This window comes from Oncorhynchus mykiss, chromosome 20 (assembly GCF_013265735.2).
Source record: "Oncorhynchus mykiss isolate Arlee chromosome 20, USDA_OmykA_1.1, whole genome shotgun sequence".
NCBI lineage: Eukaryota > Metazoa > Chordata > Actinopteri > Salmoniformes > Salmonidae > Oncorhynchus > Oncorhynchus mykiss.
The window spans coordinates 14,337,803-14,409,891 of record NC_048584.1 but is presented as its reverse complement, the minus strand read 5'-3'; the positions used below and the strand labels follow the sequence as shown (position 1 = coordinate 14,409,891).

The window sequence follows — 72,089 nt, the reverse complement described above, 5'->3', positions numbered from 1 at the left end:
CCACATTTAGAGACATTTTGTTTGAGAGTGCACAAACTAGGTTAACTAACTTGCCTGATAGTGAGCGGACCCCGATGACACAACAGAGGAGTAAGAAGGTAACCCTCGATGGGACAGTCTGTCAGATCCAAGCTTCTTACGGTCCACACTGTCAGTAGTGAAGCTAAACTACTGATCACTCTACACTGCACCCGTTTTGTTGGATTTGGCCTAGATAAGACCAGGGTCAGCTCCTTAACGATCATTGGCCTTTTGCACAAAAGTGACATCCTAGCTAGCTTCACTGTTGCCATTTCATTCATTCTGAAAGAAGAACCAAAAATGATGTTATAACATTCAAGAATAGGTGTGGGGTGGGGGTTACAAGCTGACATATGGAATTGTTTTAAGACAGTCATACAATGGATCATTTAGCTGTTTGATTTTGAATTTCAGGACCCCTTTAGGGATATATAAAAATTATATATACAAACATTATTTGTTAAAATATAGAATTTGGCCTTTAGTAGCAAATCCCATACAAACACATTGAATTCATAAATGGCAACAGCAAAAAAATCAGAAGGAATAGGATTTTGAAGTGTCTGTCCTATATCTAGGAGATATAAGAAAGCTCAGTATATATTTTTTACAAATATTTAACCCCTTTTTTGGGGGTAGGCACAAAACGACTGTACCTCCATACTTCCATTCATTTTTTACAAACCGGTACCAGTTAACTTCAGATCATAGAATGGTCATAATAGTTTGTAGGCCAAACCATTCAGTATGATTTTTCGGGATGTTTCATGGTTTGACAAACACCGCTGTAGCTCGGCCACCTTCCACCGCAGATGTGGAAAAGCACTACAGGCGGACGCGGTGGATTGAGACACAGCCCAGATATTTCTAGTTTAAACTGAAGGATTTTGATGGGGATTTTTTTTAAATTATGTTTCTTCGATTGACGCACCACCGGTGCATCAATAGACTCTAAGGGTGTTAGCAAATATAGAATTACCTAAGCTTGTGAAGCTCTTTCACTTGTTTGAAGAGAAGTTTAGCTCCTTGGAGAGAGATACTCTGTGGGGTGAGAGTGACGTCCAGTTCCTCGTCAGCAGTAGACTGGCCTAGGACTGCTCCTACTGCCTCGCAGCGTACACTGGGCAACCACCCGGACAATGTGAGAGTGTAGTGTAGGGCCTGGAGGAGAGAGTGGGATAGCAGTGCATCTCCCTCCGAACCCACAGAGAGTGCATCACACATAGACAGGAAGAACTGGCAGTCACAACTGGGGGTGAAAAATCAAAAGGAGTCAAAGACACATGAAAGCATTGTAATGTATGCAAATATATCAAATTGTAAATAAATGATTGGTCAATATATCTCAAAACAATTCATGTTCCATGATATAGATAACTGCTAATTCAATAGAGAAAAACACAAGCCAGGTTGGTAACAAACCCACATGAGGTGTGAAATGTAGGGTAGACACGGAAGGAAACTCCTCACGTCACTCTTGTCATCTGAACAACCCCTCAACTCTACCGGTCTCATCCCTGGTTGGAGTTTCAGCACTTCTAGGAGGAGGGAGGCCTTTCTCTCCGAGAGGTCTATTGACCAGACTGCAGGAGTTGACCAGTAAACTGGCTGTAACCCTGGAAGGACACTTCTGCCTGTATGAATCTCATAGTCCTTCGCATGTGAGTACAGATCTAACAGAAGCATACACTTCTCTGTAGAGTCATATGAATGAGCTAACCCCAGAGCAGACAGGAGTGCCTCGACAGACCTCTGTCCACTCAGTATGTCATTAACAGCTCCTTGAAGAAACACTTTCAAAAGGAAACGACAAGACCATGGAAAGAATGTGATCCTCCACTCTTCAGGCAGCTCCCCCTCATCCTGTCTGGAGAGAAACCTGTCAGTAGAAAAACATTATTAGCCTGACGTAAAAGGAACACACAGACACAAGACCGAGCTCTCAAAAGCATGTTGAGGCTAAGTTTATCCTTAGAACCTTAGCCTTAAGATGCTTCAAGTTCATAATTCCACGTGGCACCTAAGTTACTCTCCGTCAGCGATATGATTATAACAGAACTTTTTAAGCAAACCAACCTGAGGTGTGATATGTAGGGTAGACACTGAAGGAAACTCCTCACGTCACTCTCGTCACCTGACCAGTCCCTCAGTTCCACCGGTCTCTTCTCTGGTTGGAGTTTCAGCACTTCTAGGAGGAGGGAGGCCTTTCTCTCAGAGAGGTCTACGGACCAGACTGCAGGAGCTGTCCGGTAAAGTGGCAGTAACGCTGGAAGGACACTTCTGCCTGTCTGAGTCTCGTAGTCGCTCACATGCGAGTACAGATCTAACAGAAAATCACACTGTCCAGCGTTGTCCTGATCAGCAAAGGGGAAAGCTGAGTATCCACATACTGATGAAAGCATGTTTAGCGTCTCTCCTTGCAACGTTGCTGCACAGATGAAGAGATCCACAAGCACCTTGATAGCATCATTGGTGTTCGGAATGCAGTCGTTGAATCTAGATAGTTTAGAATGAAAATAAATTATTTAAAAAATCTAATGACAAAATGTACCCCAACACTCAGAGTACAACCTCTCGGAACCCTCTCTTCGTGTTTAATAGAATATCATTAGATTATAGACTGTTAGGATCTCTGATGGGAAACGCTACTGTCTTACACCAGATAACATTTTGCACTGAGATAGTAAGCAACTTTTCCCTTCAATCTATGCCAACGGGTTAAAGAGACAATGATAGATACAAAAGCAAGTCTCCTGTAGCATACTTTTTTTGGGGGTCTATTCTCAAAGAACATTCAGATCCAGGGATAACATATTCAAGATATTTACACCACCATAGACTCACCTCAGCTCTGAAATGTAGGGTAGACACTGAAGGAAAATGGTCAATTCCCTCTCGCTCTCTTCATCCGACCACCACAGCTCAACTGGTTTCTTCACATTCAGAAATTTCAGCACTTCAAGGATACCAGAGGTTCCTTTCTCAGAGAGGTCTATGTACCATACTGCAGGAGTTGTCTGGAAAACAGGCTGCAACACCGGTAGAAGTCCTTCCTGCGTGTCATGGGCCTTTGAGTACAGACTAACCACAAATTTGCTCTGTTCCTCTATAGAGTCAGAGTGAATCAAATGAGCGAGCACAGGGCGCAAACCCTCAACGCATTTCTGTCCTGTCGTCACCTCATAGAGAGCTCCTTGTATGTAAAGATCCATCTGCAATGACTTCACTTCCTCATTCCATGAATGCGTTTTTTGATCATTGAGTGAAATGAACCTAAAAGAATGTTAAGATGAGACACTTCTTGTATCATCAACGTAGGCCTAACATTAGAGCTAACATTTGTCATCATTGGAAATACTGATAGCAGCAGTGGCATTAAGTCCTTCAAATTATTTAGAGGAATCTTAACCATATTCAGAATATGCTATTTGGACTTAATAAAAATCCAGCTATGTAGGCTATACATTAATTTACCTGATATCTGCAATGTTTGACAAACGGTCAAAGATGATTTTCATTGATGATGTGGTAATATGTTGGGTGCCTTGACCAACATGTAGACAGAGATGAATATGTTCTGGTCTCTTCTGCTTCAGGACCTCTTCTGCTGGCTTCCACATCTCTTGCTCTTGGACTGACAGGTGAATTTCAGATTCACACAGTCTCAGCAAATTGTCACAGTCTCTCTGTAGGCCAGAGCGAAGTGCAACTTTCCACATCTGCAGTTGTGTAATGGAATCCAGTCTAACAGAATAAAGATTAAAGACAAAAATATATATTGCATGGTTAAAAACAAAAATATATATTGCATGGTTAAAAACAAAAATATATATTGCATGGTTAAAAATAAAAATATATATTGCATGGTTAAAAATAAAAATATATATTGTACTTCTATGTAATACTGCATATTAATTATATAACTGCATATTAATGATCTAACTGAACATTGTTATTATATAGTAAGGTACATAATCATTGGCACCCTTGATAAAGAGCAGAAAATACTGTAGAAATAAATAATACAAATACTGAGCTTTATTGTATACAATTTTTTTGGGGGAAATTATATTATTTAAAAGAAATATGTTTTCAGTACTCCAACACCCTATGATTGCGAGGATAACGACACTGCACCTTTTTCTGACATGTTTTATGATATTGGAGAACACATTGAAAGGGTTCTTAAACCATTCCTCCATACAGAATCTTTCCAGATCCTTGATGTCCTTGGTCTGTGCTTATGGACTACCCTCTTCAATTCAAACCACAGGGTTTCAATGGGGTTCAAGTTCGAAGACTGAGATGACCATTACAAAATGTTGATGTTGTGGTCTATTAACCATTTCTTTGTGGATTTTGATGTGTGCTTGGGGTTATTGTCTTGATGGAAGATTCATCCTCCTGGCAGAGGCAACCAGGTTTTGGCTAAAATGTCCTGGTACAGGGTTCATGATGCCATTGACCTTAACAAGGACCCCAGGACCAGTGGAGCAAAATATCTGCATAACATCAAATATCCACCTCCGTATTTTACAGTAGGGATTCATGTCTTTTCTGCATATGAATTGTTCTTTCGAAGGCCACATCCACTGCTGGTGTGCGTGGCCAAAAATACCTATATTGTGCCAATGCCATTTATTAAACTCCAGGCAGTGCTATGGTCAGATAACATGAAAATAGAGCTCTTTGGCCACGCACACCAGTGGTGGGTTTGGCGTTGAAAAACGGAAGCATATGCAGAAAAGTACCTCATACCCAGTGGTGACCCATCATTCAGGGCAGGTGGGGTTTTGAGCCCTACATTTTTGGGACATAAACATTACACAACAAGTTGGAAATCGCAATTCAACAATTAGTTGTTTGGAAGGAATCAGTGACAGTGGCTAACTGCAAGCATTGCAACTGGGAAGTCAGACTGGGAAGATACGTTTTGAACATTCAAATCGGAATTGTAGATCTTTCTCTTTCTTTGATGACAACATTTGCCAACTAAGGACCGCCGTGCACAACAACTCTTAAATGTGCCTGGCTTTATAAATCATCCATATATACCTACAGAAATAAGACATATCCTGCTTCCAGCCTGTTTGAGCGTTTGCTTAATAGCCTGCTGATTCGATGAGCACTGAGCCTCACCTAACAATTTCATAAATTCTGCTGTTTTTAATATTTACTATGCTGTAATAAAGGCTTTGCCCTTTTTTCGTTAGACCAGGCCTCGGTGGTATAATTCATCATTTATTTTGTGTTGTTTACACTGTTCCAAATTGTCCGGAAAATGATGTTTATAACTATAATAACCCTCCTTTTTCCTTGATCTCCTTCTTATTGTTATTATTATTATGACCATCATTATAACAATAAGTAATGTCATTATCATTAGCATAGCAGCTTTGAAAAACCACCATCGAGCTGTACTGTAGGCCTAAGAGCGCATCCTGTTTAGTCTAAATAGCGTAACTTACTTAGGCCTACATTTCAATATTTACATAGGCTACTGTATAAATCAATAATTCATTAATTCATGTCATCACACAGCATATGAGTCATTCATGATGTGAAATGCAATCAAGCATTTTAGTTTTAAAATATAATAACAAAGCGACCATTGAATAATTAGCATAAACAATAAATAGGGCTAAACTGTTCCATTGCGGAAATTGCATTCGCGAATGAATGCGACTGTTGCACGCAGCACTTGCTCCATACCTTCCTTTTCTTGATCTCCAGTATTTTCCACAACTAATCACATTTATTCCACACATCTGACTTGCCATTTACCTCCTGTGCAACCAGTAAACATTCCCCCGTTTCGAGTTTATTTGTCACGTCCTTCTGCATCTATTTGGCTGTCACGTGTGTTACGGTGTTCAGAGTTTGTTACAACCAATTTATTGACGTGATTATGATACGCTATGGGTCAGGCCTCAATGGTCACTTGCATGCGAAGCATACATGTGTCACGTAAAGAGAGCAAGGGTTGAGGTAATGTTTTTTTCTAAACAAATGAGGGATTTCGGTAACTTTTCAGTCAGAAATGATTGTAATTATGTTGCAGCTTCAGCAACACGGACAGCGCTAAAGATGTGTGGCGGTCGCTGCAGCAGGGAGGAGAGAAAGACAACGGGTGCTAGTCACACAGTCACTTAACACAGCACAGCAAGTCTCAGCCAGGCGGCACAATCAAATCAATTGCGGTCGGCCAATATTACTTTTAGTCGGGGACAGCCCTAATGTGAACATTTGCATTACTATCTAATTATGCTTTCCCCAACCCACAGCCCCAACCTTAATCACTCGACCTAAACTTAACCGTTTGAGTTGTTTCTGTTTAAAACCTATAACCACGCGAAATGAACCCTGTAACTACGTTCATTAAATTCCAGCAAATCCAGTTGGGTAAAATACGGTGGTGCATCTTTGATGTTATGGAGCTATTTTACTTCTATTGGTCTTGTGGCCCTTGTTATGGTCAAGGGCATCATGAACATTACCAAATACCAGGACATTTTTGCCAAAAACCTGGTTGCCTCTGTAAGGAGGCTGACACTTGGCCTCAAGTGTCAATATCAAGTGTCAATATCCCACCCAGCAAGACAATAACCCCAGGCACTAATCAAAATACACAAAGAAATTGTTAATTGACCACAAAATCAACATTTTGTAATGGACATCTCAGTCTCTGGACTTGAATACCATTGAAAACCTCCCACTGGGCACACACTTGTTGAATCAATGTTGTTTCCACGTCATTTCAACATGGAATAGACGTTGAATTAACATCTGTGCCCAGTGGAAATTGAAGCTGAAATTTAAGAGTATAGATTAAGCATATTGAGGAACTGGAAAGATTCTCTATGGAGGAATGGGCTATGATCCCTCTATTGTGTTCTCCAAACTCATAAAACATTTTAGAAAAAGGCTCAGTGACATTATCCTCTCAAGGGAGGGTGCAATACACTACATGACCCAAAATATGTGGACACCTGCTCGTCAAACATCTCATTCCAAAAACAATGGGCATTGATATGGAGTTGGTCCCCCTTTGCTGCTATAACAGCCTCCACCATTCTGGGAAGGCTTTCCACTAAATGTTGGAACATTGCTGCGGGGGACTTGCTTCCATTCATAGTGAGGTTGGGCACTGATGTTGGGTGAACTCAGCGTTCCAATTCATCCCAAAGGTGTTTGATGGAGTTGAGGTCACCGATCTCGACAAGCCTTTTCTGTATGGCCCTCTCTTTATGCACGGGGCATTGTCAAGCTGAAACAGGAAAGGGCCTTCCCCAAACTGTTGCCACAAAGTTGGAAGCACAGAATCATCAAGAATGTCATTGTATGCTGTAGAGTTTAGATTTCCCTTCACTGGAATTAAGGGGCCTAAGCGGAACCATGAAAAACAGCCCCAGATCATAATTCCTCCTCCACCAAACTTAAAGTTGGCACTATGCATTGGGGCAGGTAGAATTATCCTGGCATCCACCAAACCCAAATTCGCCCGTCGGACTGCCAGATGGTGAAGCGTAATTCATCACTCCAGAGAACGCATTTCTACTGCTCCAGAGTTCAATGGCGGGGAGCTTTACACCTTTCCAGTAGCGATGCTTGGCATTGTGCATGGTGATTTTAGGTTTGTGTGCGGCTGCTCGGCCATGAAAACCCATTTCACGAAGCTCCCGACGAACGGTTATTATGCTGACGTTGCTTCCAGAGGCAGTTTGGAACTTGGTAGTGAGTGTTGCAACCGAGGACAGACGATTTCAACGCATTACGGGCTTCAGCACTTGGCGGTCCCGTTCTGTGAGCTTGTGTGGCCTAACCCTTTGCGGCTGAGCCATTGTTGCTCCTAAATGTTTCCACTTCACAATAAGGCTCTGTCGTAACCGGCCGCGACCGGGAGGTCCGTGGGGCGACGCTCAATTGGCCTAGCGTCGTCCGGGTTAGGGAGGGCTTGGTCGGTAGGGATGTCCTTGTCTCATCACGCACCAGCGACTCCTGTGGCGGGCCGGGCGCAGTGCGCGCTAACCAAGGTTGCCAGGTGCACGGTGTACCCTCCGACACATTGGTGCGGCTGGTTTCCGGGTTGGATGCGCGCTGTGTTAAGAAGCAGTACGGCTGGTTGGGTTGTGTATCGGAGGACGCATGACTTTCAACCTTCGTCTCTCCCGAGCCCGTACGGGAGTTGTAGCAATGAGACAAGATAGTAGCTACTACAACAATTGGATACCACGAAATTGGGGAGAAAAAGGGGTAAAATTCTAAAAAAATATATAATAATAATAATAATACAATATCCAAATTTTTTTAAGCATACAATACAGCTCACAGTGCTTTACCAAGGGCACCAATAATGATGGACCTGACTGTATATTTACGGGATGTCATTGTGATGCATGGATGAAGTCATAGAAATAAGGCTACTATCAAGCTCTGTAATAGTAAGAAGAGTAATACCTAAGCATTGTGAGATTTTCCAAAGCCCTGAGAATCAGCCTTAGTCCTGGATCTGACAAAGAGCAGTCTTCCAGGTCCAGTTGAACATTCCTGTCTTTGGATTGGCTGATCACATATGACACTGCACAGCACTGTTGAGGATCAAGCTGTTCTCCACTGAGATTAAACTCGTAGCCCACTTTTTCTAGGAGGAGTAAGCAGGCCTCAGGTGACTGGTGCTCATACAAGCATTGACAAATGAAGAGGAGATTTTCCATATCAACATCTGAATTGGATTCATCAGGGTCCGGCTGTGTCTCACAGTAGATGAATGAGTCTATGATCTTTTCAATGTACTTGTCAGATAGTTCTCTCACCTCTTCCTCAGAAATCAAGAATTTAATTGATTCAACCATGTTATTGGACTGACTAGAAAGTCCACACAAGAATGAGAAAATGTGCTTCAAGTACTTTCCTTCTTCGGTCTGGCACTGCTGAAGGACTTGGGTGATTTTGTCTGGTGTCATCAACAGAAAAACAGAGGCCCAAAACTCCTGCATTGTGTTGTGGAGAAAAGCCCAAGATGATGTTGATGTGTCCTTGGCAGCAGATGACGTCAGAAAAGCATCTACCACACTGTGGTCTTCGCCATCCAATCTTGTCACGTTGACTGTTTTGCCCAGCATTGCTTGGTAAGCGCTTTCAGCAAGAGACCTGAGGGCCTCCTTTTGGCGATGCATGTATTCACCCAGGTGTTCTGTAGTTTGGTCATTGAGTATTTTCAAGATATCTCGCAAGATCTGTACATACATTTCTGTTACAGTGCAAGGATGATCTTTAGAAACACTCAAACAGATGCAGGCAGTCACTATGAAGGCGTACATTGGGACATGACAAAGACTAAAGAGTTCAGGGTTATTCAAAATTCTGCAAATGGCATCCTCATCTGTATCAAACATCCACCTAAAGAAAGATCTGATTGACGCGTCATTGAATCCGTGTACTTCCACTCGATAAGATGGCCAGTCAGACAGAAACCCACAGTCTTCTGCCTCTGGTCTGCATGTGGTCACAATCTTAGCATCACACAGAAGGTCTTTCTCTAAAATGCGCTTCACTACAGAATTGCTGATTGTGTCCATGATTCCATCAAACACAATTATGACATTTTCAGAATTCTGTTCAATATCTTGCAAAATCTCCTCAATCCCTTCCTCTGGTTTGACGTATTTGCCAAACAAAAGTGACTTCAGAGTCGTGGGGTCATCAGAGTGGGACATAGACCTCATCAAGGATTCATTGAAGTAAAACATGTAGCTCACCGCATTGTCCTCTTTCTGTGCCCAAAGATTCAAAATCTCCTGGGCAACTGTAGTCTTACCTATCCCAGGTTTTCCAACCAGCAGAATTTTTTTCTCATTTCCTGTCAGTAAATTATCAGGGGATAATTTTCTCTTGAATGCTGGAATGTAAGTTTGAAGTTTTTTTGAGCGAGATTTTTTGTAGGCCTTGTTTTTGGAGATCTTGCTTTTTTGAAACACACTTCCGTCGGGGTCCAAAACAAGAGGTATGTATGTGAATGGTTTTAATGTAGAACTGTTTTTTAGCCAATACATGCGCTTTTTTTGTCTTGCCTCATAAATCCGAATCGCTTTCAATTTCAACTGCCTCATGTACTTGAAGCAAAGTTTGGAATCTAGAAAAAAAAGATGACGCAATAAGGAAACAAGGACAATTGCATGATTTGAGCATTAAATAAAATGTCTGGCAGATAACTGAACCACTCAAGTGTCAAATAGGGTTTTATTATAAAATGACTTGCTATCCATTGATTCTAAGAGATTTGGGTAATAATTTGCATGTACTGTATATTGTAAAGCATCTATAAGTACATAATACACATTGCATTATAGCTACATATGGTATCGTTAAAGCTTGACGATCTGATTCACATTGATACTGGGAATGTTTTGTTTGAAGACGAAGCAGCGTGGAGGAGTGAGTTGGCCTTGATGAGGTGTCATAATGTCAATCAAGATGTGTCATATCACAGAGACCACACCCTCGTGGTGGGCGGAGAGAAAATGTTTTTGTTTTTAATGTTAAATTCCTGCGATTCTAAACCATTTTCCACAGGGCTATTTAGCCGTTTTAGAGGTCATTTCCTGCAATTATTAGACACATTTTTGCTATGGCTTTATGACGTTTTATATCTAAATGACTAAAGCTCTAACAAAATCAGTGGCTGAGGAAGTCTGGTGGCAAGGCAGAGTTAGCAGAGTCAGGCACTCACTTGCTCTAGCTAAAGGGTAGAGGAGTGGGTCCTGACCCACTGTCTATAACTGAGCCATGGAGTTCTAGTAAAAATAATAAATGAATGGTTTTGGATGTTGCTCCCCTTTAAGCTGTAATAATGCTCTATGTAGCTATGATGTGATGTTTATGCTTTGCATAGTGCGTATAGATGTGTAATGTACGCTCTATAACAATTTTACAGTTGGTGTTACGTTACCGCAAATCAGATTTAATTGCCAATATCACATACCAGTAGGAGTGAAGTCAATCTGTAGTTTTGGGTCATCTCTGAAAGAAAAGCAGCTGATCCAATAATGCATATCTTGTTTGAGTGAAACTGTCCTGGTGGTGTACAATATCTTCAAAAGCTCATAGCAGGTAGCCTCCCCTTTGCAAACAGTCATGTCCAGCATTTTTCTGGATCTTTCAGACTTCTCATACATGGAGGACAGATAAGAGACCTCCTCATGATGGAGCACGTTGTGATAATGCAAGTGGTCAATAACCAGGGAGTGGTTCTCAAGGCTATCCACAAGAAGTATTCTGCTATTTTGGATATAGTCAACAGCAGACTGTTCAGTGCTTGCCATGGCATCTGTGCACCACTAGCCGACTACTAAAATTATTTAAATACCTTTATCCCACTTTCATTTAGGCCTAGGATATTTCTGCCTTCTGACTTCGAACCCAAATCTACCGAATGTAATTTTTTCTTGCTGTTCATTTGAATGACTGATCCTTGAATAGTATCATTTATACAAGCCTTGAGGTTAGTACAACTGCAAACGATCCTTTCATAACCCAAGATATTACTGTATTGAGATGTCGTGTGTGACTAACACTTTTTAGTTATGGTGTGTGACCACAGATTATCCATTATGTTGAAGTTCAAATGAATGAGACGTACCTTCCTCGACGCATTGATACAGACTATTTGTAAATAGCCTACCTTTCTTTGTAAATGGTTCTATATTGCTCACAACTAACTGAAACATTGTAGGCTATTTAAAAAGCGGTCTACAATTCATTAGCATTATATAAATATATAGACTAAACTGTGAATTTGATTGCGAATTTCATAACGAAAATGAAACTAACTTCGAGTGACAAGTGTACAGAGTACAACATATTTAGAATGAATCTAAACTCTAAAAGTCCACAAAACGCCAAAAGTCCACAAAACCGACATAAATTGACTTCCTCGTGGTGGTGGTCTGAGCGCTGTCCACGTTCAATGTCCTGTCCTGATCAGATTTGAGGTTGGTAAAAGAAAAGAAAAACGATGCCACCCACAACTTTCTGGAGAAGGGTGTGCAGCAGGTTTGCCAGGTCTAGCTACAATGTCTAACCCAATGACTATTCAAAACCCGCACACAAGATTTTTAAAACTAGGCATTTTTTTAAACAGCCAGAGGAGAGTTGCCACGTTTAGCCAATAAACCTATTTTTCCATAACGTTATCAAGCGAATAAAGAAGGAATATCGACGTAACTTGTAACAACATCAGAAGCTAAATTCGCCTTTCCATCAAAATAATTACTATTGTGAGCTAACGTGACTAATAAAGGAATTTGAATATGTCTCACGAATTGTTTTGTTGTTGCCTTTATTAAACTCTGCAGGTCATTTTCCATCAATGGATGTTAACTCGTTTGACTGCTATGTTGTGTGCATGTACTGACATGTATGTGTAACTGATAGATGCACACACACACACACTACATGTTACTGTTTTTAAATGTATGTAAATTGTAAAGTATTTAGTCTGTAATATATTTTTTCATTATGTGTCGTCCCCCAGTAAGACTAGCTGTCGCCATTGGCGTCGGCTAATGGGGATCCTAATAAATCAAAAAATCTTAATTGTCAATAAATCCCTTATGGATGGGCATGTGCATAACTATAGATAAATCCAACAGTAGAGTTTGAGGGATGAAAGTTCGATAGAGGATCTTGAAATCTCTGTGCAAGAAACACTTGGATGAACTTCAAAAAACGAAAGTTGGGCTATTTTATGGCTATTGTGCCTTCTTGTGTGCCAGATGGTAAGACTACAAACCGATATAAATGGCCTATTTGTGAGATTGACTTCTAATTTCAATAGGCATAGGCTAGGCCTACTAACTAAAATCTGGATTTAGGATTTAATTTAATTTTTTGGTTAGCTAGATGAGGGTATTCTATAGCCCCTGATATCCCACAGTAGCCCGGTCAATATGTAAAATGAACAATATAGCAGCTTGCTTAGTTCAAATTGACAATTTATGTAATTTATGTAACATGAATCGTGAGGCTATTTCGAGGTAAGAAGTGCTTCTGTTTGCCCAAATAGCCTGCTGGAATAGGATCCTGAGGATGAGGTCCTAATATCAATCTCTGAATCATATGTTAATAAGAAGGAAATTAACTGAATAGGCCTAAACTTGTCAACAACAGCCAGTGTTTATTTTAATACAAATGTTTTACCTGTAGACTAATCTGACTGTTACCTTCAATCTAACAACAGCTGATCGGCAATTGCGATAGATCACAATTGATCACTTCCAATTTCATTAACTATACATGGCCATTAATAATTGCATAATAACACAAGGCTACAACAACAATAAATCGAAGTTATTGGTTATTTATTAAATTCATTTGCCAGCTTCAGGTAGGCTACACAAGTGGCACAAATAGATTAGCAATGACTCCGGTGATATCGTTATCGTCAACATATTTGTTGTATCAACTGGTAGGCTACGGTAGCCGACATAGGGATATACATTAATAGGCTAATTAATCGCCAACAGATGTATCATTCTCCACATTTAACGTCAGTTTCATTGGAGACTTTTCATCATAATAGAAGCATGCGAGTGAGTTCCATAACTTCAGGAGGTTCCATAACTTCCATTAAAAAATGCCCACTAGCACAGCACACTAGACCCAAGAACTGTGCATAGTAAAACCTTCCACTTGATATAATTTTCCATAAGCAATGTCGACATTAGAACAGTGGCGACCCGTCATTCAGGGCAGGTGGGGCTGTTTTAAGCCCCACCTGTTCAGCTAAAAACAATCGATATAAAGTACCAGTCAAAAGTTTGGACACACATACTCATTCGATGATTTTTCTTTATTTTATAATAGTGAATATATCAAAACTAGGAAATAAAACAGATGGAATCATATAGTAACCAAAAAAGTGTTAAACAAATCAAAATATATTTTATATTTGAGATTCTTCAAACCTTTTGCCTTGATGACAGCTTTGCATACTCTTGGCATTCTCTCAAGCAGTTTCATGAGGTAGTACCCTGGAATGCATTTCAGTTAACAGGTGTGCCTTGTCAAACGTTAAATAGTGGAATGTCTTTCCTTCTTAATGAGTTTGAGCCAGTCAGTTGTGTTGTGACAAGGTAGGGGTGGTATACAGAAGATAGCCCTATTTAGTCAAATTATTATTATGACAAGCTCAAATAAGCAAAGAGAAACCACAGTCCATCACTACTTCAAGACATGAAGGTCTGTCAATCTGGAAAATTTTAAGGACTTCATGAGGAAAGGAAGACCCAGAGTTGCAGAGGATAAGTTCCTCAGAGTTACCAGCCTCAGAAATTGCAGCCCAAATAACTGCTTCACACAGAGTTCAAGTAACAGACACATCTCAACATCAACTGTTCAGAGGAGACTGTGTGAATCAGGCCTTCATGTTCAAATTGCTGCAAAGACACCACTTCTAAAGGACACCAATAAGAAGAAGAGGCTTGCTTGGGCCAAGAAACACAAGAATTTGACAGGGTAGTCTAGTGGTTAGTGCTTTGGACTACTAACCAGAAGGTTGCAAGTTCAAACCCCTGAGCTGACAAGGTACAAATCTGTTTTTCTGCCCCTGAACAGGCAGTTAACCCACTCTTCCTAGGTCATCATTGAAAATAAGAATTTGTTCTTAACTGACTTGCCTAGTTAAATAAAATAAAATTAGACCGGTGGAAATCTGTCCTTTGGTCTGATGAGTCCAAATTTGAGATTTTTGCTTCCAACCACCGTGTCTTTGTGAGACGGATGATCTCCGCATGTGTGGATCCCACCGTGAAGCATGGAAGAGGATGTGTGATGGCTTGGGTGTGCTTTGCTGCGGACACTGTCTGTGATTTATTTAGAATTCAGGGCACATTTAACCAGCATGGCTACTACAGCATTCTGCAGTGATACGCCATCCCATCTGGTTTGCGCTTAGTGGCACTATCATTTGTTTTTCAACAGGACAATGACTCAACACACCTCCAGGCTGTGTAAGGGCTATTTGACCAGGAAGGAGATTGATGGAGTGTCGCATCAGATGACCTGGCCTCCACAATCACCCAAACTCAACCCAATTGAGACGGTTTGGGATGAGTTGGACCGCAGAGTGAAGGAAAAGCAGCCAACAAGTGTTCAGCATATGTGGGAACTCCTTCAAGACTGTTGGAAAAGCAGGTGTGGCCCAACTTGTGACTGCTACTGTATATATTATTTTTGTTTCCTGTTTTGCATGTTATTTGGCATTAATATGTGTCACTTATCAGGTTGCAAACAACATAGTAAAGCCGCAAACATGCTCTCTTTTTTGCTTTCTTGAGTAAGGCAGCTACAAAATGCAGGTGTTTCAGCCTAGCTCACTGCTTTCTGTGGTGGTGGGGCAGCCAGGGGAAAACTCAGAGTGAAAGGGTTGGAAAAGTTCTCTAGTTGGGTCGGGTATTGGCTCAGTGCTCTGTCACTCATGGGGACACTACGTCACCGCAAAATCTAGAGCAAATAAATTCAAGCCGCCTGGGTGCTGCCATAGATTTACATTAGAAGTGCCCATCCAAGAAAGTTCAAGGTCATTGGCCACAGATACAATTAAGTCAAATCACCTTGTATCGACCGTAGTTTTGATTGGACTGATCATGTCAACATCATACTTTCAAAATCTTAGCTAGCAAGCTAGACAAGCAGTCATCACCATGAATCAAGTCGACAATCTACTGGCAAATGCTTTCCAATCCTTGTCATATAAAGATAAATTATAGATAAAATGTATCGGTGGTCATCGGCCATTTTTTCCCCCCAGAGTTCCCAGTTGTTGTCAAAGAAGAAATCTAGATCTAGAGAATGCCAGTCTTTGATGACAAAGTTTTATGACAAAATTTGCCCACAAGAAGGACCGCTGAACCGCCTTCCTGTTCAAGTGAGCACAGCATAACAAGGTGAGTCCAAAAATGTATTGTTGCTACTGCATAAATTAAGTACAATGCCATGGAGATATGTATACTGTAGCTAAGAAAGTAATACTAAGTGTATGTTGTGTTGTAAACTGTTAGTAGCCCATGTGCCTCACCCTAGAAATGTGGTACCTTTCCCCATCATAACTTATTCTACTGTTCTGACTTGGTGCTGCACATGTAGCCTGTTTTAGAGAAATGTAATCATCTAATATTATACGAGCTTTCATTGTCTGCTTATATGCCCCCTTTAATTATACTACGTTCTGACATGGTGTACAGGGAGAATACCGTAAAAATTGCCCATATTTTGAATTCTATTGCTGTACATTTTAAAAGTGCTGAACAAATAGTTATTTTGACTACGTCAGTCCTAGCTCGCTCATTAATGTCTTAATCCAAATTACAGATTGCCTCTTATCACCTCGTCATTCCCTTAGGCCATAGTTTGTACATCTCAATTATCAGTAAAACACAATTGTTTAAGCAAGTCAGCCATATCCGCTATGTTTTTCTAAAAGTCAGTAAATGAGGCTGAATGAACTGTTTCGCTGCCAGACAAGGCTCCGCTGATAGCCAGGTGTAGCAGTGGTGCTGAAAAGAAAGCTCTGCTGTTGGAACAGTTTTATGTAGGCCCAAACAGTTTGTGGGCACCGTTTGTCACCATTACAGTGCAATTAATGTATTGTTTAGTGTTGTGTAGTGGCTTTGCTGGCATGCATCTACAATTTTTTTTGTAGAGTTTTCCCAACCAAGACTTACATGCTAAAATCGCCACTGCATTATAGAATGCAGTTTAAACCACCTTCGAGCAAATGTATCCAATGGGCTCTAGAGCGCCTATAGTCGTTTTCTTGTGCTTTGCCTTATTTCTTGATGTGCATCAGTTTTAGCGTGTAATATGTTTTATGGAAAAAGTGTTGGAAATAGGTGTCTCCATGATGACAATCTAAATAGCTGTCACAATCTTCAAAATGAGCGGACCAAGGCTCACAACCAAGGTGTGTTGAGTTCCACATATTTTTAATACAAAGTGAAACTAAAAAATAAAACAACAAAACGTCAAAGAACGTGACGTCGTAGTGCCTAAACACATTAACACAAACGATATCTCACAAATGGAGGTGGGGAAAAAGCCTGCCTAAATATGATCCCCAATCAGAGGCAACGATAAACAGCTGCCTCTAATTGGGAACCATATTAGCACCAACATAGAAATATATATATTAATCACGCCCTGACCTACTACACCATAGAGAACTAAGGGCTCTCTATAGTCAGGGCTTGATAGTGAAAATATTCGGGTTTCTGTGGCCGCGGTTCCCGGCGTCGTCGCTGTCCTTCCACCTTCCTTGGTGTCTCCTTCCAATGAAGGGTCTCACATCCTCCCATGATTTTCTCCCATGTCCAAAACTCCTTTACCTCATATTCACGCTGCTTGGTCCTGCGTGAATGGGATATTCTGTCACGATCTTCAAAATGAGTGGACCAGGGCTTGTAAGTAAACATTTCACTGTAAAGTCTACTGCTTACTTACAAGCCCGTAACCAACCATACTGTTTCATTTTTTTAACCAAAAAGAAATAAAAGTAACAAATAATTAAAGAACAGCAGTAAAATAACAATAGCGAGGGCTATAAACAGGGGATACCGGTGGAGTCAATGCGCGGGGGCACGGGTTAGTCGAGGTAATTGAGGTAATATGTACATGTAGGTAGAGTTCTTAAAGTGACTATGCATAGATAATAAACAGAGAGTAGCAGCAGCGTAAAAGAGGGGGGGAAATGCAAATAGTCTGGGTAGCCATTTGATCAGATGTTCAGGAGTCTTATGGCTTGGGGGAAGAAGCTGTTTAGAAGCCTCTTGGACCTAGACTTGGCGCTCCGGTACCGCTTCCCATGCGGTAGCAGAGAGAACAGTCTATTACGAGGGTGGCGAGGGCCTTTCACAGTTTTTAGGGCCTTCCTCTGACACCGCCTGTTATAGAGGTCCTGGATGGCAGGAAGCTTGGCCTCAGTGATGTACTGGGCCATACGCACTACCCTCTGTAGTGCCTTGCGATCGGAGGCTGCACGCAGTGATGCAACCAGTCAGGATGCTCTCGATGGTACAGCTGTAGAATCTTTTGAGGATCTGAGGGCCCATGACAAATCGTGCCTTCTTCACGACTGTCTTGGTGTGCTTGGACCATGTTAGTTTGTTGGTGATGTTGGCACCTAGGAACTTTAAACTCTCAAACTGTTCTGCTATAACCCCGTCGATGAGAATGGGGGCATGCATTTGTCCTCCTTTTCCTGTAGTCCACAATCATCTCCAGTGTTCTTGGCACAGGGACTATGGTGGTCTGCTTGAAACATGTTGGTATTACAGACTCAGACAGGGAGGTTGAACATGTCAGTGAAGACACTTACCAGTTGGTCAGCGCATGCTCGGAGTACACGTCCAGGTAATCCGTCTGGCCCTGGGGCCTTGTGAATGTTGACCTGTTTAAAGGTCTTACTCACATCGGCTACAGAGAGCGTGATCACACAGTCGTCCGGAACAGCTGAAGCGCTCATTCATGTTTCAGTGTTACTTGCCTCGAAGCGAGCATAGAAGTAATTTAGCTTGTCAGGTAGGCTCGTGTCACTGGGCAGCTCGCGGCTGTGCTTCCCTTTGTAGTCTGTAATAGTTTGCAAGCCCTGCCACATCCGATGAGCATCGGATCCGATCTTAGTCCTGTATTGACGCTTTGCCTGGCTTATCGGAGGGCATAACGGGATTTCTTATAAGCTTCCGGGTTAGAGTCTCGCTCCTTGAAATCGGCAGCTCTACCCTTTAGCTCAGTGAGGATGTTGCCTGTAATCCATTGCTTCTGGTTTGGGTATGTACGTACAGTCACTGTGGGGACGACGTAATTGATGCACTTATTGATGAAGCGAGTGACTGATGTGGTGTACTCCTCAATGCCATCGGAAGAATCATATTCCAGTCTGTGCTAGCAAAACAGTCCTGTAGCTTAGCATCTGCTTCATCTGACCACTTTTTTATTGACTGAGTCACTGGTGCTTCCTGCTTTAGGTTTTGCTTGCAGTCATCTTTGCAGGACGGCCACTCTTAGGGAGGGTAGCAACAGTGCTGAACTTTCTCCATTTATATACAATTTGTCTTACCGTGGACTGATGAACATCAAGGCTTTTAGAGATACTTTTGTCACCCTTTCCAGCTTCATGCAAGTCAACAATTCTTCATCTTAGATCTTCTGAGATCTCTTTTGTTCAAGGCATGGTTCACATCAAGCAATGCTTCTTGTGAATAGCAAACCCAAATTTTGTGAGTTTTTTTTTTATAGGGCAGAGCAGCTCTAACCAACATCTTCCATTTCGTCTCATTGATTGGACTCCAAGTTAGCTGACTCCTGACTCCAATTAGCTTTTGGATAAGTCATTAGCCTAGGGGTTCACATACTTGTTACAACCTGCACTGTGAATGATTAAATGATGTAGTAAATATAGACAAGAAAAATTCAATATTTTGTTTAAGCAGACTGTGTTTGTCTATTGTTGTGATTAAATGAAGATCAGATCAAATGTTATGACCAATTTATGCAGAAATCCAAGTAATTTCAAAGGGTTCACATGCTTTTTCTTGCCACTGTACGTCAACCACAGCTTTCATATCAACAGCAGTCTCTCTACCTACTTCAGTCCCATTCCTGTTGCCGTAGAAAATACTTGCGGTGTCTAGCATTTCCTGTCTATTCCCTACTAGGACATAGCCGTTTCTCTGTGAAGTTTTGACGTATTCTCTTTACCTGCCTAGTTATGATAGTGTGGGTAGAGGGTATGGGTGTGCCCTTTCTTCCTCTAACCTCTTGTTTTTTTCTCAGCTGCTGTCTCTTGGTTGGGTGACGCAGCGTGGCTGTGGCTCAGGTCGTGATGGGCCTGCAGACACTGACACCTGCAGACTGCTCTCCAAGCCTGGGGCCCAGCATCAATATGCTCCGTGTGCAGTGCATGATGGAGGTGATGGGGAGGAGATGGACACCACCCTCTCACCGGGGGCCCAGAGCCTCATGGACCTGGTGCAGTTTCAGCAGAAGGTGGGTCCATCTCTTGTCAAATCAGCAGTCACCAATACCAGCCAATAGAAGCCTCAGTGGAAAATTACACAGGCCGGAATTACACAGTAGACAGTGGCTTTATTGTATTGTTCAGTCTTCTAACCACTAATATAGCCCTCGGATAGCGAGAAGCTCTAACTAGTGAACACAAAAGACAGTCAATGTATTGCATGTTAATTATTTTTCCGGAACAAAGCATGACGCATTAAGATGGTTTCTGTCCCTCCTCTGTGGGGCTCTCTCTGCTCTGGCTAGAGGAACTAACTCTCTGCAGCTACAGCTGACATCCAACCTCAGCCTTCAGTCAACACCAGCCTCCAGTCAGACGAGATGTCTGGCTCTGTTTCAACAGATCCATGTCCCCAGTCTCGGGTAGCCTCCAATAACCACACCGGCTTGGCAGACATGATGTCACCCTTCTTTACTGGTCAGCCAGGAGGACGGAGGCCCAGACATGCTCCCTATGCTGCAGAGTGTGTGTGGGTAGGTGACGCAGCTCCGCATCGAGGATTCAGCAAAAACATCCAACGGCCCACAATGAGTAGGCTGGTAGTGGCTTTATGGTGAGGTTAACTACAACGTAGAGCTCCCTCTAAAGGTTTACATGGTAGTGTGTATGGTGGGAGTAGAATGCAGTCAAGTCGATGGAGGAGGTCGAGGGCCATGCGTCCTCCAAAACACGACCCTGCCAAGCCACACTGCTTCTTGTCACACTGCTCGCTTATCCCGCAATCCAGCTGCACCAATTGTGTCGGCGGAAACACTGTTCAACTGGCGACCGAAGTCAGCTTGCAGGCACCCGAAGTCAGCTTGCAGGCACCCGAAGTCAGCTTGCAGGCGCCCGGACGGCCACATGGAGTCACTAGAGCGCAATGGGACAAGAACATCCCTGCCGGCCGAACCCTCCCCTAACCCGAAGGACGCCGGGCCAATTGTGCGCCGCCTCATGGGTCTCCCAGTCACGGCCGGCTGTGACAGAGACTGGGATCAAACCTGGGTCTGTATTGACACCTCAAGCACTGCGATGCCGTGCCGTAAACCGCTACCCCTCTCGGGAGGCCCCTGTCAGTGGGTTTTGTAGTGTTTCTGGTTGCATTGTGGTGTGTCTGTGTTAATATTAGAGTAAATGTATTTGTTAGGGTTTGTGGCCCTATGACAGTAATGGCTGTCCAACCTGTAAGCATAGGAGAGGATATTTTGAAGTGCAATGTAAGCGGGTTAACATGGGAGGGCAACAGATCCAAAGAGCTACTGTAATTCCTATGAAAACCTATTCTGTGATGGATTGTCTCTGTCTTGCAGGCAGTAGCATGCATGCTGCTGAGAGCTGGAGCAGGTTATGGAGTTGCGTCTGGAGTAGATGGAGACTGATGGAACAGCAGCTGGATGCCCTGCAGCAGAGCCTGAAGAAGGCCTTACTACAGGCCCTGCCCCTGGCCCTTCCCCTCAAAGATTAAGACCACAGCACCCACACCTGACCAGAACCACACCGCTTAGCCCCAGGCCATGCACTGACTTCAAAACTGATTCCTACACTGACTCCAGCCCCTTGCACTGACTCCAGCCCCTTGCACTGACTCCAGCCCCTTGCACTGACTCCAGCCCCTTGCACTGACTCCAGCCCCTTGCACTGACTCCAGCCCCTTGCACTGACTCCAGCCCCTTGCACTGACTCCAGCCCCTTGCACTGACTCCAGCCCCTTGCACTGACTCCAGCCCCTTGCACTGACTCCAGCCCCTTGCACTGACTCCAGCCCCTTGCACTGACTCCAGCCCCTTGCACTGACTCCAGCCCCTTGCACTGACTCCAGCCCCTTGCACTGACTCCAGCCCCTTGCACTGACTCCAGCCCCTTGCACTGACTCCAGCCCCTTGCACTGACTCCAGCCCCTTGCACTGACTCCAGCCCCTTGCACTGACTCCAGCCCCTTGCACTGACTCCAGCCCCTTGCACTGACTCCAGCCCCTTGCACTGACTCCAGCCCCTTTCACTGACTCCAGCCCCTTTCACTGACTCCAGCCCCTTGCACTGACTCCAGCCCCTTGCACTGATTCCAGCCCCTTGTACTGACTGAACCCAATAACCTGAACCCAATAACCCAACTCACCAGAGACCAGCTGCTATCTTCACTGTAGTTTTACCACTTATATTTGTTTGTCAAATAATGTCTGACTGTTTGTTAATTTGACTCCCTTTCATATTCTGTATGTTAACAGATGGTTTTGAACGAGTGCACCGTGTGATCAAGTGTGAAAAATAAAATATAGTTTGTAAAAAAAAAAACTACAAAAGGCTTTGCATTATTCTTTGAGCAAGAGCAAATATAACAATGATTTTAACAAAACGTGCTCTCCCACCTCTGTTCTCCATAGTATGCAACAGAACGTTCCTCTGTAATGTCATTTGTTTTATGTTGGCCATGGTGGAGCACTAGGTGGAGCCGTTGGTTTGGTTTCTTTGCAAGAACTTCATTGCTGTGTCCATGAACAGGGCACCACACCCCGGTGCTGATCTTCCCAGGAAAAGCTCAGCTGGCTAAATGGGTTAAGGATTATGTAAAACATTAATTTATGAGAATGATTTGCTGGTTGTTTGGTGTGGATTACAATACCAGCCAAGCCAATAAAGAAGTATGTCTCTGAAGAAAAATCCTTTGTGTAAATTGTGATCAGGCATCAAACTGGATTGAAACAGTTAGCGCTTTGGTTATAAACAACTTTGTATTCACCTATCTCAGAGTGCTGATTTAGGACCAGTTCTCCCTTTTCAGATTATAATGAACAAGTGTATACGGATAGGGGAGACCTCATCCTCGATCAGCATTCCGACTCTGAGATGCCTAGCCCCTGTACTGCTGTTACCCTGTGGTGTCTCTGCCACTGCGTAACTTTCCAACTCGGGTTGATGTGGATGTATGTCTGTGTTGTGTCCACCCCGCTGATCTTTCTGCACTCACCCTGTAACGTTTTTCTTGTGGTGAAGGAGAGGCGGAGACACGTCCTGACCAACACTAAAACAAGGAAAACACACACGAACGATGGTCAGAACGTGACACACCCAGTGAGCCAAGTCACAGAGTGAGACAGTGTTTTCCTCCAGGACCTGTATAGTATACATACAAACAGACAGCTTCAAACCACAGAACCTCAGGTCAGTGGTGGTTGACTGGACCCAGGCAGACAGAACCAGGGCACAGCTGCCTGTGAGCAAACAGCAGGTCCTGGGCCGCTCACTGAGGAAAGGAAGTGAAGTGGTTCCAACTGTATCAACAATGTCTGACTGTTGCTGCTCCAACTCCGTCTGGCCTGGGTTGGAACACAGCGTGGGTTTTTATGAAGAGAACAAATCAAAGTTCTGCCAGGCTTACAGGTTTTTGTTGAACCTGTTGGACGAGGAGCATTCAGAGGTATCAGAGTATGAATGCTGAGTATCAGAGTACGTTGGCATGTTAGTTAGCACGGCAGTATTCTCATTTGGCCCCAGCCAAACTGATATTTAACCTGCGTATGACTCATCCGATAAATTCAACTCAAATGATTAATACACGTTCATCACATCCTTAGCATTCATCCACACCGTAAATGTAGCCTCTCAGGGGCCTCCACTATATGTAGTCTAGGTAATCACCAACGCATGGAAACTACATTAACAGCAGATCACTTAGTTTGACTGATGGGACATTTACTGTTTTTCCAGAAACCTTGAGCTATCATTTACAGTACAATTGACCAAACAGTTCATCGGTGAGGTCTCTGTAACTGATAGGTCACACTGTGGTGACGTTCCTAAAATGGCACCCATATCCCTATGGGCCCTGGTCAAAAACAGTGCACACTATCTAGGTTCCCTGGTTTAGCTGAGCCCAAAGAACGTACAACGGAACGGACACTCTGTAGAGTATTATGTCATGGACCCTTCCCTGTATATACCTCACCTCATACTGTGGTTAATTCATATTAATGTGGTACTTAATGTCGCAACCCAGCAGGTCACTGTGAGGGTATATGGGAGGAGGTGACCTTAATCAAATGTAAGAGATGACCATGGTTTAAGAGATGACCTAATTCTGTCTTTGTTTTGCTGCACGTGGTAGCGGCCCATGTCCTGCTTGTCCCCATAATGACCTGAGATATATATTGTGCACGCGCGCGCGCGCGCGCGCACGCACGCACGCACGCACGCACGCACGCACGCACGCACACACACACACACACACACACACACACACACACACACACACACACACACACACACACACACACACACACACACACACACACACACACACACACACACACACACACACACACACACAGTGCAGCTGAAACCACAGCTGTGGTCACATATTTACAAGCTGTGTGTGTTTTCCCTCCCCTGCCTTGGGTCATGTAATAAAGCCAGATGGTGGTCAAATATTCTCCTTCCTGCTCTTAAACCTGGTGAGGTGATCGCCCTCAGAGACAGTTGATTAAGTCCGGTGTGTCATCTTTAAAGTGCCTTGACATGCCCTCAGAGAGGTTTAAAGGGGTTTATGCTGACCACGTTGTTGTTTTCTCAAATCCCAGATTGCTCCTCTAAACTTCTAATTTAAAACCTGTAGAACGACACTGTCTGTCATAATGACTAGGGAGTCAGAAGTTTTTCCCTGGTCAGGCTTTGTGGTCAGAAAAAACTCATGGCCCTATAAAGTAATGGCTGCAAAACCTGTGAGAATAGAAAGGATACTGAATGTTTTGGTCTCCTGAGTGGCGCAGTGGTCTAAGGCACTTCACCTCAGTGCTAGAGGTGTCACTACAGACCCTGGTTCAATTCCAGGCTGTATAACAACCGGCTGTGATTGGGAGTCCCATAGGGGGGCACACAATTGGTCCAGAATTGTCCGGGTTAGGGTTTTGCCGGGGTAGGCCGTCATTTGTGCTTAACTGACTTGCCTAATTAAATGAAGGTTAAATTTAAAATAAATGTTTGAGTGACAGTTCCAAAGAGAGATACAGTACTTTATTCCTATGAAACCTCATGTCAGGGTTATGCTTCTGTTGTCAGACCTGGTAGAGTAAATCTGGCCTGTGCTTTACAGAATCATCTTAAAGGATCTTGAGCTTTGGCAGTGAGTAGGTGTTCAATATCTAAAGCCATTTATGAGTTAGGTTTATGAGCTTTCAGATTTATAAGGCTCTCTTTTCCCATATCAAGTACACATGGCAATGATAATATAAAAGGAGTTAAACTAGGTTTTTATGGAGCAGGCACATGATCATACTGTGACTTCTTTGGTTAGGAAAGCCAATGTGACCATGATTGATTGATTACATCTATGCATGCTTCGACGAAAACAACACAGTGCATGAGAGCCCCCACTGTCCCAGAGGACTGGGTGATCTCACTCTCCGAGGCGACGTGAGTAAGGCTTTTAATCTGGTCAACAATCGCAAGGCCGCGGGGCTGGACAGTATTCCAAGCCACATTCTCAGAGCACGTGCAGACCAACTAGCAGGCATCTTCACTGTCATTTTCAACCTCTCCTTGTCCCAGCCCGTAATCCTCATGACTCATGCGGACCACCATCACTCCTGTTCTCAAGAACTCTTAGACTACCTGCCACAATGACTACCGCCCTGTAGCACTTGCATCTGTAATCATGAAGTGCTTTGGCCATGTCCGTCATGGCACACATCAACTCCATCATCCCAGACACCCTAGACCCCCTCTATTTGCATACCGCCCCAACAGATCTACAGACAACGCAATCTCAATTTCCCTTCACACTGCCCTCTCCCATCTGGAAGAGGAATACCTATGTGAGAATGCTTTTCGTCGACTACAGCTTAGTATTCATCACCATAATGCCCTCCGTGCTCGTCACCAACCTCGGGACCCCTGGAATTGATCACTTCCCTCCGCAACTGGATCCTGGACTTCCTGACGGGCCGACCCCAGGGCATGAGGGTAGGTAACAACACCTCCGCTATGCTGACCCTCAACACGTGGGCCCCCCAGGGGGTGTGTTCTCCATGCTTCCGTCCGGCAGGCGATACCGGTGTATCAAGGCTCAGACCAACAGACTCCTAAACAACTTCTATCCGCTGGCCATAAGACTGTTAGATGGCAAACAACTACTGCTTTCCCTCTCCTACAGACTATCCACAGTGGCTCATCCACAGGTCTCTACCCACTCAGACACACACCTTCGCTGCTGTATACAAAATGTGTATTAATTCGATTTATTAGTTCCATTACGCTGCTGGTCATTGATTATTGAGTGCCATTGGCATCTATTTATCCTGCTACTGGTCACTATTACTCCTGTTTACATGTCAGTATATATTACCATTAGTATATTATCATAAGTATTTATATATTCCTGCTACCAGTCACTTTTCAGCCCTGTTTACATGTATATTCTACTATCAGAACTTTTTTTTATGTATAAATCTACCTCAACCATTCCAGTACTACCGCACATTGAATAAGGTACTGGCACTGACCTTGTATAGACTTGCATTCTCGTGTTTCTTCAACCTGTTTCGTACTTCTTGTGTTTTTTACATTCTATTTTCTATTATTATCTATATTCTTATTATTATCAATGTATTGTCAGTGCAAAGAGCTCTCAAGTAAGAATTCCAATGTGCTGTTTTACGCCTGTTGTATTCTGTGCATGTGTCGAATAAACTTTGACACTGAAGCGACAACAACAATGAAATGGGATTACAACACATCGAGGAGCCTAAAATGTATTTCCAATATGCTTCTCACTCAGGCAAAACTGTCAAGGCAAGGCTCATGGTACTGTAAGAGTGGAAGCTGGAGTTGATTGTCGTTGATTAGTAATGTCTGACCTGTGTCTAGCAATTCCTGTCTGTACATCCAGTCCCCTAGGGTTGGACCTTAGCAGTATTCTTCTCCCTTATTGGCTGAGCAGTGGCATACAGGCAGTCCAGCTCCCAAATCATACAGAGGGAGCAGCCGGACAGTATGTAGAGCAGCCAAGCTGGATGTGTACACTGGGTTATTGTGTGACTTCACTCGATGTGTATAGTTCAACTGTCAACATTCATGTAGTCCGAGTTAGTATTTTCAGAACGGTAACGAACACCAGTTTTTTTTCCCCCAAATCTTTTTATTCCCTCTGTGAAATTTTCATCAAAACATATCAAGAGAAATACAATTGAGAAAACACAACAATATCAACAGTAACAAAAACAACTACAAAACTACGGTAATCTGCGACACCCACTTTTCTATCTGATTGAGGTGGGTACTCTGTGCAAGGACGTTAGTAGAGTATGAAAACAAACGTGATGGCAATAATCAGTTTCACTGAGAGCGAAGTGTCTTTTTGACTTATACACAAGGAAAACATTTTAATGCAAAAAGAGTAGCAGGGTGCTAAAATATGTCTGTGTTGCCCTGGATGCATTTGAGGTCCCAGAGGTTTCAGTGTGGGCCTCAGGGGAGGGGGGGGGGGGGGGGGGGGGGGTGGGCACTCGTAGTTACAGGTTCTATGGTAGGGTGTGGATCCAGACACACCATCCCGGTTGAAGTCTGTGGTTTTTAAACACTGAGAACCAGCTCGTGGTTGCCTAGAGGTCAAGGGTCAATATCCTCGGGGACGACGGTGAGCATGATGTCCTCGTTCCCCCGCCGGACCACCATTCGCAGCGTGTCGTCCCTCTTGATAGAGCTGCTGACGTCACTGGCCGAGGTGATTCGCTGGCTGTTGATGGTGATTATGACGTCACTCTCCTGCAGGCCACCTCTGTGGAGAGGAGAGAGGAGTTAGGAGCATGTAGCAACAAAGAAATGTGCTTTACTGATATAAAGTAGAGTACGTAAGACTCTAAGAAGTGTATACCATTAGGTTTCAACCCACAGAATATAAATAGATCTTCTTACATCTGTGAAGAAAGAGTTTTCCCCATTCAAAAAAAAGCTAAATGAATTTACAGAGGCAGTAACATTCTTCTTAGACACTGTGAGAAACTAAATCTGACCATAGTCTATGAAAAATCTAAGCGCCCTCGTTACCACAAATACCCATCGGACAAAAGGAAAGCTTTTAATTTCCTTCAGTGGGAGACTGCTGCCTCAGCGCTAATTATTTTATGTGGCCACAAAAAAAATATACAAAGACAGTGCATTCTGTAGGAGTGAGTAACCTAGATAGACTGCCCTATCATGTTGTTTATGTGGTCATGAAATGCTAATTCATTGTGCTACGAGGCCAGTCTATTTTTAAGACCAGAGGACAATGAACTCCAAGCAACCTTTATGGCACTAAAAGAGACTACAGCCATCCAAATGCTTCCTATACGAAACAGTTTTTGCTTGTAGTATGACAATTTGTAATGATTTTGTTAATTTTGGTCTTCCGCAAGATTTTTTCCCGGGTATTGGAGCACACAAAGCATTTTCTCGAGGCAAGACAAGAGGCAAGACAAAGTTCGGGAGCCGAAGCCCTGTCGTCGGTCAATGGTCAACAGTGGAAATGTGTTTGTTGTAATTCAACGATTGTTGACTCTTTTTAACGCAAATTTTTTCACTTGAGAAATATTGCACCGAACATCTTAGATGTAAAATTGAACGACTAAGGTCTCCTCTGCAAAAATGTAAAAAGGAATGACAGATTTCTGACGACGGCATCTCAAGATGGACAAACAGCGCCAGCCGAACCGAAGCGTGCGGAAGCCTTTAGCCAACTACCAAAGGAGTCCTCAAATGCTCCTGTCCGAATCCAAGGTCAAGGACTTGAACTGTTGGCTCATGTTTGTACTGATTTGAGTCGGTCCACCGACTTCTGGTTCAGGTATCAGCAAACTACTACTTACGTCTCAGCTGGTGTTTTTGGGATGACCTCGATGACATATGCCCCTGAGGTAACATCAGGGAAGTCTGATGTTCTCTCCTTCAGCTCCTTTGCAAGCCTATGACCAATGAAAATAGAGAGATAAGTGTTTAAGTATTTGGAAGAATTTCATTCCCAAGATGAACCTGGCTGGCTGAAACTTACGTTGGAGTGAGAGTCATCATCCTCACACCGATGTACTTCTTCTTTGGTAATAATCTACCTAAAGAAAAGAGGATAAACACTACATAAGCATTATCAAGATGATAAACATTGAACATGTAATATGCAGGACCTGATCAAAACCATAGGTGTGAACCTTTAGATAGGTCTAGCACAATATTCGTATAGTCGTCTAACCGACAATAAGCGTAAAAGTACAAATAAGTTGTCTTAATACAGGCATTTTATTAGTGGGAGGGGTTTCAACTTTATTTTCAAGTAGATAGAAATAACCCAATAGTAGTCTAAACCATTTGTTTTTTTAAACAGGGGTGTCACCAAAGCCGAGTTGAATTCATGTTTCATAGATCATTTTCAAATGTGCACTAATTTATGACGCATTACAAGCTCAAAACCTTTTTTCAACAAAAAAAAAAGAAGACAATTATGACAACGCCTTTGGCAATTTAAATGACAATGAATTGTCACCTAAATATCCATAATCGTCACAGCCCTACCTTTAGACTGTCTGCCGTGGGACTCTGCCAAGAACTGACGGATCTTGTCTGAGGGGATGGCGAAGGAGATTCCTGCTGTCACCTTCAGTGTGTTGATCCCGATCACCTCTCCGTCCTGAAGACAGAAACAACACACACACACACACACACACACACACACACACACACACACACACACACACACACACACACACACACACACACACACACACACACACACACACACACACACACACACACACACACACACACACACACACACACACACACACAGAGGTCTCTTAGTCCCAGTTCCACTTTCAGCTCATTTAGCTCCACTGATACGTATTTAATGCCACGTTTTCAAATAAAACCTACTAAACGCTGCTTTTGAGGAAACATAGGTCTTTACTTATGTGGATAAAAACAATGGTGCTATCGCTAAATGCTGTAACGTGTAACTGCTTGCCAAGGTTTACATATGGATTCATATGCGTCCTCCAGACGTCTCATAGATTTACATGAAACATATTCTAGGAGATGCAGTCCTTATCAATAACAAATGATATCTTACCAGATTGACCAGGGGTCCGCCAGAGTTCCCATACTGAAAAGGAACAGCATTCAGGTTAAAGGGCTGATCAGATGGTAGATAATAAGGATAAGGAGGAGCTACTGTTGTGCATTCCACAACTAAATGCCCTGTGCTGATATAGATCACAGCTGTGTGTGTGTGTGTGTGCGTGTGTGCGCGTGTGCGATGATGTGTATGTATTCCTCACGTTGATGATAGCGTCCGTCTGGATGTATTCCATATCAGAGTTCCTCAGGCCCAGCTCCTTGCCTCCTCTTTGGGTGGTGCTGACGATACCTGTGGTGACCGTGTTCTGCAGGGAGAAGGGGCTGCCGATGGCCACAACGAACTCACCAGGCCTCAGGTCAGCTGAACGACCCAGCAGCAGCACCGGCAGTTTCGTCTAAAAAAAAGGGACACAGGACTCAGATCAGTCAAGATGTTCACATAGATTCATCCTGTGATCGTTACAAAAAAGGGGACAAGGAAAAGTAGAAATGTACTGTGCGTTCTGAACAGAAACAATGTGTACGGTATCTACGGTAACAAGACCAACCCTCTTTGGAGACACAGCTGAAGTGCCTTTGTTACATTCTGTTTGTTTATGTACAACAGCAATAGCCCAGCGCCAGTTGAAATACATATGGGGGTCAACATAAAGTTCCACAAAATTCTATTGAAAGGAAGTTGTGATGCCTGAAGCTATGATGTGCCATGACGTCGGGATACTCTGCATGCTTTCTAAAAACATACCAAGGCAGTGAACTACCACTTCATCCATCTCAATGACACAATCTACAATAGACAAAATCCATTAACAATGCCAGGAGAACGGATTGGAGTTCTATGGTTGGATCTATGGTAGGTTGTGGCAAGGTTACACCAGACCTTCATATTAATAGGACAGGACAGGGCAGCGGGGTCAGGGAACTTTGCGATGAGGATACAGTCACAGTATATGAGGAGAGGAACCATTGCCCCCCCTCCCGACACCCTGGGCTCAGTGCTCCAGGAATCCAGACCTGATATCCAGACTTGACACAGGAATAGCAGGCCGCTCCCTGGCCGACAGCCCTAAGCACTCTACCAGATGGGCTGGAAGTCAGATAAACGAACACGGGGGTCAGGTGGATGGAATGGGACTGGGAGGAATGGCTTTTGGCACATGGTGACATGTCTGCCAATGTGTCTTTCTGCCACCCATCTGTCACACTGTCACACTTACTGGGTTACAGTCTTTTTTTTACATCCACACAGTGGGATAATACTATAGTATAATACTATAAGAGTACTATAATACTACTGTATATTTGTAGTTGGACAGTTTTGTCTGTGTTGTTGTTACACACATACTGTAAGATACCGTACACACACAGTCATTCACCATCTAGCACAGGCCATCTTAGTGAAATATTACCATACACAAGGCGGGAATCTGAGTTTCCTCTGGGATCCACTGCGGAAGTGGCCTGGCCATCACTTGATCAAGATTCCACTTACTAAACATTTCCTAGTAATTCCTCAAATGAGCGTAGGGAGTCCATGAAAACAGTAGATGACAAGAAACAAAATGACAGTATTACACTTGAGATCCAGCCAGGTATAGATCCAGGACCATAGAACTCCCAAGATAATGGCACCTGAATACACGTTTGAAAAGATACAGTATCTCAGGATTTATATCTACCTCCGGAGGCAAACAACTCATGTATAGTACAGTACCTTGCGCTGTATACCTCAATCTGCAGAGTCTTAAGGTATCTGGTGCATATCGCTAGTCTAGTGAGGACGAGGGCTTTGAGTGCCACTGTGTTTTCTTCAGGCAGTGAGAGACAGACTGACAGACAGGAAGTGTTTTGCAATCCACGGTGTTGTACTCCCAGATGCATTATCAGACCACGCGTCTCCCCTCCTCCACCCCCCTCCAATCCTTCCACTCCCCTCTACCCTCCTCCATCATCCCCCTTCATCTGCTCGAGACAGCTGGTCCCCCCCCCCCCCCCAGTCCCAACAAGCACCCAATGCAATGAACTCAATCCACCCACACACTAGTCTAACTGTTACTGTGAAGACGTGCAGAGGCACGCCTCTCGCAAACATCCTGTAAAATACCCTCCGTGTACTGTAAGGAATTACCTTGGAAAATAAAATAATTACTGCGGTTGTGAGATGCAATTATTAAATATTTGCTAGCAAGGTGAGTGGAAGGCTACACATGATCTGTCTTTGGTTCTGTCTCAAATGACACCCTATTCCCTATAGTGCCCATAGGGCTCTGGTCAAAAGTAGTGCACTATATAGCGAATGCAGGGATGCAGGGCAGCAAAACTACTTGTCTGTCCTTGAGTATTAAATTGAGTAACAGGACCCAAGACTTATCGCTGGTGCACATTAGCATTTTTTACCAACGTTTTTTGAGCTCCCTTGTTAGTAGGGGACCTCGGTCAACTCTCAGTGACTGGGATTACATTTGCTGCTGAGTCTGATACAGTGCCAGTGTGGAATGGTGAGAGACAGGTCTGTGTGTGCCAGTGGAAATGACCAGGCTGTCAGGGGGGGGGGGGGGGGGGGGGGGGGGGGGGGGGGGGGGTCAAATATGGGAGTCTTCTGCAGAAAGAGAGCCATTAGTCTATGTTGCTGTCTGTTGCTGCTCAGGTGATTGACGAGGCACCTGTTGGCAAAGTGTGTGAGGTTTTGTGTGTGAGCTTGGTCTGTCAGGCCTGGACGTATTTGTGTTTGTATCTATGTGTCTGGACCTGAGCCAATGGGGACTGAACAGTCAGACCACCAACAGAGTTACTGTAGATTGATTTGCTCAGTGCTGATTAATGCTGAAATGAAATATAAAAGATACAATTAAGCAATAAGGCACCTCGGGGGTGTGATATATGGCCAATATACCACGGCTAAGGGCTGTTCTTATGCACGATGCAATGCAGATTGCCTGGATTACAGCCCTTAGCCGTGGTATATTGGCCATATACTGTACCACAAACCCCCAAGGTGCCTTATTGCTATTATAAGCTGGTTACCAATGTAATTAGAGCAGTAAAAATAAATGTTTTGTCATACCCATGGTATACTGCCTGATATACCAGGGCTGTCAGCCAATCAGCATTCAGGGCTCGAACCACCCAGTTTATAATATACTATAAATCATAGACAACAGGACTGTGATTACCAATAAAAGCAAAGAGTGTTATACACATATAATAAATCCAGAACTGCATGTTAAATATTGTCTATCGTCAAATTGTTTGCAAACATTCCAAAAAGTACATTTTGAAAAGCAGCTTGTGTTTCCATTTGGGATGAACAACACAGTAAAGCTGTCAAAGAGCTAGTGAACAACCTGTTTTATCCCAGATTTACCAGTCTGTATTCAAGGTCAATCACACATCCTTTTGGAAAACTCATTCTGCTACTGCTACGTTCTCCTGCCAGGAAAGGGAGAACCTTACTTTTCCTCCCTTCTCATAATTCCTTCTAGCCGTGCGCACTTACATACACACGTACGCGCTCGTGTTATGGACGTCAGATTGCTTGCTTAGCGAGGACCACTTCCACCGCCAATGCGGTTCATACCTGGGTCGAACTCGGGACCTCTGCTTTGCTAACACACGTGACTGCCCTCCTTGACCACGTTCCAACGGGTTGAGCCACTCAAAAGGCCACAATCAGATGGCTCCATCTGCGACATTTCAAGCTAGCTGTGGAGTGAGCTAAGTCCGTTACACATGCAATCCATTGTCAGACTTTATCAGAGACAAATGATAAAAACTCTTCAGTTGTGGATTTATGATGTCGAAACTGGCTGTGGCAAACCACATAAAAAGTCACAAGCTATTGAGCAGCATCCAGGAGTTAGCCAGGGGCTTGAGGGGATTCACAACAAGGTGGCACAGAAAGAAGCCTGCAATGCTCCAGACACACCCCTCAAACATGCACACACACATGCACGCACGTGCACACTCTACACAATATTCTGTCTTTGCTTGCATACGGGCCAGCAGAGACTCTCTCTTTAATTCTGCTAAGGCCACAGCTGAGTGTACAGTGTTCCCACAGCCCCCCCCCCCCTCCCTCCCTCTCTCTCCTTGTGTGGCTCTCCAGTCTGGCAAACACCTTTTCCACTTCCTCTAGTGTAAAAAACCCTTCCTGTCCCCAGGCAGGAGCTGTTCTTCACATTGAGTCAATCATGCATGGTGAGAGAGAGAAGGCTTCCTCTGAAAATAAGATTGAAGTCTGTCATAACTCTATTAGTCCACCGGACCCGTCTGTGACTGACCTGGACAAGGTGCCTAAAGGGTTTACGCCGGTCTGGCTGTCTCCTGTCTGAGGAAAGACAAATGGGAAAATGGCCTAACTTTAAGAAATGGGGCAATTGGACTTGATAGTGTGTTTTCTTTCACTGGTTCCTGTCTGGCACCAACCATAGCAAGGATGAGCATCTGAAGTGATTCATCATTTCCCTCTTTCTGCCGATGGGATCTTTCCCCAAACCAACTTTCAACCGATGACAAATGCTCCCTGAGGCTGCTGAAAAGGGGAAAAACAAACACACACACTCACACACTTACATAACCCATTCCAATAAAGGCTCATCGATTCCAGATTTTGACTAGAATGTCAATTTTCAGTCCAGGCAGATGGAAAAAGTGACTGGCTGTTCCTAGATCAGGGACAAGGTCAGTAAATCATATTCAAACACTCAAGACTCTGGGATTACGTTTTCAGGACCTGACTCTGTCTGTTGCTCTCAACTGTTTGTTGCTATGGACTTAACAGCTCTAGACAAACTTACCATGTCACTGTTTTCTTTCTAGTTAATAAGAGACACAGCAAATCCCTCCGGACAGATGTCACTGAGGACTTAACAGTGCTACACAAAATCTCCCAGAGATTTGCAAATCGGGGAATCTTTTTCCTGAAATCTTCATGTCCCTGAGGGTGCAACAGGCCCAAAGACATCATTCAGAGCCAATTGAGAAAAACACAAGCCTGGGAATGCCAGCGTCCGGTGGAGGCATGTAATTGGGATGTCTTTCATCTCTAGAGCTTGCCTCTCTTGTGTCTAACAGACTCCACTCCAATTGAGTGACACATATGTTACAAATGTCCTCTTAAGTAGAGTGCAGGCTTTAGCCTGGTTTCGAAGTCTTACCGCACGCCACGGAGAGAGGTGGATATCGCAGAATTTCCACACGAGATGGACAAGACAGAACCCCCGGAAAGAATGCAAGGATGAGACACTCCAACTGAGTGATGACTTTGTTGATGCCAGTGTCACAACTCAAAAATTCCGTCTCTCTCTTTGGTACTTGTTTGATTAGCACAAATTGACGAGGTGGATGAAACAGGTGTGAAGAGTCTGCCTATGGGCTGGGATGGGTTGGGCCCCTTCTCTTCTCTGTGGTTTGGATTAGTCATGGTCGAATGGGAAACATGAGCTGGCGCACACCCAGAGAAAATGATTTGATGTAAACTCCCCGTCATTTATTTGGTAAATCACCAACGTTTCGGCATCACCGTGCTTTAGAATCACTGGGAGTTTATACATAGAGTGTGCAACTCTATTCTTTAAAAAAACATTTTTATACCTTATTGGATTAGTCATGGAACATGGAAAAAGTGTAGCAGGATAAAGACAACATCTGCTGGATGGAGAGACGGTATGGTAGAGGTTTAACAGCTGTTTAGTTTACCTAAAACCTGTTTACTTTGTACATGTTTTTGATTGATTCACCATACTCCGCCATCTGTGTGGGGCTGTTGAGACGACTCGGTCTCTGTCAAGAAGATTCAACACAGTATCTCAACGTGGTCTTCAGACCGTATCTTAACTTGATGCCTGTAAAAATCTCTCATTGACATCAATGAATGATTGATGAAAACTCTCGTTACGTAACGCTCGCAAACTTCACGTTAGAATTCAGGCTGTCATTCTCAACAGTAGCAGTGTAACAGAGGGTTAACTTTGGCCTCAGAGTTGGACAGCATCTCTTTGCTGACCAGCGGAAACAAGCTCTTCGTAGCCATTATCTAACATTAATGCAGACAGTAATACGCCTCCACCTGTGAACCACATGGCACCAGGATCTTCCTCTTTACAGTACATCTGACTACTCAACGGCCTTCATATAAACAGGTCTGGTTCATGAGGCTATTTCAGGTGAAGATCACACCTCTTAAGGATCAGACCCTTTTTTTTAAATTTTCGCCTAAAAACGACATACCCAAATCTAACTGCCTGTGGCTCAGGACCTGAAGCAAGGATATGCATATTCTTGGTATCATTTGAAAGGAAACACTTAGAAGTTGGTGGAAATGTGAAATGAATGTAGGAGAATATAACACATTAGATATGTTCCATCATCTTTGAAATGCAAGAGAAAGGCCATAATGCATTATTCCAGTTTAGGCGCAAGTTAGCAGTGTGTGTGTGTGTGCAAAGTTTTAGACTGATCCGATGATCCATTGCATTCCTGTTAAAAATATTGTATCATGCCTGCCAAAATGTGCCTAATTGGTTTATTGATACATTTTCATGTTCATAACTGTGCACTCTCCTCAAACAATAGAATGGTATTCTTTCACTGTAATAGCCACTGTAAATTGGACAGCGCAGTTAGACTAACATTGATCCTGTAAAGGTTTTCAGAGGTTTTAAGAGGGAAATTGTAGAAGGGTCCTTTGACAGATGTGAAGCAGTGGTATACCATGTACTGCTACTGCACAGAGAGCTCAAGGCAGTTCATTCAGTAGGATGGGTAATGCCCTCTAAATGGAGGTTATGTAGCACAGTTAGGGACCTTATCCCCCTGGATGCAGGAAGCACGGCCCCAGGAAATGTTCTGTGCTGTACAGATCCCGGGAAAAGAAAAGGTCAGTTGAGGGCCCCTTCAATTATATGTTAATGTAGATGTTTGATTAATGAGCACGGTGACAATATACTCTAATGGATGCAGTTCTTTGCCATCATCCAAGCTTGATGGCATTGAGCGAATAGAATGGCCCTTTGTGCCCATAGAATCCATGTTGGACGATGACCAAATCTAGACTAGAATTTCTGCTGAACAAAGACACCGCGCAGACATGAAGAACGGAAGGATTTTCAAAAAGTAAAGTCAAACTTTTCATGATGGCAAGAGACCATAGTATTGGCCGAGGCATCGTGCAGAAGACTAAGTACTAGACCGCAAGGGAGATACTACAACGCAGGTCTTTTTTTGTGTGAACTGTCTTCCAATGACACAGCGCAGAAGATCACACAAACCACATACAAACCCAGCCACCACAGCAACAGAGAGCCATAGCCAGAAAAACAAAGGATTCTCTTGTTGTGTGGACTATGATTAACCATGGCACTCCTGTAGTTTGACAGAACTGTACACAGCATTTGGAAGTGACTCATCCATAGGAATTCACTTTAGTGACATTTAAACATGGACACATTTCCCCAACCAGTGTTTATTGCAGGATGCTTGATGTTTGTTCTTTCCTTGGGAATGAGTAACTTTGGCAAGGTTCCCTGTAAACCTTCTGTACTGTGCCCATCTGTCCTCCATAGAGAACTTCAACAGTACGACAGCTATCAAATCTATCACGTAACAGTCTACGTACTATACATGTTTTCCCTCTGATACCAGCCTTAGCTCCACTCTCCTGCCTATCCAACCTCCGTCCCACTGTGGTCACGTGATTAGTGAACTTCCTCAGCCGAGTCCCAAGGGCTATAATTATACAGTGTGCAGATAGCATCACTGAAAATATTTATGCATTTCCGGGAAAACACGTTTCATCACTGTCAATAGGCTATGTAATGGAGGACTATAATTTGTGCTAAAGAAGATCAGTCTGTTCTGTTAGGCCCCAGAGTCTGCAACACCACTAAGCAAGGAGCACCATGAAGACCAAGGAGCTCTCCAAACAGGTCAGTGACAAAGTTGTGGAGAAGTACAGATCATGGTTGGGTTATAATTTTTTATTAAAAAAAAACACTTTTTTAGAAACTTTGAACATCACACGGAGCACCATTTGATTTGATTTTTAAAAAATGGAAAGAATATGGCACCCCAACAAACCTGCCAAGAGAGGGCCGCCAACCAAAACACATGGATCAGGCAAGGAGGGCGTTAATCAGAGAGGCAACAAAGAGACTAAAGAGAACCCTGAAGGAGCTGCAAAGCTCCACAGCGGAGATTGGAGTATCTGTCCATAGGACCACTTTAAGTCTCCCACAAAAGGCATGTGGGAGACTCCCCAAACATATGGAAGAAGGTACTCTGGTCAGATGTGTCATGTATTGTCATGTTGTGTCTTTCTGTCCTTTCCTTTCACCCTGTCTCCCTCTGCTGGTCGTATTAGGTTACCTTTTCTCCCCCGCTTTCCCCCAGCTGTTCCTTGTCTCCTCTTGACTACCTCGTCACCCCTTCTCCCACCTGTTCCCCTTTTCCCTCTGATTAGTCCCCTATATCTCTCTCTGTTTTTGTTCCTGTCCTTGTCGGATTCTTGTTTGTTGTGTTTCATGCCTGAGCCAGACTATCGTCATGTTTGCTGTAACCTTGTCCTGTCCTGTCGGAATCTGCCGGTCTATCTGAGCCTACCTACGTTTGGTTATTAAAGAAGCTCTGTTTAAGTTAGTTCGCTTTTGGGTCCTCATTCACTCACCGTAACAGAAGAATCCGACCAAGAATGGACCCAGCGACTTCGGATCCTCTCCACTCAGCCGTCGAGATCCAGGGAGCGATGCTAGGCAGACACGAGCAGGAATTGTCTGCTGCTCGACATGCCGTTGAGACCCTGGCCACCCAAGTCTCCAACCTCACAGAACAGGTTCACCATCTCCGCCTCGATCCACCGGCCACTTCCAGGGCTTTCGAATCTCCGGAGCCCAGAATCAATAACCCGCCGTGTTACTCTGGGGAGCCCACTGAATGCCGCTCGTTCCTCACCCAGTGTGATATTGTGTTTTCTCTCCAGCCCAACACTTACTCCAGGAGCACTGCTCGTGTCGCCTACGTCATATCTCTCCTTATTGGACGGGCTCGTGAGTGGGGCACGGCAATCTGGGAGGCAAGGGCTGAGTGTACTAACCAGTATCAGGACTTTAAGGAGGAGATGATACGGGTTTTTGATCGATCTGTTTTTGGGGAGGAGGCTTCCAGGGCCCTGTCTTCCCTATGTCAAGGTAATCGATCCATAACAGACTACTCTATTGAGTTTCGCACTCTTGCTGCCTCCAGTGGCTGGAACGAGCCGGCTTTGCTCGCTCGTTTTCTGGAGGGTCTCCGCGCAGAGGTAAAGGATGAGATTCTCTCCCGGGAGGTCCCTTCCAGCGTGGATTCCCTGATTGAACTCGCTATTCGCATTGAGCGACGGGTTGATCTTCGTCACCGAGCTCGTGGAAAGGAGCTCGCGTTCTCCGTTGCCCCCCTCTCCGCATCACTACCATCTTCCTCTGCCGGCTCGGGAGCTGAGCCTATGCAGCTGGGAGGTATCCGCATCTCGACTAAGGAGAGGGAACGGAGAATCACCAACCGCCTCTGTCTCTATTGCGGTTCTGCTGGTCATTTTGTCACTTCATGTCCAGTAAAAGCCAGAGCTCATCAGTAAGCGGAGGGCTACTGGTGAGCGCTACTACTCCTGTCTCTCCTTCAAGATCCTGCACTACCTTGTCGGTCCATCTACGCTGGACCGGTTCGTCAGCTTCCTGCAGTGCCTTAATAGACTCTGGGGCGGAGGGCTGTTTTATGGACGAGACCTGGGCTCGGGAACATGACATTCCTCTCAGACAGTTAAGGGAGTCCACGGCCTTGTTCGCCCTTGATGGTAGTCCTCTCCCCAGGATTCAGCGTGAGACGCTACCTTTAACCCTCACTGTTTCTGGTAATCATAGCGAAACCATTTCTTTTTTGATTTTTCGTTCACCTTTTACACCTGTTGCTTTGGGCCATCCCTGGCTAGTTTGTCATAATCCTTCCATTAATTGGTCTAGTAATTCTATCCTCTCCTGGAACGTCTCTTGTCATGTGAAATGTTTAATGTCTGCTATCCCTCATGTATCCACTGTCTCTTCTTAACAGGTGGAGCCTGGTGATTTGACAGGGGTGCCGGAGGAATATCACGATCTGCGCACGGTGTTCAGTCGGTCCAGGGCCACCTCTCTTCCTCCACACCGGTCGTATGATTGTAGTATTGATCTCCTTCCGGGAACCACTCCCCCCCGGGGTAGACTATACTCTCTGTCGGCTCCCGAACGTAAGGCTCTCGAGGATTATTTGTCTGTAGCTCTTGACGCCGGTACCATAGTCCCCTCCTCCTCTCCCGCCGGAGCGGGGTTTTTTTTTGTCAAGAAGAAGGACGGGTCTCTGCGCCCCTGCATAGATTATCGAGGGCTGAATGACATAACAGTTAAGAATCGTTATCCGCTTCCTCTTATGTCTTCAGCCTTCGAGATCCTGCAGGGAGCCAGGTTTTTCACTAAGTTGGACCTTCGTAACGCTTACCATCTCGTGCGCATCAGGGAGGGGGACGAGTGGAAGACGGCGTTTAACACTCCGTTAGGGCACTTTGAATACCGGGTTCTTCCTTTCGGCCTCGCTAACGCTCCTGCTGTCTTTCAGGCATTAGTCAATGATGTCCTGAGAGACATGCTGAACATCTTTGTTTTCGTTTACCTTGACGATATCCTGATTTTTTCACCGTCACTCCAGATTCATCTTCAGCACGTTCGACGTGTCCTCCAGCGCCTTTTAGAGAATTGTCTTTTTGTGAAGGCTGAGAAGTGCACTTTTCATGCCTCCTCCGTCACATTTCTCGGTTCTGTTATTTCCGCTGAAGGCATTAAGATGGATCCCGCTAAGGTCCAAGCTGTCATTGATTGGCCCGCCCCTAAGTCACGCGTCGAGCTGCAGCGCTTTCTCGGCTTCGCGAACTTCTATCGTCGTTTCATCCGTAATTTCGGTCAGGTGGCAGCTCCTCTCACAGCCCTTACTTCTGTCAAGACGTGCTTTAAGTGGTCCGTTTCCGCCCAGGGAGCTTTTGATCTCCTCAAGAATCGTTTTACATCCGCTCCTATCCTTGTTACACCTGACGTCTCTAGACAGTTCGTTGTCGAGGTTGACGCGTCAGAGGTGGGCGTGGGAGCCATTCTTTCTCAGCGCTCCCTCTCTGACGACAAGGTCCACCCATGCGCGTATTTTTCTCATCGCCTGTCGCCGTCGGAACGTAACTATGATGTGGGAAACCGCGAACTGCTCGCCATCCGGTTAGCCCTAGGCGAATGGCGACAGTGGTTGGAGGGGGCGACCGTTCCTTTTGTCGTTTGGACTGACCATAGGAACCTTGAGTACATCCGTTCTGCCAAACGACTTAATGCGCGTCAGGCGCGTTGGGCGCTGTTTTTCGCTCGTTTCGAGTTCGTGATTTCTTATCGTCCGGGCTCTAAGAACACCAAGCCTGATGCTTTATCTCGTCTCTTCAGTTCTTCAGTAGCCTCCACTGACCCCGAGGGGATTCTCCCTGAGGGGCGTGTTGTCGGGTTGACTGTCTGGGGAATTGAGAGGCAGGTAAAGCAAGCGCTCACTCACACTCCGTCGCCGCGCGCTTGTCCTAGGAACCTTCTTTTCGTTCCCGTTCCTACTCGTCTGGCCGTTCTTCAGTGGGCTCACTCTGCCAAGTTAGCCGGCCACCCTGGCGTTCGGGGTACGCTTGCTTCCATTCGCCAGCGTTTTTGGTGGCCCACCCGGGAGCATGACACACGTCGTTTCGTGGCTGCTTGTTCGGTCTGCGCGCAGACTAAGTCCGGTAACTCCCCTCCTGCCGGCCGTCTCAGGCCGCTTCCCATTCCCTCTCGACCGTGGTCTCACATCGCCTTAGATTTTGTCACCGGACTGCCTTCGTCAGCGGGGAAGACTGTTATTCTTACGGTTGTCGATAGGTTCTCTAAGGCGGCGCATTTCATTCCCCTTGCTAAGCTTCCTTCTGCTAAAGAGACGGCACAAATCATCATCGAGAATGTTTTCAGAATTCATGGCCTTCCGTCAGACGTCGTTTCGGACAGAGGTCCGCAATTCACGTCTCAATTTTGGAGGGAGTTTTGCCGTTTGATTGGGGCTTCCGTCAGTCTCTCTTCCGGCTTTCACCCCCAGTCTAACGGTCAAGCAGAACGGGCCAATCAGACTATTGGTCGCATCTTACGCAGTCTTTCTTTTCGCAACCCTGCGTCTTGGTCAGAACAGCTCCCCTGGGCAGAATACGCCCACAACTCGCTTCCTTCGTCTGCGACCGGGCTATCTCCTTTTCAGAGTAGCCTCGGGTACCAGCCTCCGCTGTTCTCATCTCAGTTCGCCGAGTCCAGCGTCCCCTCCGCTCAGGCTTTTGTCCAACGTTGCGAGCGCACCTGGAAGAGGGTCAGGTCTGCACTTTGCCGTTATAGGACGCAGACTGTGAGGGCTGCTAATAAGCGTAGAACTAAGAGTCCTAGATATTGTCGCGGTCAGAGAGTTTGGCTCTCCACTCAGAACCTTCCCCTTAAGACGGCTTCTCGCAAGTTGACCCCGCGGTTCATTGGTCCGTTCCGTATTTCTCGGGTCATTAATCCTGTCGCAGTTCGACTTCTTCTTCCGCGATACCTTCGTCGCGTCCACCCGGTCTTCCATGTCTCCTGTATTAAGCCCGTTCTTCGCGCCCCCGCTCGTCTCTCCCCCCCCCCCCATCCTTGTCGAGGGCGCACCCATCTACAGGGTCCGCAGGATTTTGGACATGCGTCCTCGGGGCCGTGGTCACCAGTACCTCGTTGATTGGGAGGGGTACGGTCCTGAGGAGAGGAGTTGGGTTCCCTCTCGGGACGTGCTGGACCGTGCGCTGATCGAGGATTTCCTCCGTTGCCGCCAGGTTTCCTCCTCGAGTGCGCCAGGAGGCGCTCGGTGAGTGGGGGGGTACTGTCATGTATTGTCATGTTGTGTCTTTCTGTCCTTTCCTTTCACCCTGTCTCCCTCTGCTGGTCGTATTAGGTTACCTTTTCTCCCCCGCTTTCCCCCAGCTGTTCCTTGTCTCCTCTTGACTACCTCGTCACCCCTTCTCCCACCTGTTCCCCTTTTCCCTCTGATTAGTCCCCTATATCTCTCTCTGTTTTTGTTCCTGTCCTTGTCGGATTCTTGTTTGTTGTGTTTCATGCCTGAGCCAGACTATCGTCATGTTTGCTGTAACCTTGTCCTGTCCTGTCGGAATCTGCCGGTCTATCTGAGCCTACCTACGTTTGGTTATTAAAGAAGCTCTGTTTAAGTTAGTTCGCTTTTGGGTCCTCATTCACTCACCGTAACAAGATGAGACTAAAATTTATATTTTTGGCCATCAAGGAAAACGCTATGTCTGGCACAAACCCACCACCTCTCATCACCTCGAGAACACCATCCCCACAGTGAAGCATGGTGGTGGCAGCATCATGATGTGGGGATGTTTTTCATCGGCAAGGACTGGGAAACTGGTCAGAATTGAAGGAATGATGGATGGTGCTAAATTACAGGGAAATTCTTGAGGGAAACCTGCTTCAGTCTTCCAGAGATTTGAGACTGGGACGGAGGTTCACCTTCCAGCAGGACAATGACCCTAAGCATACTGCTAAAGCAATACTCAAGTGGTTTAAGGGGAAACATTTAAATGTCTGGTAATGGCCTAGTGAAAGCCCAGACCTCAATCCAATTAAGAATCTGTGGTATGACTTAAAGATTGCTGTACACCAGCGGAACCCATCCAACTTGAAGGAGTTGGAGCAGTTTTGCCTTGAAGAATGGGCAAAAATCCCAGTGGCTAGTTGTGCCAAGCATATAGAGAAATATCCCAAGAGACTTGCAGCTGTAATTGCTGCAAAAGGTGGCTCTACAAAGTATTGACTTTGGGGGGGGGGGGGGGGGGGTGAATAGTTATGCATGCTCAAGTTTTCAGTTTTTTTGTCATATTTCTTGTTTGTTTCACAATAAAAAATATTTTGCATCCTCAATGTGGTAGGCATGTTGTGTAAATCAAATGATACCAAACCCCCCCCAAAATCGTTTTAATTCCAGGTTGTAAGGCAACAAAATAGCAAAAAATGCCGGGGGGGGGGGGGGGGGGATAATTTCACAATGCACTGTATTCCAGGCAATCCATTTAATTATAATACAGTAACAGCAAAACCTAGTTCCATCTAGGGTTATTCAAGTCAAGACAAGAGAGAGGTCCAGCTTTCTGTTTGCACATGCCCAGAAGGTGTGGATAGAACACTGGCGATTAGCACCGCCATGACCCAGATCCACTCAGCCATTTAGTCCGTCAGACACTAAGCAAGAGACACAGAGAAACATCGTCATGTCCTTGTTGCCAACAGGAGACCATTTCTCTTTTACTGCCTGTCCATTGACGCCGCCGAAGCTTGCGCCGACTCATCCTCTGACGTGATGGAAAGAGGAGCAGCGAGCAAAACAAAGGCACACGCAGATACCCGCCCAGCAGGGTGCGTCTGTGTGGCTCCGGCGCCGCTTTTAGGACGAACTGCAGGCTAGCTACCACCGTGGCCCAAGTGGACACAGACCTGCAACCGCCATTACACCAAACGCCATTACCTCTTTCCAACCTCGTGCTCCAGGACAGGGTCAGGGAGTTTGGTCACTTCGTCTGGAAGGGTTCAGTCACTCCTAATGGTTCTTTCTGTGTTTATGGTGGGGTTATTACAGTGTAATTGTCATTTAATGACTTTCAACAATTTAGGCCTCTAAGGGTCAGATGATATCTGGAACTTACAGGCCTCCAGAACTAATACTGTACGATATGTTAACTGAGAACAGTGGAACAGTTCCTAACTATTAAAGAGACTTGAAGTCATTATGGGAGAAGAAAAACACACTGTCCATGCTCAGACTTTATCAAAGACACATGATGAAGAAAAAAAACTGTCAGAAGTGTATTTATGATGTTGAAACTTGCAGTTGCCACATAAAAAGTGACAAGCTATCAAGCAGCATCCAGGAATAAGCCAGAGGCCTGAGAGGATTGACAGCAAGGTGGCACAGAAAGAAGCCTGACACACCCCCCACACATGCACATGCACGCACGTTTAACACATGGGGATGTGTGAAACTTACTCTTCAGCCTGAAGTGTTTTCTACCAGCAAATAGCTAGCTTTCATGTGGTGCTGACTGGTAATAGACTTCAGGAGGGCGGTAGCGTGTGCTGGCAAGGCTAAAAACAGTCAATTACATCTAAATCATAGCACAAAAAAACCCTCCTACTCGTGAACGTTTTTCACCGTTTTTACAATTAATAATGTTCGTTGCTGAGGCGCCCTATATCAACAATACCGCCATGCAAATATATTAAACCTGGCCTGCTCCAAGAATGTTATGAAGACCATTTTTTCATGCAGGAATTTGTCGGCCATAAATAAATTAATCCAGTCTGTGTTGGCAGATGAAAGACTATCTAAAAAAGACTTATGTTATTTGTCTACTCCGTTCATAGCCGCTCTTAACCTCTCATTCCTGTTCTCTGGCGCCATCTCAGAGAAAGAGATGGAGAGGGCAAGTGCGCGAGCGAGATCAACATGGCGAGCTAGATACGGAAGGAGGGAGTTAAAGAGAGAGAGATAAGCGAGGTTGAGGTAAACAGAAGAGCTTGTAAAAAAAAAGAAAAGAATAAGCACCAGTGCATTCAGAGATGGCTGGAGAAGAGAGGCATCGAGAGAGGTAACAGGCCTTACCGGGGTGTCGATCTTGATGAGGGCAATGTCTGCCTTCTCGTCCACGTCTGTGATCTTGGCGTCGAAGGTGGCGCCACTCTTCAGCTCCACCTTCACCCGGTGCTTATTGGCCACCACGTGGGCGTTGGTCACAATCAAGCCGTCCTCCGACACCACGAAGCCAGAGCCGCTGGCCACCGCCACCTCACGCTTAGAGAACACCATCCTGGGGAGAGGACAGACAGGAGACAGAGTGTGAGACAGGAGGACAGAGGGTGAGACAGGGAGACACAGGGTGAGACAGAGAGAGGAGGTGAGACAGGGGGACAGAGGGTGAGACAGGGAGACACAGGGTGAGACAGAGAGACAAGGTGAGACGGGGAAACAGGGAACCATTATTCATCTGTTTGCACCTAAAACACGTACAAGTAGAAGAACTGTTCTGCAAAATGTGTAAGTCCACATGTTCATGAGGAGACCACATGCTACTACTGCCAAACATACACCGGGATTTTGCTCATGGCAATTCCTCTTGAAGATCACTTGAACAAATGACCCGATGATGTGTTTATTAACAGGAGGGCCGGGGAGCATGTTTGTCTCCTTATGGCTACAACAGGATCCACTTTGTCAGGCAGACAACTATGTTAACAGCTGTGCAAGATCTGGCCTGACATCTAAAGTACTAAATATAGGTATTTATTTGTCTAACACTCCCTCCACCGCAATATAATTGATTAGGGTAATATTTGGTAACTTTGTTGTCATAAGTTTTACTGCGAAAAACAGCATCGGATACCTGAGCCCGTATTCACAAAGTGTCTCAGAGTATAGCAGTGCTGATATAGGATCAGTTGTGACTTTTAAATGATAATGAATAAGATACGGAGGACCTAATCCTTGATCAGCATTCGAACTTGGAGACGCTTTATGAATATGGCCCAGATACCTGTAAATCTACTGTGGTCAGTGTGTGTGTGTGTGTGTGTGTGTGTGTGTGTGTGTGTGTGTGTGTGTGTGTGTGTGTGTGTGTGTGTGTGTGTGTGTGTGTGCGTGTGTGTCGGTGTGTGTGTGTGCGCGTGTGTCGGTGTGTGTGTGTGCGCGTGTGTCGGTGTGTGTGTGTGTGTGCGCGCGCGTGTGTGTCGGTGTGTGTGTGTGTGTGTAGAGGGGAGGTCCTTACTTGCGGTACAGTTCAATATGAACCACAGCGGGAGCGATCTCCTCCACCACATCAGCGATGAAGTTATATCTGTGGCGCAGACTGTCTGGATTCTCCTGTCCTGGAAAACATTCCAGAAACACACTATTAATATAACATCAAATACATGCAGGGGTATTAGTTCAGGGTTATACCATGTTGCCTCAAGCCCTGATATTAGAGGGTATCTCATTTCTGGGGGGAAATTAATATTTTGGCTTGGACTAGACCAATCTACTCTATCTGTATAAAATGTTTGTTCAAAGTCTGAGCACTAAACTATATATATATATATATATATATATATATATATATATATATATATATATATATATATATATATATATATATATATATATACACACACACACACACACAGTTCATTCAGAAAGTATTTAGACCCCTTAACCTTTTCCACATTTTGTTATGTTACAGCCTCATTCTAAAATGTATTAAATACATTTTCCTCATCAATCTACACACAATACCCCATAATGACAAAGCGAAAACAGGTTTTTATAAATGTTTGCACATTTATAAAAAAAAAAATATATATATATAGAAATACCTTATTTACATAAGTATTCAGACCCTTTGCTATGAGGCTCGAAATTGAGCTCAGGTGCATCCTGTTTCCATTGATCATCCTTAAGATGTTTCTCCAACTTGATTGGAGTCCACCTGTGGTAAATTCAATAGATTGGACATGATTTGGAAAGGCACACACCTGAGGATTGTGTTGAGGCACCGATCTGGGGAAGGGTACCAAAACATTTTTGCAGCATTGAATATCCCCAAGAATACAGTGGCCTCCATCATTCTTAAATGGAATAAGTTTGGAACCACCAAGACTCTCCATAGAGCTGGCCGCTCGGTCAAACTGAGCAATCAGAGGAGAAGGGCCTTGGTCAGGGAGGTGACCAAGAACCCAATGGTCACTCTGACAGAGCTCTAGAGTTCCTATGTGGAGATGGGAGAATCTTCCAGAAGGACAACCATCTCTGCAGGACTCCACCAATCAGGCCAATATGGTAGAGTGGCCCGACAGAAACCATTCTTCAGTAAAAGGAACAGGACAGCCTGCTTGGAGTTTGCCAAAAGGCACCTAAAGGACTCTCAGACCATGAGAAACAAGATTCTCTGGTCTGATGAAACCAGGATTGAACACATTGGCCTGAATGCCAAGCGTCACATCTGCAGGAAACCTGGCATCACCCCTACTGTGAAGCATGGTGGTGGCAGCATCATGCTGTGGGGATGTTTTTCAGTGGCAGGGACTGGGAGACTAGCCAGGATCAAGGGAAAGATGAACGGAGCAAAGTAGAGAGAGATCTGTGATGAAAAGCTTGCTCCAGAGCGCCCAGGACCTCAGACATGAGCGATCAGACATGGACTTTCAAACAGGACAACGACCCTAAGCACAAAGACAACTCAGGAATGGCTTCGGGACAAGTCTCCGAATGTCCTTGAGTGTTCCAGCCAGAGCCTGGACTTGAACACGATCGAACATCTCTGGAGAGACTTGAAAATAGCTGTGCAGCGACGCTCCCCATCCAACCAGACAGAGCTTGAGAGGATCTGCAGAGAAGAATGTGAGAAACTCCCCAAATACAGGTGTGCCAACTTTGTAGCGTCATACCCAAGAAGTCTCGAGACTGTAATCGCTGACAAAGGTGCTTCAACAAAGTACTGAGTGTTACGTTCCCCAGTTTATGTGTTTGTAGTTTGTGTATTTGCATGTGTTTTATTTCAGGAAATGGCTTCCTGAAATCCCTCAAACAGCTGATTGGTCGACTCCAGGGCTAATTGGAGAGCTGACCCCGCCTCCTCGTCAAGACACAGCTGTCTCCAGTTACACATTCAATCTGAAGCTATATAAAAGCCCGTGTTCTGTTCAGGAGAGAGAGATTTTTGCTAGAGAGATTTGTTAGAGATTTTGGAGGTAGGGATTACTGAGAGAGATTTGCTGGGAGGTCATTGCAGAGCGATTGATTGTGATAGAGAGATTTTGCTAGAGGTTGATTTCGCTGGGAGTTCATTGCTGAGAGTTGGTATGTTCTGTGAGTTTGTTGCTCAGGTAGAGCTTATTTGATGTCCTTTGTTTCTTAGTTTGTTTGTGAAATTGTTTAATATTCTGTTTCATTTGTTCCCGGGGGGAAAGGGGAAGGCACCTTGGGAGTGTTTAGGCAAGAGGCCCGCGGGCATACATATACCCGTAGTATATTCACTGTCTAGGCACACTAGGTAAGACCTGGGCGGACCACCCCCTGTATTTTGGTTAGGGCACCAGGTGGTGCTAAATTAGGTAAGTAGTAGGTAGGCAGGTAAGATAGGAGAGGGGGGGCTTTGAGATTTACTTTCTTTGCTTTGGTTCCGTCCAGCCCCTTTTCCCCATATTACCGTGTAAAGGAATAAAGTCCTTGTAAACGGTACCACATTCTGCCTGTTGTCATCCTTACTCGCACCTACAGTCCATACCTTTCACTTCACAGAGAGTTTAGTTGTAGCAGGGTGTTGCGTTCCTCTTCATAGAGGCGTGCGTAACACTGAGTAAAGGGTCTGAAATTTGACATTTCAGTTTTACATTTTTTTTATACATTTGCAAGAAATTCTAAAAACCTGTTTTTGCTTTGTCACTATGGGGTATTGTGTGTAAATTGATGAGGAAAAAACACTATTTTTAGAATAAGGCTGTAATGTAAGACAATGTGGAAAAAGTCAAGACATATGAATACTTTCTGAATATATATGTGTATATATAGAGAGAGCACCAGTCAAAAGTTTGGACACCTGCTCATTCAAGGGTTTTTATTTTAACTATTTTCTACATTGTAGAATAATAATGAATACATCTAAACTATGAAATAACACATATGGAATCAAGTAGTAACCAAAAAAGTGTTAAACAAATCAAAACATATTTTATATTCTACATTTTTTAAAGTAGCCACCCTTTTCCTTGATGCAGCTTTGCACACTCTTGGCATTCTCTCAGCCAGTCAACTGGAAGTCACCTGGAATGCATTTCAATTAACAGGTGTGCCTTGTTAAAAGTTCATTTGTGGAATTTATTTCCTTCTTAATGCATTTTAGTCAATCAGTTGCGTTGTGACAAGGTAGGAGTGGTATACAGAAGACAACCCTATTTGGTAAAAGACCAAGTCCATATTATGGCAAGAACAGCTTAAATAAGCAATGAGAAAAGACAGTCCATCATGAATTTAAGACATGAAGGTCAGTTAATCTGGAAAATTTCAAAAAAAATCTTTGAGTTCAGTCACAAAAACCATCAAGCGCTATGATGTAAATGGATCTTATGAGGACCGCCACAGGAAAGGAAGACCCAGAGTTACCTCGGCTGCAGAGGATAAATTCATTAGAGTTAGCTGCACCTCAGATTTCAGCGCAAATATATGCTTCACAGAGGTCAATTAACAGACACATGTCAACATCAACTGTTCAGAGGAGACTGCGTGAATCAGGCCTTCATGGTCAAATTGCTGCAAAGAAACCATCACTAAAGGACACCAATAAGAAGAAGAGACTTGCTTGGGCCAAGAAACATGAGCAATGGACACACCGGTGGAAATCTGTTGTTTGGTCTAATGAGTCTATGAGATGCAGAGTAGGTGAACGGAGGATCTCTGCATGTGTGGTTCCCACCATGAAGCATGGAGGAGGAGGTGTGATGGTGAGGGGGTGCTTTGCTGGTGACAGTGTCTGTGATTTATTTAGAATTCAAAGTTTGGGTTGAGTTGGACCACAGCGTGAAGGAAAATCAGCCAAGTGCTCAGCATATGTGGGAACTCCTTCAAGACTGTTGGAAAATAATTCAAAGTAAAGCTGGTTGAGAGAATGCCAAGCGTGTGCAGAGCTGCATCAAGGCAAAAGGTGGCTACTTTAAAGAATCTGGAATATAAAATATATTTTGATTTGTTTAACACTTTTTTGGTTACTACATGATTCCATGTGTTATTTCATAGTTTTGATGTCTTCACTATTATTCTACAATGAAAAACCCTTGAATGAGTGGTGTGTCCAAACCTTTGACTGGTACTGTCGAAACAGTTGTAGTCGGAAGTTTTACACACACCTTCGCCAAATACATTTATACTCAGTTTCTCCATTCCTGACATTTAATCAAAGTAAAAATTCCCTGTCTTAGTTCAGTTAGGATCAACACTTTATTATAAGAATGTGAAATTATTTCTTTCAGCTTTTATTTCTTTCATCACATTCCCAGTGGGTCAGAAGTTTACATACACTCAATTAGTATTTGGTGGCATTGCCTTTAAATTTTTTAACTTGGGTCAAACGTTTCAGGTAGCCTTCCACAAGCTTCCCACAATAAGTTGGGGGAATTTTTGCCCATTCCTCCAGAGAGAGCTGGTGTAACTGGGTCAGGTTTGTAGGCCTCCTTGCTCGCACACGCTTTTTCAGTTCTGCCCACAAATGTTCTATTGGACTGAGGTCAGGGCTTTGTGATGGCCGCTTCAATAGCTTGCCTTTGTTGCCCTTAAGCCATGTCTTGAGATGTTGCTTCAATATATCCACATAATTTCCTACCTCATGATGCCATCTATTTTGTGAAGTACACCAGTCCATCCTGCAGCAAAGCACCCCCACAACATGATGCTGCCACCCCCGTGCTTCACGGTTGGGATGGTGTTCTTCGGCTTGCAAGCCTCCCCCTTTTTCCTCCAAACATAACGAAGGTCATTATGGCCAAACAGTTTCACCAGACCAGAGGACATTTCTCCAAATGTACGATCTTTGTCCCCATGTGCAGTTGCAAACTGTAGTCAGACTTTTTTATGGCGGTTTTGGAGCAGTAGCTTCCTCCTTGCTGAGCGGCCTTTCAGGTTATGTCGATATAGGACTCGTTTTACTGTGGATATAGATACTTTTGTACCTGTTTCCTCCAGCATCTTCCCAAGGTCCTTTGCTGTTGTTCTAGGATTGATTTGCACTTTTCGCACCAATGTACGTTAATCTCTAGAAGACAGAAATGTCTCCTTCCTGAGCGGTATGACGGCTGCGTGGTCCCATGGTGTTTATACTTGCATACAATTGTTTGTACAGATGAACGTGGTACCTTCAGGCGTTTGGAAATTGCTCCCAAGGATGAACCAGACTTTTGGAGGTCTACAATTGTTTTTCTGAAGTCTTGGCTGATTTCTTTTGATTTTCTCAAGATGTCAAGCAAAGAGGCACTGAGTTTGAAGGTAGGCCTTGAAATACATTCACAGGTACACCTCCAATTGACTCAAATGATGTCAAACCCTGACATCATTTTCTGGAATTTTTCAAGCTGTTTGAAGCCACAGTCAATTTAGTGTAAACTTCTGACCCACTGGAATTGTGATACAGTGAATTATAAGTGAAATAATCTGTCTGGAAACAATTGTTGAAAAATTACTTGTGTCATGCACAAAATAGATGTCCTAACCGACTTGCCAAAACTATAATTTGTTAACAAGAAATTTGTGGAGTGGTTGAAAAACTAGTTTTAGTGACTCTAACCGAAGTGTATGTAAACTTCCAACTTCAACTGTATATCCAATATTGTATACTCTACAATATGTAAGAGATAATCAGAGGCTATGCGTTCTCTGGAAAATAATGAATTAAGTGGGAGGTGTGTTCCACGACGCGCTAGTGGAGTGGAACTGACCTTCCACGGAGTTGCATTATTTTCAAGAGAACACACAGAGCCCCGCTAGAAATGTGTTCAACATCCACTAAAGTAGGTAGCAAGTTTACTAGATAGCTACAGTACCATGGCAGTAATGCCATGGTAACCAAACAAACAGACTTGATATTTTAGCTAACCAAACCATCAGTCCTGGCTTGCCATTGTGAAAATCGAATTCAGCCAATTATGATTTTAATTCAGCATCTTTAAAGTAGCTCAAAGATAGAATATGTAAGAATGAACTATAGCCATTGAATTATACCATGCAAATATATTGTGCGTTATCGGGAAATAATGCACGCTCTATAATGCCTTTCAAGCCAACAAGTATTCAGCAATGCCATGGTATAAACTTTTATAAACAACCGTTAAGAGCACATTTGGCCTCCGATCATCACTATACTGTATAAACAACTCTATTGATAACATCCACAAGGGTAGTGTGAGGGACAGAATCCAGATCAACCTGAAATAGGGAAATTGGAAGATCCGCTTTGAGGCTCGATATTGTACAGCATGGTCCGTCTTCTGATCTCCTCACCGAGCTTATAAAACTCAGGAAGTGACTCAAATCTGAACTTGTATAACCGAAACACTTTATTTTAACTTGCGCAACTTTGGTTAGGGAACAGATGCAGTGCGTGCAAAAACATCTGCAATTACCCCTTTTCCTTTGGTTATTCATCTCTTCCACTTAGATCTGTGTCGGTCCAGTTAACGAATATCTCTAGGCCTATACTCCATTTCCTCTTTCTAATAAATAGCACCTTTCCAACCCACCTCGCAAACTGATGAAAGAGTTATTTTAAAACCCCTATTTGGTGTGGTTTGGTCTCACACAACCTATGATAGGCTAAACATAATGCACTGCAGATGGGCTGAACTGAGCTCCCCCATTCACCCCCAACCACAACAACAGGGACAGTCACACGGACACCTGCGCTCTTAGAAAAAAAGGGTTACAAAAGGGTTCTTCGGGCTGTAACCATTGGAGAATCCTTTTTTGGTTCCAAGTAGAAGCCTTTTGGATTCTATGTAGAACCCTCTGTGGAAAGGGTCCTACAAGGAACCCAAAACGGTTCTACCTGGAACCAAAAAGGTTCTACATGGAACCAAAAAGGGTTCTCTTATGGGGACAGCCAAAGATCTCTTTCAGGTTTTAAATATCACTAGATAGTGCCAGACACAGGGCTGGATGGTGGGTAGACATTCTCCTTGCTCTGCACTGTGGTGTATTAGCTTCTGGCTACATGGTGTCGATCCAACAGGTCCTAACAGCTCCATTAATATTATCTCAGTCCAAGGAGTTTCACAGACCTAAAAAAAATCCCTCGACCCGACCTGCAGATCGAGACATGCACTCTGGCATGCCATGTAAAACGGCCTTTAATCAAATCACATGAAAATACCTCCGATTTGATAAAAGATCAAAGAATATGCTGTAAATGGAGGACTTTCTTAATCACTAACAGTCACACCATCTCTTTGGTGCACTGAATGCCTACAGCATGATTGAACAGAGACACACAGGCAGGTTGGGAAATAGATACACAGAAGTAGTATTGTGGCATGTTATTTTGACATCAGTTAGCTAAACCTAATGGAATTATTATCCAAGATAAACATATTTTCTGGATGATATGCGAGAGGAATCAGAAAACTCTTGACACACACGCAAAAACACACACACACACACAAACAAATTTTAATTGTATCACGTAGAGAGAGAAAATAATATATCCCACTATCCTTACAGATGTGGGTTTCTCTCCCTAGCAGGTCTCTTGAATATAGGGCATGGCCAGTCTATTCTTGCCCACTGAAGTGCCCATCAGTTATACTGTATGACACTGACACTTGGCTTGGCTGGCTGTCTGGCCTCATGTGTCCCTCTCATATCACACTCTCTGAGTGAAGTGAGAACATAGAAAGACAGAGGCTGGCAGGAAGTGTAATTGCAATGACCTAATACTGCAGATATCGTCTAAGACAACTGTGTGGAATAAATCTACCTCAACAAGTTATTTTTCCTTTCCAACTGTTTGCATGGTTGAGGGATTTCTTGCAGAATCTGTGAGTCTATTGAAATACTACCACGTTTCGCAAAAGATCAAAACCTCTGCTGGGCTAACTTTGTGCCCTTGTCCTTGAAACAATGCTTGTCAATCAATCAATAACCCATCCATCTCTGCCCATTCATGTGACCTGCGTGTCCATGCCCCGCACATGGGCATTCTTGTCAAGCATCCACTGTTATTCCCATGGAGCTCTTGACATCAGTGGTTCATATGTTTTTCCATGCGGAAGCCGCCCCTCTCCTCCCTCTACCGAACGCACTGGGTAGCAGGCTGCATTTCAGTCTGGACCCTCGGACTACCTTCAGATCAACCTTCAGCTCTTCAGAGTCTGGGCGATGGTCTTTCACTGTCAGATGGTCTGTCACAGCGATCTCCATCGTGTCAATCAAACAGAGGACAGAGCATCATCAAGAGAAATAAATAAAGAGGTATTAACAAAGTATTAGTTGCCTTAGCTACCAATTAAATAAATAAATAAATAAAATAAAAAATAAAACAAATGAAACCAATTTGATTTGAACCAACTAAATCTGTTGTGTACAAAACATGTTATGGTAGGAGATTTTATTCACATTTCTTTCCATTCAAAAGGTATTAAGTCACCAGCCCAGTGAATGTTCTACCTACAGTGTTTCGTTGATCTTGTATCCATGTCTGCCAGTCACACGTACTGTATATGCGAAACGAGTCACCTCATGAAGAAATGGGTTGACAAAACATGGCTCTATGACTGTAGAATTTGACCTAGATCTGGATCCATCTGGTAGAAGTTATACAATCTACTGACTCCATGAGGACCAGATGCTATGACATCACAGGTGGAAGCGGCTTGTGACTCAGAGACCTTCCAGATCTTTGGCTTGGCTGAAACTCCTGGAGACCTCACTCAGCTCTGAGCGGTCCTGTGCTCGGTAATTGAGTGAAACAGCTATTTTTGGGGTGGTGAGGTAAACTCATATCAAGGTAAACCAGTCCTCTGACCTGAAGGGGGAAACAGAGTCCCAGAATCTGGGACAGAGTTTTGTGTTCAAAAGTTAGGAGAGGGAGGAGAAGGAGGAGGAAGAGGTTGAAAAGAAGGGGGAGGAGGAGGAGGGAGTGAAGAGAGCAGGAGTTGGATACTCAAATGTTCAGACAGGAGCTAAACTGAGCTGAGATTTCACCTTCCTGTGCTCTGTAGTCTGTCTAATCTGATAGGGCTCAAGTAACAGAGAGGCTCCACTGTAGCAGAAAACGAACTGCTGTCACGCCCTGGCCATAGAGAGGCTTTTATTCTCTATTTTGGTTAGGCCAGGGTGTGACTAGGGTGGGCATTCTATGTTCCTTTTTCTATGTTTTTGTATTTCTTTGTTTTTGGCCGGGTATGGTTCTCAATCAGGGACAGCTGTCTATCGTTGTCTCTGATTGAGAACCATACTGAGGTAGCTCTTTCCCACTGTTAGTTGTGGGTGGTAATTTTCTGTTTAGGGTGTTTTGCACCTGACGGAGCTGTTTCGGTTGTTCCTTTGTTGTTTTGATTATTCAGTGTTTAGTTAAATAAAAATGACGAACACGTACCACGCTCCACCTTGGTCCTCACCTTCTTCTAATGAATGCTGTTACAACTGCCACAAAATTATCTAGGTGTGAATGGTGTGTTCACAGCTGTGTGTGTGTGTGTGTGTGTGTGTGTTTTCGATATATATATACACCTCAAGGCCAAGCATCACAACTATACACATCGGCAGAAAGCCAGAATTTATTTACACTGCATACGCCAAGTTCCCAAGAAAGTCTGATTTCAACAGGTATACCCTGTATTAATATAATAAAATGTGACTTTGGAATGAAAGACCTCTGGCATAAGATGCACTAAACTGAAGTACTGAAGTGCTGAGAGCTGATGTTTGCAGCCAGCTTTGTGCCAACTCAGATCAAACTGTCTGCATGTGGAGCCTTACAAGTCACTTAATTAGTCAAAACAGCCATGAAGGCACACCACTGAAATGTCAATCCAACTGCATTAAAATGTATTATTAACTAACAACTTGAGATATTTTTTAGACGTGATCTCATTAACATCACTTATCTCCTTGTGAAAAACATTTAAAGACACTAAAGCTCTGTCTACTGGTAGGCTGACTGGTAGGCTGACTGGTAGGCTACGGTTAAATTTGGGTATGATTGTGATACATTCTGACAACCAAAATGCTCTACACTACAGTAAAACAGTTCCCTTTGAACCTTCATATTTACAGTCATTTCATTTCTTTGCAACATATTATTTAGGGAGCATAATTTACCGCAGACCAATTCACTGGATAATATCATCTCCATTTGGTTTAGGCCTACACCTTCTACACATTATGGTTTTACGCACAACATCGTGCATGCTTGCTGATGGGTCTACCATAACATAGAGTGATTTTGATACATTATGTTGAATTCCAACATGGACACATACCTTTGCCACAGGTTCCTCTCTGTATGAAGATGACCGGTGGCTGCTGAAGTTTCAGAGCCCGGTTACTCAATCTCTTCAGTTCGCAGATGTTTCGATAGGACACCCCGTCACTGCCGCACACCGGGTCCGCACCTTTGCAGACGCATACACCGTTTTTGCCCCGACGCCTTACTGTGGCGGACACCCCAATTCCGTCCGATATCGAGCAGTCCATGCCCTCTCCGCACTCCGGGTCCCCTAGTCTCCCCGTGCCGCCGCATACCTCACCTTCTCCGTGCGCACAAACCGGACAGCAGTCGCATTGGTCAAGGATGTCGCCGGCCATACAGTCCGCAGGGATCGGGGGACATAGAAATTTGTCACATTTATCTGGACAGCCGATGACATATCGCTTGGCTCTTGACTCGCAAACTAAAGGAGCAAGAAGTAAAGTTGCGCAGAAGACGGACCAAAACATTGTTAAATATTAAAGTATCTAAAAATGTACAAAGTTGCCACAAAACTACTCTTTAAACTTTACGACTTTCTACAAAAAAATATGTTTGATCTGCATAAATAAACGTAACATACATTTGCAAATAAATGTCAGACGCTTTTCACTAAATTGAGCTGTGTTGGTCTGCTGCTCTCAGTCAACAAAGATGCTCTAACTCCCTCTGTGAGGCTGCTATGTGAGCTTCCAGAGTTTATAAAGGCAACTGGCACGTTGTGGCAATATAAACAAGACAGGCGATTGGTGGACCCTTCTGATGTGCAGAGGGTGCAGTATGCATGCCTCCTCCACCCACCCCCTTACAAACACAATGTCAGAGTGTCACTGAGTTCATTTCAAACTGCTTATACTGTTCTATGAGCAAAGAAAATATGTCAACACACTTTTGCTCTTGTAGTAGCATAAGCTTACCCTTCAATTTCCACGGTGTATAATTGAGTTGGCCTACTATAGATTCAATTACTGCACTGGCCAAGGCCTAATTATTGTTGTGCTGCAAGTAAAAGACGCCAGAAGCAACTGCATGCCTGTCGATCATTGACTTTTCCATTGCCAGACTATCAATGTTAAACAAACTGGTTACGTACAACAAAAGCCACCATATGCTTGGTGTAGCGTTAACAAAATGCATAAAATCCTCTGAAGTTGAATTTACAGCAGGAAAAAGTGATGAAATTAATTGAATGCAAAGGTTATCATAGTTCAGTTTAAACGTTCAGGGTTTCAGCCCTTTGTGTTTTGGGGTTGATGGTCTGGGTAGGGGCCAGGCATCCCGCCCGTGTTATCTCCCCTCTCAGATTGGAGTGGGTCAGGATTAAGTCAGAGGTTTCTGCATGCTACAGAGGCGTAAATCACATTATTCCGAGAGCCCTAAGGTCTACGTCAGTATTCCGGAATGCTCATCCATTCCATGGTCATTCTACAGGAACTCAAAAGCAAATGTAATCACTTCCATGTGCTGTTTGGAACGGGATTGATCGAATGCCCCTAAACTCATACCGCATTTTAAACGACAGATGCTTTGCAACAGTCATTTCCACGAGCGCTGTGAAACCAACTGTGTTTGTATGTGTTGCTGTTACCTCCCTCATTTCCATAGAGACCCATAGCGTTTGAGTAGACCCGAGGGAGGCCTTTAGTATGACCTAAGGACTGACTACAAGGCAACTGGAACAGCAAGAGCGCTCTCTGTTTGTCTAAGTGTCGACAGCTACAGCGAGTGTAACACAAATTCACAGGCAGTTACGCTGGTCGAAACAGTGCACTCTCCCTTTCTATCATATCCACTGGGAGTGAGAGCATTGGGAGTGTTTGGGAGTTGTGTTGATCACTTGTCGGATTTGACAGATTGTGACAGGAAATGGTGACGTATGATCATAACCAGCTTCTCTAGGATGCCACTACAGAAAACCACGAACATCAACCCTAGATCAGTAGGGCATCAACAATTGTCAGAGTTGACGGAATCAAAATGTAATGCAGTACATGTACTGTATTACAGTGCCTTCACAAAGTATTCACACCCCTTTACTTTTTCCACATTTAGATGTGTTACCAAGTGGGGTTAACATTTACTTAATTGTTCTTTTTTGTTGTTGCCATCTACACAACATACTCTGTCATTTCAAAGTGGAAGAACATTTCGATTTGTTTTTACAATTAATGGAAACTGAAACACAAATATATTTTGATGAGATAAATATTGAACCCCCTGAGTCAATACATGTTAGAATCACCTTTGTCAGCGATTACAGCTGGGAGTATTTCTTGGTAAGTCTCTAAGAGCTTTGCAAACATGAATTGTACAATCATTTGCCCATTATTCTTTAACAAATTCTCCAAGCTCTGTCAAGTTGGTTGTTGGTAATTACTAGATAGCCATGTTCAAGTATTGCCATAGATTTTCAGGACAATTTAAGTCAAAACTGTAACTAGGCCACTCAGGAACGTTCAATGTCGTCTTAGTAAGGAACTCCAGTGCATTATTGGCCTTGTGTTTTAGGTTATTGTCCTGCTGAAATGTGGGTTTGTCTCTCAGTGTTAGCTAGAAAGCAGACTGAACCAGGTTTTCCTTTAGGACTTCGCCTGTGCTTAGTTATATTCCTTTTCTTTTTATTTAAAAAACCCTCCCTAGTCTTTGTCATTTAGTTTAGTATTGTGGAGTAACTACAATGTTGTTGATCCATCCCCAGTTTTCTCCTATCACAGCCATTTAACTCTGTAACGGGTTTAAAATCACCATTGACCTCATGGCAAAATCCCTAAGCGGTTTCCTTCCTCTTAGTCAACTGAGTTAGGAAGGATGCCCATGTCTTTGTTGTGACTGGGTGTAATTGATACACCATCCAAAGTGTAATTAATAACTTCACCGTTGCGAAAAGGGATATTCAATATCTGCTTAAAAAAAAAATATGTCTACGAATTGATGCCCTTCTTTGTGAGGCATTGGAAAACCTCCCTTGTCTTTGTGGTTGAATCTGTGCTTGAAAGTCACTGCTCGATTGATGGACCTTACAGAAAGTGTGGGGTACAGAGGTGCGGTAGTCATTCAAAAACCGTGCGGTACTGAGGTGCAACATGCACTGACTCAAAAACAAGATCCCACAAAAAAACAGTGGGAAAATGGCTGCCTAAATATGATCCCCAATCAGAGACAACGATAAACAGCTGCCTCTGATTGGAAACCATACCAGGCCAACATAGACATAAAACAAACTAGATAACCCACCCTAGTCACAACCTGACCTAACCAACATAGACAATAAAAGGCTCACTATGGTCAGGGCGTGACAGTACCCCCCCCCCCCCCCCCCCCCCCCCCCCGTAAAGGTGCGGAATCCGGCCGCAAAACCAGACTCTATAGGGGAGGGTCCGGGTGGGCATCTAGCGTCGGTGGCGGCTCCGATGCGGGACTTTGCCCCCGCCCAGACCATGGGTCCGGGTAGAACACTGGGCCTCGGCGCAGAGGAGGGCCCCGGCCATGGAGCTGGGTTGAACGCTGCACCCGGACTGGGCGCCAAAGAAGGCTCCGGCCATGGATCTGAGTTGGCCGCCATGCCTGGACGGGGCATCGGCGCAGAGGAAGGCTCCGGCCATGGAGCTGGACTGGGAACCATGCCTGGACTGGGCACTGGTGCAGAGGAAGACTCCTGCCATGGAGCAGGAATGGACGCCGTGCCTGGACTGGGCACTGGCGCCGGACTGGGGAGGCGCACTGGAGGCCTGATACGTAGAGCCGGCACAAATGGTCCCGGACAGATGGCACACTCCGCACGGCGAGTGCGGGGAGCTGGCACAGAAGGTACTGGGCTGTGGATGCGCACTGGAGACCTGGTGCGTAGAACCAGCACAAACTGTACCGGAATGGTGACACACACTTCAGGGCAAGTGCGTGGAGGAGACACAGGACGTACCGGACTGGGGAGGCCAGATGCGTGAAACTGGTGCAGATGACACCGGACTGGTGTCCCGCTCCTCAACACGCCCGCTCTGCAGCACTCTCATCGCCACCACCTCTCTCCGGAATCTTTCGTCGAGTTCCTCCTTCGACTCCCTGACGGTCTCTGGCGTATTCCTTGGCTTCGCCGACCACCCCGTGTGCCTCCCCCCACTCAAAAATGTATAGGGCTGTCTTTTGGGCTTTCTCCCTGGCCGCGAACCCCCGGCGTCGTCGCTGTCCTCCCTTCTCTCCTGTCGTCTGTTCCCACAGCAGGCTTTCGTGTCTTGCCAAGACTTCCTCCCATGTCCAGGATATTCTCTCCTCGATCTCCTCCCAAGTCCAGGATGCCATCTCCTCCTGGGCACGCTGCTTGGTCTTGTTGTGGTGGGATCTTCTGTCACGTTCGTGTGTAGAGACGGACCAAGGTGCAGCGTGAATGGAGTTCCACATCTTTATTATGTGAAACTTAAAACAAGCTACCTGATGCTAAGTGTACTTAATGTTTTGTCATGCGATCGATAAACTTACACAAACGCTTGGATTGCTTTCGCTGTAAAGCATAATTTCAAAATCTGACACGGCAGGTGGATTAACAAAACTGTGTTTTGCAATATTGCACTTGTGATTTCATGAATATAAATATTTTTAGCAATATTATGTGAATGTGGCGCTATGCTATTCAGTGGTTGTTGATGACAATTATCCCGCTAAAGGGATGGGTAGCGTCAATAAGTTTTTAATAGTCATAGTGTTATTATATGGTGCGAGTTACTTGTGCCATTAATATTTAAAAAAAATGTGATCTAAGAAAATTGTCTGAATTAACTGTCTGATTTATTATCATATCTAAATCTGAATGTTAATTTTGGGTGATTTTAATCTGGATTGGTTGATGCCAGTTTCAGCTGAAATATACTCTATTTGTACTGAGCTAAATATAACTAATCTGATAACTAAACCTACTCGCTCCAACTGTAAAGTTACAGACGTGCAAATATCATACCCCCAAGACATGCAATTTTGGGGGGGTATGATATTTGTGCGTCTAACTTTCTCACTCATCATTATTCACGATTCATTCAGGACTATCCGTAATCATAGTAGTATCAACATTAATGTAGAAGTGTTTAGAAACATATTATATTCTTATTTACAGTAAACGTGACTCCAAAATGACACAATACATTATTTTACTATTCCTTTCTATTCGGCACAAAATAATCTGAAACTCAACCAAAACAAACAACAAATGCATCCAACAAGTTTGTAGAGTCACAAGCTTGATGTAATCATTGTGTGCTAGGAATATGAGACCAAATATTAAACTTTTGACTACTTTAATACAAGCTCTGTCAGATGTTGGATGAGATTCAAGTCCAGGCTCTGGCTGGGTCACTCAAGGACATTCAGAGACTTGTCCCAAGCCACTCCTGCGTTGTCTTGGCTGTGTCCTTAGGGTTGTTGTCCTGTTTGAAGGTGAACCTTCAATTCAGTCTGAGGTGCTGAGCACTCTGGAGCAGGTTTTCATCAAGGATCTCTCTGTACTTTGCTCCATTCATCTTTCCCTCGATCCTGACTAGTCTCCCAGTCCCTGCCACTGAAAAACATCCCCACAGCATGATGCTGCCACCACTATGCTTCACCGTAAGGATGGTGCCAGGTTTCCTCCAGACGTGATGCTTGGAATTCAGGCCAAAGAGTTTCATCTTGGTTTCATCAGACCAGAGAATCTTTTGGCAACTCTAAGCAAGCTGTCATGTGCATTTTACTGAAGAGTGGCTTCCATCTGGCCACTCTACCATAAAGGCCTGATTGGTGGAGTGCTGCAGAGATGGTTGTCCTTCTGGAAGGTTCTCCCATCTCCACAGAGGAACTCTGGAGCTCTGTCAGAGTGACCATCAGGTTCTTGGTCACCTCCCTGACCAAGGCCCTTCTCCCCCAATTGCTAATTTTTGCCGGGTGGTTTTAAATGTTTTCCATTTAAGAATGATGGAGGTCATTGTTTTCTTGGGGACCACAAATATTTATTTTTTTTCAAATCAAATCAAATTTTATTTGTCACATACACATGGTTAGCAGATGTTAATGCGAGTGTAGTGAAATGCTTGTGCTTCTAGTTCCGACAATGCAGTAATAACCAACAAGTAATCTAACTAACAATTCCAAAACTACTGTCTTATACACAGTGTAAGGGGATAAAGAATATGTACATAAGGATATATGAATGAGTGATGGTACAGAGCAGCATAGGCAGGATACAGTAGATGGTATCGAGTACAGTATATACATATGAGATGAGTATGTAAACAAAGTGGCATAGTTAAAGTGGCTAGTGATACATGTATTACATAAGGATGCAGTCGATGATATAGAGTACAGTATATACGCATGCATATGAGATGAATAATGTAGGGTAAGTAACATTATATAAGGTAGCATTGTTTAAAGTGGCTAGTGATATATTTACATCATTTCCCATCAATTCCCATTATTAAAGTGGCTGGAGTTGAGTCAGTGTCAGTGTCAGTGTGTTGGCAGCAGCCACTCAATGTTAGTAGTGGCTGTTTAACAGTCTGATGGCCTTGAGATAGAAGCTGTTTTTCAGTCTCTCGGTCCCAGCTTTGATGAACAGGGGTGAACAGGCAGTGGCTCGGGTGGTTGATGTCCTTGATGATCTTTATGGCCTTCCTGTAACATCGGGTGGTGTAGGTGTCCTGGAGGGCAGGTAGTTTGCCCCCGGTGAGGCGTTGTGCAGACCTCACTACCCTCTGGAGAGCCTTACGGTTGTGGGCGGAGCAGTTGCCGTACCAGGCGGTGATACAGCCCGCCAGGATGCTCTCGATTGTGCATCTGTAGAAGTTTGTGAGTGCTTTTGGTGACAAACCAAATTTCTTCAGCCTCCTGAGGTTGAAGAGGCGCTGCTGGGCCTTCTTCACGATGCTGTCTGTGTGAGTGGACCAATTCAGTTTGTCTGTGATGTGTATGCCGAGGAACTTAAAACTTGCTACCCTGTAGGCCGTCTCGTCGTTGTTGGTAATCAAGCCTACCACTGTTGTGTCGTCCGCAAACTTGATGATTGAGTTGGAAGCGTGCGTGGCCACGCAGTCGTGGGTGAACAGGGAGTACAGGAGAGGGCTCAGAACGCACCCTTGTGGGGCCCCAGTGTTGAGGATCAGCGGGTGGAGATGTTGTTGCCTACCCTCACCACCTGGGGGCGGCCCGTCAGGAAGTCCAGTACCCAGTTGCACAGGGCGGGGTCGAGACCCAGGGTCTCGAGCTTGATGACGAGCTTGGAGGGTACTATGGTGTTGAATGCCGAGCTGTAGTCGATGAACAGCATTCTCACATAGGTATTCCTCTTGTCCAGATGGGTTAGGGCAGTGTGCAGTGTGGTTGAGATTGCATCGTCTGTGGACCTATTTGGGCGGTAAGCAAATTGGAGTGGGTCTAGGGTGTCGGGTAGGGTGGAGGTGATATGGTCCTTGATATGGTCCTAGTCTCTCAAAGCACTTCATGATGACGGAAGTGAGTGCTACGGGGCGGTAGTCGTTTAGCTCAGTTACCTTAGCTTTCTTGGGAACAAGAACAATGGTGGCCCTCTTGAAGCATGTGGGAACAGCAGACTGGTATAGGGATTGATTGAATATGTCCGTAAACACACCGGCCAGCTGGTCTGCGCATGCTCTGAGGGCGCGGCTGGGGATGCCGTCTGGGCCTGCAGCCTTGCGAGGGTTAACACGTTTAAATGTCTTACTCACCTCGGCTGCAGTGAAGGAGAGTCCGCATGTTTTCATTGCAGGCCGTGTCAGTGGCACTGTATTGTCCTCAAAGCGGGCAAAAAAGTTATTCAGTCTGCCTGAGAGCAGGACATCCTGGTCCGTGACTGGGCTGGATTTCTTCTTGTAGTCCGTGATTGACTGTAGACCCTGCCACATGCCTCTTGTGTCTGAGCCGTTGAATTGAGATTCTACTTTGTCTCTGTACTGACGCTTAGCTTGTTTGATAGCCTTGTGGAGGGAATAGTTACACTGTTTGTATTCGGTCATGTTTCCAGTCACCTTGCCCTGATTAAAAGCAGTGGTTTGTGCTTTCAGTTTCGCCCGAATGCTGCCATCAATCCACGGTTTCTGGTTAGGGAATGTTTTAATCGTTGCTATGGGAACGACATCTTCAACGCACGTTCTAATGAAGTCGCACACCGAATCAGCGTATTCGTCAATATTGTTATCTGACGCAATACGAAACATGTCCCAATCCACGTGATGGAAGAAGTCTTGGAGTGTGGAGTCAGCTTGGTCGGACCAGCGTTGGACAGACCTCAGCGTGGGAGCCTCTTGTTTTAGTTTCTGTCTGTAGGCAGGGATCAACAAAATGGAGTCGTGGTCAGCTTTTCCGAAAGGAGGGCGGGGCAGGGCCTTATATGCGTCGCGGAAGTTAGAGTAACAATGATCCAAGGTTTTTCCAGCCCTGGTTGCGCAATCGATATGCTGATAAAATTTAGGGAGTCTTGTTTTCAGATTAGCTTTGTTAAAATCCCCAGCTACAATGAATGCAGCCTCCGGATAAATGGATTCCAGTTTGCAGAGAGTCAAATAAAGTTCGTTCAGAGCCATCGATGTGTCTGCTTGGGGGGGGATATATACGGCTGTGATTATAATCGAAGAGAATTCTCTTGGTAGATAATGCGGTCTACATTTGATTGTGAGGAATTCTAAATCAGGTGAACAGAAGGATTTGAGTTCCTGTATGTTTCTTTCATCACACCATGTCTCGTTAGCCATAAGGCATACGCCCCCGCCCCTCTTCTTACCAGAAAGATGTTTGTGTCTGTCGGCGCGATGCGTGGAGAAACCCGCTGGCTGCACCGCCTCCGATAGCGTCTCTCCAGTGAGCCATGTTTCCGTGAAGCAAAGAACGTTACAGTCTCTGATGTCCCTCTGGAATGCTACCCTTGCTCGGATTTCATCAACCTTGTTGTCAAGAGACTGGACATTGGTGAGAAGAATGCTAGGGAGTGGTGCACGATGTGCCCGTCTCCGGAGTTTGACCAGAAGACCGCCTCGTTTCCCTCTTTTTCGGAGTCGTTCTTTTGGGTCGCTGCATGGGATCCATTCCGTTGTCCTGGGTGAAAGGCAGAACACAGGATCCGCGTCGCGAAAAACATATTCTTGGTCGTACTGATGGTGAGTTGACGCTGATCTTATATTCAGTAGTTCTTCTCGACTGTATGTAATGAAACCTAAGATGACCTGGGGTACTAATGTAAGAAATAACACGTATAATCTCTGTCGGTGCCGGAAGTCCTGCAGAAATTGTTTTGTACCCTTCCCCAGATTTGTGCCTCAACACAATCCTGTCTCGGAGCTCTACAGACAATACCTCCAACCTCATGGCTTGGTTTTTGATCTGACATGCACTGTCAACTGAGGGACCTTATATAGACAGGTGTGTACCTTTCCAAATCATGCCACATCCATCGAATTTACCACAGGTGGACTCCAATCAAGTTGTAGAAACATCTCAAGGATGATCAATGGAAATAGGATGCACCTGAGCTCAATTTAGAGTCTTTCGGGTCTGAATAATTATGTAAATAAGGTGTTTCTGTTTTTTTACTGTTAAAATTGTATAAAAAACTGATTTTTCCTTTGTCATTATCAGATATTGTTTGTAGATTGATGAGAATTTTGTTCATTTAATCGAGTTAAGAGTAAAAGGCTGTAACATAACAAAATGTGGAAAAAGGGAAGGGGTCTGAATACTTTCCGAATGCACTGTATCTTGCCCTTCCAAAGGTTTAGAATCCCTGGCCAACTCTCAGGTAATCATTTTTAAACTTCTCATTCTATTCTAAATGTGCACCAGTCTGGTTTAGACCTGGATATAGCACCGTTTTAGCTGCTACACTTGTTTTAGATGTGTTAAATTGCATAGATCATTAAAAACATTGTGCTGTCTTATTTATAGGCCTTTCCAAGGCCTTCGACATTGTTGACCATAACATTCTTATTCAAAGGCTGACTGAAATAGGCCTGGATCAGGCTCTAACTCTCTCTTTCTCTCTCTCGGAGGACCTGAGCCCTAGGACCATGCCTCAGGACTATCTGACATGATGACTCCTTGCTGTCCCCAGTCCACCTGGCCGTGCTGCTTCAGTTTCAACTGTTCTGCCTGTGATTTGAGAATGATCTGTCAGATAGGACACAATGCGTGATTTCTGATGGTGTCAAGTCTAGTTTCCTGGATATTACAAAAGGCGTACCGCAGGGGTCGGTATTGGGACCTGTTCTCTTGACTGTTTATATAAATAGTTATCTTGTAATAGTCATCTGTGTGCAGATGACACTTATGTATGCCATTGCCCCAACTGTTGACCAGGTTAGAGCTGCAATCTGACTTTGTTGCCTGACAGAAAGCCCTGTGTGGTTTAAAATGTTTACTTAATGCGGGCAAGTCTAAATATACAGAATGCTGTTCTCTAATTCTCAACAACAACAAAAATCAGATGGACTACATATTTATTAATTGGATGGTTCTTCCATCGACCGGGTTCCCCCCTATAAATATCTGGGCACTTGGATCGACAAAGATGTAATGTAACAAAACATATGGATGAGCTAGTTAAAAAGCTAAGATTTAAAGCGGGCTTCTTTTTAAGAAATAGATATTGCCTCATCAAATCAAATCAAATGTATTTATATAGCCCTTCGGACATCAGCTGATATCTCAAAGTGCTGTACAGAAACCCAGCCTAAAACCCTAAACAGCAAGCAATGCAGGTGTAGAAACACGGTGGCTAGGAAAAACTCCCTAGAAAGGCCAAAACCTAGGAAGAAACCTAGAGAGGAACCAGGCTATGTGTGGTGGCCAGTCCTCTTCTGGCTGTGCCGGGTGGAGATTATAACAGAACATGGCCAAGATGTTCAAATGTTCATAAATGACCAGCATGGTCAAATAATAATAATCACAGGCAGAACGGTTGAAACTGGAGCAGCAGCACGGCCAGGTGGACTGGGGACAGCAAGGAGTCATCATGTCAGGTAGTCCTGAGGCATGGTCCTAGGGCTCAGGTCCTCCAAGAGAGAGAAAGAAAGAGAGAAAGAGAGAATTAGAGAGAGCATACTTAAATTCACACAGGACACCGGATAAGACAGGAGAAGTACTCCAGATATAACAAACTGACCCTATCCCCCCGACACATAAACTACTGCAGCATAAATACTGGAGGCTGAGACAGGAGGAAGCAGATTGAACAGTCAACCATCCTGACAGTTTTTGACTATGGTGACACCGTTTAACAGATTGCAGCTACTCTTAAACCTTTGGATGTTGTCTACTACAGCATCCTTCAATTTATCACAGGCGACAGGTTTAATACTCACCACCGCATCCTGTATCAAAAGGTTGGCTGGTCCTCATTAAAGTCCCGTAGATCACCTCATTATTCCCTTTCTGTTTGGAAATCTCTACTGCACCAGCTTCAGACTTCCCTAACCTCCCTGTTCTAAATATAAAAAAACATGAGATACCAAACCCGTTCACAAGGTTGGTTAACTCTTGAGGTTCCTCGGGTCGCAACCGAACTAGGTGAATCCGCTTTTTAAGTTTTAATGCACATTTTGATTTAGAAATTGTGTATGCAAGGCTCCCTTGTGAAAGAGACCCTGGTCTCAATGGTGACTCATTGCTTAAATAAATCGAGAACAAAATTCCTAGTATTGCAAACAAAAAGAATAATATTGAAATAAAAACATAAACCTTAAAGTATTCATAGCAAGGCAAAATAATGCAAGGAAATAATTTAGAAATGCACATAACAAATTATTTGGAAATGGATGTGCGATTAAATCAAACGCCTCCCTCTTTCCTACAATTGTCCCTATCTATGGCTGTTATACTAGCCTTTGCTTTTGCTGCCTTTTTTCCAGTTGCAAGTTTTAAAAAACTCATACCAGCAACATAGCACCCTGTGTCCCACTTCTAGTTTGTTTCTACAGCTAAGCAGGGATGGTTCATGTTGGTCCCTGGATGGGAGGTCAGATGTAGCTGAAAGTGGTGAAAAATAAATGTGTGGAAATGAGGTGAAAACCAGAAACAATTACATGAGGGAACATTTTACGTGAAACTTCACACATATGTCTGAAAACCACGTATCTGAGAATTATTATGACATTTTTTGCGTGATTTGCTCACACGTGTTATTTCATGTGTTTTTGTTGTTGTTGTAAGGGCCGTTTCATGGGACCCTCGACATCTCATCACAGTTTATGAGTGACGCTGGAGGGGAGTCAAACAGAGCTCCACCCCTCTCCATCCCCTCCGCCATGTCTTCTGAACCTGGCTGTCCCAGTACATATGAGTCACACCCGCTCGCTTTTCACAGCCCCACCATCAACACATAGACAGACTCCACAGGACCCACAAAGCTAATGAGTCTCAACCCATTCCCATCACCACAGCTCGGATCCAATTTACCGTTGACTCTACATCCCCACCACAAGAAACATAACTTTACTGTAGCTTATGTAATGCTGTGGATGCTGACAAGGAAGAACGTTCATGCTCATTGGGGGACAAGACACTCTGAATATCAGAATGGCTGAATTGCAATGTCCTTTTAATGTTATTTCTGCCAGCCCAGACACCACAAGCAGAACCAACAGGGTTTTGACCAGAGGTCATCTAGTTCCCCACCCTTGTCCAGGACATATCCTGTTTACCTTCCATGTTACTGGCGCATGTCATGCTGCTGCTAGTGCTACAGTACATCCCCATTATGGCTGAGAAACGAGAGCCACCAGCAGTTGGCGGGAGAAAGATCAACAGTACACTAATAGTGAACTGCAGCACACTGGTGCTGGAAGGCAAAGAAAGCCACATTAGCCACGAGAGACAATGTTCTTTCCCGAACAAGACTCCCAATCCTCGTTGTCCTGTCAACAAAATATATTGGCAATTTTCGGGGATGTTTGTTAACCAGAGTTGGCTGTAGAGAGCCATCTTTCTGTGGGAACACATTGTCCTCTATCCTGAACTGTACTGGTGGGGGAAAATGATCCAGCGGATCATTCTACCGTTTCTCTTATTGGGTGCTGAAGTGCTGCTGTACGGTCCATTAAATTGATGAAGAAGCTCCGAAGTGTCTACCAAGTGCTGACGAAGCAAGTGTAGCTCTTTCTAACAGATTAAGGGACTGTAAAGTTGCACAAGGAGACCTCAAGGGTCCAGCAGGGGTGCTTCAGCAGCGCAGTTTGGGAGTTTATAGGTCTGTGTTGGTGTTCAGAGTTGACAGTTGGTTGGGAAACGTGAGCCGAAGTGACATTGATGTCAAACTTACGTCATCTCTGGTAACATTTATTGTTCGCTTTCATTTCACCTGGGAGCGCTTATTATTTTTTTTACAACAGGAAATAAACAATACACGTGGGGGAATTTAAGTTAATTACAGTAATGTGGTGACAGGGTGGAGAGCTTACCATTCCAGGTCAATTTAACTGCTGTTTTGTTTTGTACATTGTTTTGGTAGTGGAGTTATTGGGCTGTTTGTGTCTTTATCCTAACTTAAATCATGTGATTGATCATATTGCTTAACAGCCGTGTCTTGCAACATCATAGAAGATATGGAAGAAGAAACTGGAAGCCAGGCATGAAAAGCAGTGATTAGTTAAGCAGGAAATGTATTGGCCATATTATGTCACATGTACTGTAATGTCTGGGGTTTCTCAGAACCAGTCAAAAGTATATAGATGTGGCAGCATGTCTAACATTCAGATACACTTTTGCTCCATCACATTGTAACAGCTAGAGTCAAGCATCTCTTAAGTAACACTAAAGTGGGTGTGTTAGTGACCGCACACACACACACACACACACACAGACACACACACACACACACACACACACACACACACACACACACACACACACACATGAATCGAGGAGGAAGGGTGGGAAGGAGGGAGGGAGGAAGTAGAGAGGGTGGGTTGGATTGCTGTGTTCTCTGGCTGTGCAGAAGTCAGGCTCCAACCATTCTCTCATTGTGAGTGATGTCAATTAAGCACCCAGGGACCAGTGTGGAGAAATCCTCAGCACCCCAGGAAAATAATGAGCTGGACGCGGCCATTGACACACATTGGGGCGGACCATGCAGGCTCTGTTTACTCCCGTTGTTGTGGTTACAGAGTTCACCCAGCTGTTTATGTTGTCCTTGACTCACTTAGAGGCCTCTGTTAGGGGCCATGTCATCATTGCTGACATCATCACTCCCCGCCAAGGGCTCTGGGTTTGACAGGATGGACCTGATTTGTACAAATAGCCCTAAATATTTAGAAAAGGCCTGGGATCAGAACAGACCTGATGCGTACACCTGGCCCAAACAGCCATGGGTCAGCAGAACAGTTCTGGGATCAGAACGGACCAGATGCGTATAACTAGACCTGGCAGCCAAGGGCCAGCAGGACAGACCTGGGATCAGTGGCTAGAGACCTGCTGTCTTCATAGCATCATTACACTGTGGTGTCCAACCTGTATGACTAGGTCGCTAGTTCCCCATATGACCAAAAACAACTCTGAGCCTGTTATGTAACTACAGATAACAGCTAGGGGGGCTCTTCGAGATGAGAGCAGAGGCCAGCTTGAAGATTCATGTTTACACTATCATCCACATAAAACGATGGCCTGAAGTGCAACCCGCCAGCACTGTTTATTTTAACTGGCATTGGTGGCATCAGAGGAGAGGTCAACTGTTCAACTTCACTCACTGCAGTCACCAACATAGATAGATTTCCCAGTGGTCGTTTCCCCCTGGGCACACACTGGTTGAATCCACGTTGTTTCCACATCACTTCAGTGAAATTACGTGGAATAGAC

At 44.4% G+C, this 72,089-nt stretch overlaps 2 protein-coding genes across 4 annotated transcripts in view; both read right to left on the bottom strand.

The window, feature by feature from the left end:
• The window catches only part of LOC110499020, a 14,148-nt gene extending 1,914 nt beyond the window's left edge, over positions 1–12,234 (bottom strand). The window contains exons 1-8 of one of the 3 annotated variants that reach the window (XM_021575831.2): positions 11,003–12,234; positions 8,479–10,153; positions 3,496–3,765; positions 2,866–3,294; positions 2,098–2,517; positions 1,448–1,900; positions 1,001–1,270; positions 55–303 (exon numbers count right to left, since the gene is read on the bottom strand). In XM_021575831.2, coding sequence (XP_021431506.2) covers positions 55–303; positions 1,001–1,270; positions 1,448–1,900; positions 2,098–2,517; positions 2,866–3,294; positions 3,496–3,765; positions 8,479–10,153; positions 11,003–11,342 — 4,106 coding nt within the window. In that variant the 5' untranslated portion in view covers positions 11,343–12,234. The remainder of the gene's footprint in view (positions 1–54; positions 304–1,000; positions 1,271–1,447; positions 1,901–2,097; positions 2,518–2,865; positions 3,295–3,495; positions 3,766–8,478; positions 10,154–11,002) is intronic. The other 2 variants (XM_036955866.1, XM_036955867.1) reach the window with 2 other exon arrangements.
• A 14,958-nt stretch (positions 12,235–27,192) lies between these two features.
• Positions 27,193–57,974, bottom strand: LOC110499019 (serine protease HTRA1B). Its single transcript, XM_021575829.2, has 9 exons — positions 57,289–57,974; positions 47,058–47,157; positions 45,899–46,103; positions 30,370–30,564; positions 30,162–30,194; positions 29,609–29,723; positions 29,094–29,151; positions 28,912–29,007; positions 27,193–27,842 (listed from the first exon to the last, which is right to left on the bottom strand). The coding sequence occupies exons 1-9, from the start codon at positions 57,743–57,745 to the stop codon at positions 27,674–27,676; spliced, it is 1,428 nt and encodes a 475-aa protein (XP_021431504.2). The 5' UTR covers positions 57,746–57,974; the 3' UTR covers positions 27,193–27,673.
• Positions 57,975–72,089: the final 14,115 nt, after the last annotated feature.

Coding starts and splice junctions, on each gene's coding strand:
- LOC110499019 (XM_021575829.2), bottom strand. CDS start 57,745: ATGTTTTGGTCCGTCTTCTGCGCAACTTTACTTCTTGCTCCTTTAGTT. Junction 30,565..45,898: donor TCATCAAGATCGACACCCCG/GTAAGGCCTGTT, acceptor CCTTTTTTTTAG/ACGAAACTGCCGGTGCTGCT. Junction 29,724..30,161: donor GCGGACCCCTGGTCAATCTG/GTAAGATATCAT, acceptor TTCTGTCTTCAG/GACGGAGAGGTGATCGGGAT.